General features: G+C 43.8%; 1 long non-coding RNA gene across 2 annotated transcripts; it reads left to right on the top strand.

The window, feature by feature from the left end:
• The first annotated feature begins 37,709 nt into the window (after positions 1–37,709).
• On the top strand, positions 37,710–56,647 carry LOC139042280 (uncharacterized). 2 transcript variants are annotated; one of them, XR_011498833.1, is made up of 6 exons: positions 37,717–38,013; positions 40,363–40,445; positions 46,197–46,408; positions 46,575–46,765; positions 54,517–54,596; positions 56,387–56,647. It is a non-coding gene; the product is annotated as an uncharacterized lncRNA (long non-coding RNA). The 2 variants fall into 2 exon arrangements; XR_011498834.1 differs by lacking the exon at positions 40,363–40,445 and having other exon boundaries at positions 37,710–38,013.
• The last annotated feature ends 15,442 nt before the right edge of the window (positions 56,648–72,089 follow it).

Raw genomic sequence — 72,089 nt, 5'->3', positions numbered from 1 at the left:
GCGTCTTGCTTCCAGCTGTTTGCGAAACAAGGAAACAACTGGCTATGCACCATGCTCTCACAGCCTACCGGGAATGTCAAATACAAAGGCCTCTGAAAAGCAGTTCCTTGGCAGGCCTGATCTGGCTGAAGTAGAACCTCTGCTCTGGGTGTGCTACATTGGCCTAGAGCTTCCAGACCCAAAAGGCTGCCTTGTTTGGAAAGGGGCAGAGAGGCCCCAAAGCATCTTGCTTCCAGCTCTCAGGGAAGCTAAGAACCAACTCACTCTGCCCAGGGCTCTTACAGCCTACCGGGAAGATCTCTTACAAAGGCCAGTGAAATGCAGTTTCTCGGCAGGCCTGATAAGGGTGAAGTAGAACTTCTGCTCTGGGTGTGCTCCATTGGCATAGATTTGCCAGGACCAATGAGCTGCCTTGTTTCAAAACTGGGAGAGAGGCCACAAAGCATGTTGCTTCCAGCTCTTTGGGAAGTTAAGAAACAACTGGCTCTGCCAGGTGCTCTTACAGCCTACCAGGAACATCTCTAACCAAGGCCTGTGAAATGCAGTTTCTTGGCAGGCCTGATGTGGCTGAAGTAGAACTTCTGCTCTGGGTGTGCTCCATTGGCCTAGATTTGCCAGGACCAAAGTGCTGCCTTGTTTTGAAAGGGGGAGAGAGGCCCCAAAGCATCTTGCTTCCAGCTCTCTGGGAAGCTAAGAAACAGCAGGCTCTGCCCAGTGCTCTTACTGCCTACCATGAACATCTGTTACCAAGTCCTGTGATACGCAGTTTCCTAGCAAGCCTGATTTTGCTGAAGTAGAAATTCTGCTCTCTGTGTGCTGCATAGGCCTAGAGCTGCAAGGCCCCAAGGGCGGCCTTGTTTCCAAAAGGGGAGAGGGTCCCCAAAGAATCTTGCTCCCAGCTCTTCGGGAAACTAAGAAACAGCTGGCTCTGCCCAGTGCTCTTACAGCCTAAGAGAACATCCCTTTGAAAGGCCTGTGAAACGCAGTTTCTTGGCAGGCCTGACCTGGCTGAAGTAGAACTTTTGCTCTGGTTGTGCTACATAGGCCTAGAGCTGCCAGGCCAAAGGACTGCATTGTTTCCAAAGGGGGACAGAGGCCCCAAAGCATGTTGCTTCCAGCTGTTTGGGAACCTAAGAAACAACAGGCTCTGCCAAGTGCTCTTACAGCCTACCGGGAACATCTCTTTCCAAGGCCTGTGAAATACAGTTCCTTGGCAGGGCTGATCTGGCTGAAGTAGAACTTTTGCTCTGGGTGTGCTACATGGGCCTAGAGCAGCAAGGACCTGAGGGCTTGTTTGTTTGCAATGGGGCAGAGAGGCCCCAAAGCATCTTGCTTCCAGCTCTGTGGGAAGCTAAGAAGCAACTCGCTCTGCCCAGTGCTCTTACAGCCTACCGGGAACATGTCTTTGAATGGCCTGTGAAACGCAGTTTCTTGGCAGGCCTCATCTGGCTCAAGTAGAACTTCTGCTCTGGGTGTGCTCCATTGCCCTAGAGCTGCCAGGCAAAAGTGCTGCCCTGTTTCCAAGGGGAAGAGAGGCCCAAAGCATCTTGCTTCCCGGTCTTTGCGAAGCTAAGAAACAACTGGCTCTGCCCAGTGCTCTTACACCTACCGGGAACATCTCTTACCAAGGCCTGTCAAACGCTGTTTCTTTGCAGGCCTGATCAGGGTGAAGTAGAACTTCTGCTCTGCGTGTGCTCCATTGGCCTAGAGCTTCCCGACCCAAAAGGCTGCCTTGTTCCCAAACGGGCAGAGGGGTCCCAAGCATCTTGCTTCCAGCTTTTCAGGAATGTAAGAAACAACTGGCTCTGCCCAGTGCTCTTAGAGCCTACCGGGAACATCTTTTACAAAGGCCTGTGAAACGCAGTTTCTTGGCAGGCCTGACCTGGCTGAAGTAGAACTTCTGCTCTGGGTGTGCTCCATCGTCCTTGAGCTGCCAGGCCCAAAAGGCCGCCTTGTTTGCAAAGGGGCAGAGAGGTCCCAAAGCATCCTGCTTCCAGCTGTTCGGGAAGCTAAGAAACAACTGGCTGTGCCCAGTGCTCTTACAGCCTACCGGGAACATCTCTTACCAAGGCCCGTGATACGCAGTTTCCTAGCAGGCCTGATGGGCTGAGGTAGAAATTCTGCTCTGGGTGTGCTCCATTGGCCTAGATCTGCCGGGCCCAAAGGGCTGCCTTGTTTGGAAAGGGGCAGAGAGGCCCCAAAGCATCTTCCTTCCAGCTCTTCGGGAAGCTAAGAAACAGCTGGCTCTGCCCAGTGCTCTTACAGCCTACCATGAACATCTCTTACCAACTCCTGTGATACGCAGTTTCCTAGCAGGCCTGATTTGGCTGAAGTAGAAATTCTGCTCTGTGTGTGCTACATTGGCCTACAGCTGCAAGGCCCCAAGGGCGGCCTTGTTTCCAAAAGGGGAAAGGGTCCCCAAAGTATCATGCTCCCAGCTCTTCGGGAAGCTAGGAAACAGCTGGCTCTGCCCCGTGCTATTACAGCCTAAGAGAACATCTCTTTGAAAGGCCTGTGAAACGCAGTTTCTTGGCAGCCCTGACCTGGCTGAAGTAGAACTTCTGCTCTGGGTGTGCTCCATTGACCTACAGCTGCCAGGCCCAAAGTGCTGCCTTGTTTCCAAAGGGGCAGAGAGGCCCCAAAGCGTCTTGCTTCCAGCTGTTTGCGAAACAAGGAAACAACTGGCTATGCACCATGCTCTCACAGCCTACCGGGAATGTCAAATACAAAGGCCTCTGAAAAGCAGTTCCTTGGCAGGCCTGATCTGGCTGAAGTAGAACCTCTGCTCTGGGTGTGCTACATTGGCCTAGAGCTTCCAGACCCAAAAGGCTGCCTTGTTTGGAAAGGGGCAGAGAGGCCCCAAAGCATCTTGCTTCCAGCTCTCAGGGAAGCTAAGAACCAACTCACTCTGCCCAGGGCTCTTACAGCCTACCGGGAAGATCTCTTACAAAGGCCAGTGAAATGCAGTTTCTCGGCAGGCCTGATAAGGGTGAAGTAGAACTTCTGCTCTGGGTGTGCTCCATTGGCATAGATTTGCCAGGACCAATGAGCTGCCTTGTTTCAAAACTGGGAGAGAGGCCACAAAGCATGTTGCTTCCAGCTCTTTGGGAAGTTAAGAAACAACTGGCTCTGCCAGGTGCTCTTACAGCCTACCAGGAACATCTCTAACCAAGGCCTGTGAAATGCAGTTTCTTGGCAGGCCTGATGTGGCTGAAGTAGAACTTCTGCTCTGGGTGTGCTCCATTGGCCTAGATTTGCCAGGACCAAAGTGCTGCCTTGTTTTGAAAGGGGGAGAGAGGCCCCAAAGCATCTTGCTTCCAGCTCTCTGGGAAGCTAAGAAACAGCAGGCTCTGCCCAGTGCTCTTACTGCCTACCATGAACATCTGTTACCAAGTCCTGTGATACGCAGTTTCCTAGCAAGCCTGATTTTGCTGAAGTAGAAATTCTGCTCTCTGTGTGCTGCATAGGCCTAGAGCTGCAAGGCCCCAAGGGCGGCCTTGTTTCCAAAAGGGGAGAGGGTCCCCAAAGAATCTTGCTCCCAGCTCTTCGGGAAACTAAGAAACAGCTGGCTCTGCCCAGTGCTCTTACAGCCTAAGAGAACATCCCTTTGAAAGGCCTGTGAAACGCAGTTTCTTGGCAGGCCTGACCTGGCTGAAGTAGAACTTTTGCTCTGGTTGTGCTACATAGGCCTAGAGCTGCCAGGCCAAAGGACTGCATTGTTTCCAAAGGGGGACAGAGGCCCCAAAGCATGTTGCTTCCAGCTGTTTGGGAACCTAAGAAACAACAGGCTCTGCCAAGTGCTCTTACAGCCTACCGGGAACATCTCTTTCCAAGGCCTGTGAAATACAGTTCCTTGGCAGGGCTGATCTGGCTGAAGTAGAACTTTTGCTCTGGGTGTGCTACATGGGCCTAGAGCAGCAAGGACCTGAGGGCTTGTTTGTTTGCAATGGGGCAGAGAGGCCCCAAAGCATCTTGCTTCCAGCTCTGTGGGAAGCTAAGAAGCAACTCGCTCTGCCCAGTGCTCTTACAGCCTACCGGGAACATGTCTTTGAATGGCCTGTGAAACGCAGTTTCTTGGCAGGCCTCATCTGGCTCAAGTAGAACTTCTGCTCTGGGTGTGCTCCATTGCCCTAGAGCTGCCAGGCAAAAGTGCTGCCCTGTTTCCAAGGGGAAGAGAGGCCCAAAGCATCTTGCTTCCCGGTCTTTGCGAAGCTAAGAAACAACTGGCTCTGCCCAGTGCTCTTACACCTACCGGGAACATCTCTTACCAAGGCCTGTCAAACGCTGTTTCTTTGCAGGCCTGATCAGGGTGAAGTAGAATTTCTGCTCTGCGTGTGCTCCATTGGCCTAGAGCTTCCCGACCCAAAAGGCTGCCTTGTTCCCAAACGGGCAGAGGGGTCCCAAGCATCTTGCTTCCAGCTTTTCAGGAATGTAAGAAACAACTGGCTCTGCCCAGTGCTCTTACAGCCTACCGGGAACATCTTTTACAAAGGCCTGTGAAACGCAGTTTCTTGGCAGGCCTGATCTGGTGAAGTAGAACTTCTGCTCTGGGTGAGCTCCATCGTCCTTGAGCTGCCAGGCCCAAAAGGCCGCCTTGTTTGCAAAGGGGCAGAGAGGTCCCAAAGCATCCTGCTTCCAGCTGTTCGGGAAGCTAAGAAACAACTGGCTGTGCCCAGTGCTCTTACAGCCTACTGAGAACATCTCTTACCAAGGCCTGTGAAACGCAGTTTATGGTCAGGCCTGATCTGGCTGAAGTAGAACTTCTGCTCTGGGTGTGCTACATGGGCCTAGAGCTGCCAGGCCCAAGGGCTGCCTTCTTTCCAAAGGGACAGAGAGACCCCAAAGCATCTTGATTCCAGCTCTTTGGGAAACAAAAAAACAACTGGCTCTGCCCAGTGCTCTTAGAGCCTACCGGGAACACCTCTTACCGGGGTCTGTGAAACGCAGTATCTTGGCAGGCCTGATCTGGCTGAAGTACAACTTCTGTTCTGGGTGTGCTACATTTGCCTAGAGCTGTCAGGCCCAAAGTGCTGCCTTGTTTCCAAAGCTCTAGAGAGGCCCCGCAGCATCTTGCTTCCAGCTCTTTGGGAAGAAAAGAAACAACTGGCTCTGCACAGTGCTCTTAGAGCCTACCGGGAACACCTCTTACCTAGGCCTGTGCAACGCAGTTTCTTTCCAGGCCAGATCTGGCTGAGGTAGATCTCCTGCTCTGGGTTTGCTCCATTGGCCTAGAGCTGCCAGGCCCAAAGGACTGCCTTGTTTCCAAAGGAGCAGAGAGGCCCCAAAGCATCTTGCTTCCAGCTCTGTGGGAAGCTAAGAAACAAGTGGCTCTGCCCAGTGCTCTCACAGCCTACCGGGAACGTCACATACAAAGGCCTGTGAATCGCAGTTCCTTGGCAGGCCTGATCTGCCTGAAGTAGAAATTCTGCTCTGGGTGTGCTCCATTGGCCTAGATTTGCCAGGACCAATGAGCTGCCTTGTTTCAAAAGTGGGAGAGAGGCCACAAAGCATGTTGCTTCCAGCTCTTTGGGAAGTTAAGAAACAACTGGCTCTGCCAGGTGCTCTTACAGCCTACCAGGAACATCTCTAATCAAGGCCTGTGAAATGCAGTTTCTTGGCAGGCCTGATCTGGCGGAAGTAGAACTTCACCTCTGGGTGTGCTACATTGCCCTAGAGCTGCCAGCGCCAAAGGGCTGCCTTGTTTTCTAAGGTTCAGAGAGGCCCCAAGCATCTTACTTGCAGCTCTTTGGGAAGCTAAGAAACAACAGGCTCTGCCCAGTGCTCTTACAGCCTACCAGTAACATCTCTTTGAAAGGCCTGTGAAACACAGTTTCTTGGCAGGCCTGATCTGGATGAAGTGGAACTGCTGCTCTGGGTGTGCTCCATTGGCCTAGAGCTGCCAGGCCCAAAGGGCTGCCCTGTCTCCAAAGGGGCAGAGAGGCCCCAAAGCATCTTGCTTCCAGCTCTTTGGGAAGCTGAGAGACAACTGGCTCTGCCCAGTGCTCTTACAGCCTACCGGGAACATCTCTTACCAAGGCCTGAAAAACGCAGTTTCTTTGCAGGCCTGATCTGGCTAAAGTTGGACTCCTGCTGTGGGTGTGCTTCCTTGCCCTAGAGCTGCCAGGCCCAAAGTGCTGCCTAGTTTCCAACGGGCAGAGAGGCCCCAAAGCATCTTGCTTCCAGCTCTTTGGGAAGCTACAAACAAGTGGCTCTGCCCAGTGCTCATACAGCCTACTGGGAACATCAGTTACCAAGTCTGTGAAATGCAGCTTCTTGGCAGGCATGATCTGGCTGAACTACAACTTCTGCTCTGTGTGTGCTACAATGGCCTAGAACTGCCAGGCCCAAATTGCTGCCTCGTTTCCAGAGGGGCAGAGAGGCCAGAAAGCATCTTGCTTCTATCTCTTAGGTAAGCTAAGAAACAAGAGGCTCTGCCCAGTGTTCTTACAGCCTACCAGGAACATCTCTTACCATGGCCTGTGAAACGCAGTTTCTTGGCAGGCCTGGTCTGGCTGAAGTAGAACTTCTGCTCTGTGTGTGCTTCATTGGCGTAAAGCTGCGAGGCCCAGTGGGCTGCCTTGTTTCCAATGGGGCAGACAGACCCCAAAGCATCTTGCTTCCAGGTCTTTGGGAAGCTAAGAAACAACTGGCTCTGCCCAGTGTTCTTACAGCCCACAGGGAACCTCTCGTACTAAGGCCTGTGAAATGCACTTTCTGGAATGCCTGATCTTGGGAAGTAGAACTTCTGCTCTGTGTGTGCCACATTGGCCTAGAGCTGCCAGTCCCAAAGGGCTTCCTTGTTTCCAAATGGGGAGAGGAACCCCAAAGCGTCTTGCTTCCAGCCCTTTGGGACTCTAAGAAACAACTGGCTCTGCACAGTGTTCTTACAGCCTACCGGGAACATCTCCTACAAAGGCCTGTGAAACGCAGTTTCTTTCCAGCCCTCATCTCGCTGTGTTAGAACTTTTGCTCTGAGCCACGTCTTGGCATATATTCGAAGAGTCTTATTTACTCTCCGTATGGCTGTGGAATAGTCAGCTGTTCTATTAAATGCTAGGGAACAAGCATATTATGAATATGACCCAGTATCAGCCATTTGCAGGCTTAGTGAATAGCCTGTGCCAGAGACCAATGCTGTGTGGAATCACAGTGATCCTAATTATCATGAAGAGGAAGACAACAAGATGAAAAAGCAAGCCACCCTGTTTGGTGTGTCCCTTCAAGTCTGTTCAAGGTAACCTGAGGAAGAGAAGGAGTGAGTGACCTCAGCCTCCAACCAGTGACCAGAAAGCCACCAGCAAATTTGGGTGTGTGTACTGCAATCTGGAAGGGCATTGGCAGCAGGACTGTCCCAACCATCACCAGAGAGGGAAGAGATTGAACAGGGTCAAGCCACGGTATCTTCTCTTGACCACAGATGAGATGTCACAGGGCCATGTGGCTCCCCAGTTGGCTCTAGGGGTGACCTTGGCAGTAGGAGGAGAACATGTTAAAATTTTTGGTCAATACTGGAGCCACATTCTCAGTGCTGAATACCTAAAAGAGAAACCTTTCAAATAGTTAAAGATGTAGTCTCAAAGGTGTATCAGGCAAAGGGGAGACCAAAAGTTTTCTGGAGCCCCTTGACCTATGAAACAGGATAAAAAGTACTTAAGCGTTTCTTTCTGTATGTACCAGAATGCCTTGCTCCCCCTCTAGGGAGTGACAGGCTATCTAAGCTAGGGGCCTCAATAAGCTGGGAAAAAGATAAAGTAGAGATCCAAGATCCCAAAAGTTTGGGAATTGGGCTTATGGCCCTATTACAGGATACACCAGCACCTGAGAAGGAAGAGATTCCACTAAATATTTTAAGTTAAGCTAACTCAGAATTATACGCACAAGGACAGGTGGAGTGAGCAGCCAGTGTCAGGTCAGTAAAGGTAAAACTGAAGCAGGTAGTTTGCTGGCCCCGGGTAAGACAATACCCCCCTGAAGCCAGAAGCCATAAAGATGAATCTTTCTTGTAATCAATACGTTTTTAGAACTGGGGAATGTAGGTTTGTTCAAGACCGTAGTGCTGTCAATGCTATACAGTACTGGATTTATAATAGTAAATATCTTCATTTTGTTTCTGGCACAGAGATCCAAAAACTCTTGTAATTTCCCATATAAGAGCCATAGAGGCATATATTGTTATAATAATTACTTTAGTCCTCAGTTCCTGAAATTACTCCAGAGCAATAAAGGGGAAAGAGGTGTCTTTTGTTATTCCTAACAAGACCCTTTCAACCACATTGAATTTATGTTAATAAGGTGACATTTGGAAAGCCCCTAAGGGTGGAGGCTGGTATGTGGGAAAATAGGGAAAGCTATCTTGTGATTCAGGGTTGGAATTTTCAGCCCCATCCCCCTCTCCATAGGTCCAGGATGAGGAGGGGGCTGAAGATTGAGTTCGATTGTCAAAGGCCAATGACGTAATCAACTGTGCTTGTGTAGGGGGGTCTCCATTAAAATCCAAACGGATGGGCTTCAGAGAGCTTCTGGGTTGGTAAACACCCAGGGAGATTTGGGGAGAGTGGCATGCCCAGAGAGGGTCTGGGAGCTCCACGTCCTTGCCCCACGTATTTTACTCTATGCATCTCTTCCATCTGGCTGCTAAGTAAAATGTTTTCCTGAGTTCTGTGAGCCGCTGTATCAAAATAATCAAACACAATGAGGGTTGTGGGAACATCTACTCTGTGGCTGGTTGCTCAGAAGCACAGGTGACAACCTGAACTTACAATTGGCATCTAAAATGGGAGGCAAAGGGTAATTTTGTGGGACTGAACTCTTAACCTGTGGGATCTGATTCTATGCCCAGGTAGTGTCAAAACTGAGTTAAAATGTTAAACTTCTTAGCCAGTAAGGGATATAAAGTGTCTAAAGGGAAGGCACAAATATCTAAAGAGACTGTAAAGTACTCGGGGTTCATCATTTCAAGGGGACAACACAGCCTTCCCCTAGAGAGGAAAATGGTAATATGTCAACTTGCTTCACCAAAAACTTACAGGCAGCTCTGAGGATTCTTGGGGATGGCTGGCTTTTGCTGCATTTAGATCCCTAACTTTGGATTAATTGCTAAGCCTCTCTAGATAAGCTGCAGGGGCCAGAAATAGACCCCTTTGAATGGGATAAGCTATGTCACCAAACTTTCAATAAGCTTAAAACTTGCTAATGGAAGCACCTACACTGGCCTTACCAGACCTGAGCAAAACATTTGACCTATTTGCCTGTGACAGACAGGGAGTAGCTACAGGAGTGCTAACCCAAATGCTGAGACCCCCTAAAAGCGTGGTAGCCTATTATTGTGGCAAAAATGATGACTCCCATGCTTGAGAACTGTAGCTGCCACCTTCCTATTAATCAAGAATGCAGAAAAAGTGATGATGGGCCAAACTTTGACTGATGTGGAGCCCCCAGCAAGTCTCTAGCTTACTAGAGACTAAAGGACATCTCTGGCTATCCAAGAATAGAACACTACAATATCAAGCTATGCTGTTAGGGTCCCCTCAGATTTCTTTAAAACCTTGTCATACCTTAAACCAAGTTACCCTGCTCCTTGATTCCAAGGAGCCTATTACACATGCTTGACCAGAAGTGATTGATCAGGTTTACTCTACCCACAGAGATCTCCAGGGTGAACTATTGCCTAATGCAGAGGAGGTACGATTTGTAGATGGGAGCACCTTTGTGAGTAACAGACAAGGAAGAGCAGATTATGCAGTAGTGTCTCTGCATGAAACTATAGAAGCCAAGGGGCTGACACCAGTCACCTTGACCCAAAAGGCAGAAATAATTGCATCAATCAGAACTTTGGAATTGGGACTAGAAAAAATACTAACAATATACACAGACCTTAAATATGCTTTCTCTGTAATTCATGCTCATGGAGACATTTGCAAAGAAAGAGGACTTTGCAATGGCAGCAGTAAGAGAAATCAAACTTGATCCAGAGATCCTCTGGTGCACAGCCCCAAGGAACTAGCTGTGGCCATTGTAAAGGCCATCGAAGTGGGGAATCAGAGCATATAAAGGGGAATGATTTGGGACATGCAGCTGCAAAAAGGGCTGCTATATCAGGAGAGCTTCTCCAATTATCATTAATTCCTATTCTACCCGTCTATGTATTAATTCCCCTGATGAAGTCATGGAAACCACTACACAGGGTTATCAGTGGTCTCCAGTAGTCAAGGGCTGGATGATAAACCCATGAGGGAAGATTTGGGTCCCCAAACAGCTTGGGGGCTCCTTAAGAGTGCTCATGATTCTACCCATCATGGAAAAGAAACCTTATATACCTATGGCTGACAAAGGTCATAAGCACCCCAGGTATAAAAGAACTTATTGAAAACAATATCTGGACAGTGAATTTATCACCAGAAGAATAATGCATAAACCAGGCCTCCTGTACCGACCCTGGCCAAAGGAATGCAAATTTGGGAAACTTTAGTGGGGGAAGACTGGCAAGCTGTTTTTACTGTTATGTCCATGGTCTCTGGAGGGTACAAATTCCTCTTGGTGTTTGTGGATAAATTTACTGGATGCATTGAAGCCCTTCCTTGTAGGTCAGAAAGGGCGAATGTGGTAACAAAGTGTTAAAAGAAATAATTGCCCATTTGGGGTTGCCAAGATCAATTCAGAGGGACAACAGGCCAACTTTTATATGAAAAATAACCTCCAAAGTAGCCAGAGTTTTAAAAATTAAACGGAGGGCTACATGCTGCAAAGAGACCACAACTTCTGGAAAAACTGAGTGGGCCAATCAAACTTTAAAGAAAACATTAGCAAAATTGTGCCAAGAGATGCAGGAAAACTGGCTAAATTACTGCTAATAGCCCTCACTCAGATAAGGGTAGTTTCAAAAGGCAAATGAAGCATAGCCCCTTGGAAATCACCCATGGGAGGCTGCTCCCTAAGGACTCAGATTCGCTACAAACCCAGACAAAGAGGTTTCCATGGCAAACACATAATCAATCTGAAGCAGGTGGTAGAAGAACTCAATAAATATGGAAACTTCTGACTTCCCTTGTCCATGTAGGTCAAACTCCACCCATATGAGCCAGGAGATTGGGTCTTCCTTAAAACTTGGAAAAGCGGTTTGTCCCAAGATCTACTATGTCCTATTTGGGTAGGGCCTTGCTTGGTGTTACTAATCACACACTCTTCCCTAAACTAAGGAGTCGCCCCTTCGATCCACCACACAGGAGTTAAAAAGACGCCCACGCCTGAACATCAAGAGAGGTCATCACAGACGCTTGATGACTCGGAGTTTTCCTGCAAACCACTCTGTCTTGAAACTCTTGCTTTGGTGACACTATACAGATTACTAATGACTCCCTACTCACCCCAGGCTCTTCCCTGGATCCTAGCCAACCCCACACCAATTAGGGATGGTATGCTTCTAAGGGGGTGGCATGTTCCTGGGCAGCAAGACTAGGTCCATCAGAGAATGATAGACAACTCAGTTTCTAGATTATAAAGAGCTGGTGGAATTGGGGGCAAGTACGCCCAGATCCGAAACATATACTAAACACATTGAGAGTATAAAATTACAGGTGGTTGTTACGAACAACTTGGGGCTATGCCTGTGGTGAGCCACAAACCTATTTGAGAGTAGCTGGAAATTCAGCTCCTCTTCTGGTCCCTATGACAATGCCCAAGCTCAGCAGTCACAGAACATGGACCTTCGACCTGTGCCCCTCAAGAACAAGGCACAGGATAAAACCAGAGGAGGGATTTGTGTCACCAACTAGTTACCCCGAGAAACTCAAGGGTGGGTATGGATATTTTAACTGTTTTTCCAAGTTGTTACTGTTCCTTATGTTAAGGAGATGCAATCACCAAGCTCTCTGGGTCAGACAAAGCCTCATCACAAGAGCAATGCCTATGATCTTTGCCTTATTTTTAAGGCTAAGATCTCTCCAGGAGGAGCTTAGGCCTTATTACCATAACCTACAGTGTATGTGGAAGCATGTTTTCAAACTGAGCCTGTGCAAGGAAATACCCACCTTACCCTTTTGAATATTCATTTCTTATCTGAAATAAACGTCCCTTTTTCCCTTTGTTCAGGGAGGCCATGACTTGGGAGATGATTACTCATAGTCTCCTATTTGCTGCAAATATGCCTTACTTTGTGAGATAGCTACTTCTGATGGAGAGCCTGATTTAACTCACCAGGAGCAAACTCACATTGGTTTGGTAAAAAAGGGAATCCTGAGAATAAAATAACAAAGATGGAGGGACCACACTCCCTGATTTCAAAATATACTACAAGGCTATAGTAATCAAAACAGCACTGTAGTGGCACAAAAACACACACACAGATCAATGGAACAGAATTGAGAGCAAGGTAAATAAACCCATATATATATGGACAGCTAATTTTTGACTAGGGAGCAAAGAAAATACACTGGACAAAGGAAAGTCTCTTCAATAAATGGTATGGGGAAAACTGGACAGCTACCTGCAAAAGGATGGAAGACCATTATCTTACATCATACACAAAAATTAACTCAAAGCGCATTAGAGGACTTGAATGTAAGACCTGAAACCATAACACTTCTAGAGGAAAACATAGGCACTATCCTCTTCAACATCGATCATAGCAGTGTATTTTCAAGTACCATGTCTGGCCAGGAAAGGGAAAAAATAAACAAATGAGAGTACATCAAATGAAAAAGCTTCTGTACAGCAAAGGAAACCATCAACAAAACGAAAAGTCAACCTGAAAATTGGGAGAAGATATTTTCAAACTTGTGCTCATCACATGTATGGTATGAGCTGTTAATATCCAAATTACATAAAGAACTCATACATCTCAACAACAAATAAACGAAAAACCCAACTCAAAAATGGGCAAAAGACGTTTCTCCAATGAAGATATACCGATGGCCAGCAAGCACAAGAAAAGATGTTCAGCATCACTAATTATCAGGGAAATGCAAATGAACACTATCATGAGATACAAACTTACACCCATCAGAATGGCTATAATTAACAAAAAAAGAAATAAGAAGTATGATTAAGTATAGTAGTTCAGTATGATCCAGCCAGTCCACTGCTGGGTATTTTTGCAAAGAACATGAAAACATGAGTATGTAAAGACATATTCACCCTTATGTTCATGGCAGCTTCATTCAGAGTAGCCAAAACTTGGAAGCATTTAGGTGCCCATTAAGAGATGAATGGGAGCCAGCAGTTAAGTTCACATGTTCTGCTTTGGTGGCCTGCGGTTCACCAGTTAGGATCCCAGGTGGGGACATGGCACTGCTTGGCAAGCCATGCTGTGGTAGGCATCCCACATATAAAGTAGAAGAAGATGGGCATTGACGTTAGCTTAGGGCCAGTCTTCCTCAGCAAAAAGAGGAAGATTGGTGGTAGATGTTAGCTCAGGGCTAATCTCCATCAAACAAAAAAAGAGATGAATGGACAAAGAAGATGTGGTATGTATACACAATGTAATACTACTCCACAATGGAATACTACTCAGCCATGAAAGAGAATGAAATCTGACCATTTGTGACAACATGGATGGAACTTGAGGGTATTATGCTAAGTGAGATAAGTCACAGTGAGAAAGTCAAATACCATATGACCTCATTCCTATATAGAAGATAAAAATGAGAACAAAGACATAGAGACAGAGATTGGATTGGTCGTTACCAGAGGTTAGGAGGGAGGCAGGAGGGTAAACGGGGTAATTACACACTTGGGTATGGTGATTCATTGTAATTAGCCTTTGGGTGGTGAATATGATGTAACACACCAAAATCGAAGGATAATCATGTACACTTGAAATTTATATAATGTTATAAACCAATGTTACTGCAACAAATAAATAAAAAAGGAATGAATATGGTAAAGTTGCAGGATGAAAATCAACATGAAGACATATGTTGGGTTTCTATACAATAACAAGGAATTTGCTGAAAGAGAAATTGCAAATGCAATCCCATTTACAATTGCAGCAAAAGGAATAAGCCACCTGGGAAGAAACTTCTCCAATGAGGTGAAAGAACTTTGCACTCAAAAAGTTAAAACATTGTTGAAAGAAATGGAAGATGCAAAGAAATAGAATGATATTCCACGCTCTTGGATTGGAAGAATTAACATAGTTAAAATGTCCATACATCTTAAAGCAATCTTCAGGCTCAATGCAATCCCTACCAAAGTTCCAATGACATTTGTCACAGAAATAGAACAAAGAATCCTAAAATTTATATGGCACAACAAGAGACCAAAAAGACCCAAAAGAATCTTGAGAAAAAAGAACAAAGTTGGAGATATCACACTCCCTGATTACAAAATATGGTACAGAGCTATAGTAATCAAAACAGTACTGTACGGGCACAAAAACAGACACACAGATCAATGGAGCAGACTCACGAGGGCAGAACTAAACCCACACATCTATGGATATCTAGTTTTTGACAAGGGAGCAAACAACATACAATGGACAAAGGAAAGCCTCTTCAATAAATGGTGTTGGGAAAACTGGAGAGCCACTTGCAAAAGAATGAAAGTAGACCATTGTCTCACACCGTACACAAAAATTAACTCAAAATGGACTATAGATTTGAATGTAAGACCTGAAACCATGAAAATTCTAGAAGAAGATAAAAGTAGTACCATCTTTGACATCGGTCTTAACAGTATATTTTCGAGTACTATGTCTGACCGGGCAAGGGAAACAATAGAAAAAATAAACAGATGGGACTACATCAAACTAAAAAGCTTCTGCAAAGCAAAGGAAACCACCAACAAAACAGAAAGACAACCTAACAATCGCTAGAATATGTTGGCAAACCATATATCTGATAAGAGGTTAATATCCAAAATCTATAAAGAACTCATACATATCAGCTAGAAAAAATGGAAAAGCCCAATCAAAAAATGGGTAAAAGGCATTTCTCCAAAGAAGATATACACATGGCCGACAGGCACATGAAAAGATGTTCAACGTGACTAATTATCAGGGAAATGCAAATGAAAACTATGATGATATATCACCTCATGCCCGTCAAAATGCCTATAATTAGCAAGACAGGAAATAAGTGTTGGAGAAGATGTGGAGAAAAGAGAATTCTCATACACAGCGGGTGGGAGTGCAAACTGGTGCAGCCACGATGGAAAACAGTTTGGAGATTCCTCAAAATAATTATGAGTAGAACTACCATATGATCCAGCTATTCCAATGAAGGGTATTTACCCAAAGAAGATGAAAACATGAACATGTAAATATGTATGCGCCCCTATGTTCATGGCAGCATCATTCACAGTAGCCAAGACTTTGAAGCAAACAAGGTTTCCATCAAGGGCCAATTGGTAAAGAAGATGTGGTATACAACTAGACGGACACACAACTGAAAATGCACAACTATGTACCTGGGGGCTTTGGGGAGAAAAAGGAAAAATAAAATATTTAAAATAAAAAAAAGGAGATGTGGTAAATATACACAATGGAATATTGTTCACCATAAAAAAGGATGAAATCTGGTCATTTGTGACAACATGGATGGAACTTGAGGGTCCACTGTGCTAAGTGGAATAAGTCATAGTATGGAAGTCAAATGTTGCATGATCTCATTCATAAATAAAAACAATAAACAAGGGGCTGGCCCCGTGGCCGAGTGGTTAAGTTCACGCGCTCTGCTGCAGGCGGCCCAGTGTTTCATTGGTTCGAATCCTGGGCGCGGACATGGCACTGCTCATCAAACCACGCTGAGGCAGCGTCCCACATGCCACAACTAGAAGGACCTACAATGAAGAATATACAACTATGTACCAGTGGGCTTTGGGGAGAAAAACGAAAAATAAGATCTTTAAAAAAAACAACAAAGAAACACATAGAGACAGAGATTGGATTTGTGGTCACTAGAGGGTAAGGAGGGAGGGAGGATGGTGAAAGGAGTGATGAGGCACATGTGTATGGTGATGGATTGTGATTGGGCTTTGGGTGGTGAGCATGATACACTCTACACACAAATCGAAATGTACTGATTTACACCTCAAATTTACGTAATGGTGTAAACCAACGTTACCACAATAATGAATGAATGAATGAATGAAATAAGAAATGAATATGGTAAAGTTGTAGAATACAAAATTAACATGCAGAAATCAGTTGCTTTTTTATACACTAAAAAGGAAGTAGCAGAAAGAGAAATTAAGAAATAAATCCCATTTACAATTGAAGCAGAAAGAATAAAATACCTTGGAAGAAAGTGAACCAAAGAGGTAAAAGGCTTTTATACTGAAAATGATAAAACATTGTTCAGAGAAATAGAAGGAGACACAAAGAAATGGAATGGTATTCCATGCTCTTGGATTGGGATAATTAACACAGCTAGAATGTCCATACTCCCTAAAGCAATCTACAGATTCAATGCCGTCTCCATCATAGTTCCAATGACACTTGTCACAGAAATAGAACAAACAATCCTAAAATTTATATGGCACAACAAGATTCCAAACAGCCAAGGGAATCCTGAGAACAAAGAGCAAAGCTGGAAGTATCACACTCCCTGACTTGATGTAAGTTGAAGAGATTGGAAACTTTGGCTGAGCCAGTGGCTGGTGTCTCTGATGAGCTCCTGTGGCTCATCCTTGATCTGGAAGTCACTGACATGCTTCCCATTCTCCCCTACATCCCTAATCCTGCCGTCTCCTTCCATAGGTCTCAGGGGTGGGAAAAGCATTAAGCCCCAACATCCACCTCCTTCAACTCTTCCTGGAACTTTTGGCAAATATCAGCCCAATAACGACATTGACCATGGCCAAGCTCCCTGCTGAGCACTTTCATTCATGATCACCTCATTTAAATCCCGTAGAAGCCTCCATGAGGTGGATAAAATGAACATTCCTGTTGTTCAGATGGGGCCACTGAGCCTCAGAGAAGTGAAGCAAACGGGCCAAGAAGTGCACATGGGTTTGAATCCAGGTCTCTCAGGGATGGGTGGAGAAACTAGGACATCCACACAGGGGAAGAGGGGGATCATGGGACACAGTGCTATCTTTGAATCTTTCTAAACTTCAGTTCCTTTGTCTTTAACATGGGGATAATTATAATAATACTTTCCACCACAGTAATGGTGAGGGAATGTGTAAGTCACGTCTCAGAAGTGCTCAGTAGGTGTTCATTATTGTCACTGTTACTGCTTCTATTCCCAACTCCAGGAAGCCTTTTCTTTCTGGTCAGGGTCTCTTTCCCAGCCTGGGAGAAGAGACAGCCAGATAACCCCGCACTGCTTGTCCCTAGGTCTCTGACTGTGTAAAGCAGGACCTCAGGAGTTCCCTTGGTCTCTGTCTCTAGTTTGGACTACATGTTGGCCACCATCCAGGCACTGTTCTCCTCCAATCTGGACCACTTCACGGTGAAGCAAGTGCTTTTAGACAACATCCTGAATGTCTCATCCCACTGCCTGGGTGCATCTTAATTGGTGGTTGATGTGCATGTGACAGGTGCAAGATGGAGTCTGGTTTCGTGGCTTGAAGAGATGGGGCTGTGAGGAAGGATGGGTTTTCTCAGTAGCAATGTAATGGATGGAGGCTCTGGAGGTGAAAAGGGGTCTATCTAGATACCCATGGAAGTGTCCCATCCAACAGGAGGCAGGGAGACGACATCAAGCAACTGCACCCAAGGGAATGGTTATTATTACACATCAATTTTTCCAACTCAAAACGTGAAGGATCCTGAGTTGACTTCTTAGGCCCCTTAGTTATGAGTCATGCATTGTTTCATTCGCATTCATTTATTCAACAAATACTTAAAGGGAGTAAATAGGCACTGATGGTACATTTTGATGGTTGCTATAATCAGAGAATTTCAAGAGCCTGTGGGAACCTCAAGGAGGGACACACAGCCATGTCTTGAAAAGTTTTCTGAGGAAGTGATGAGGAAACAGAGATGTGACGGGGAACAGGACCTAGAAAGGGGGAAGAGATGGGGAGTGGTGCTGCATGTGTCTATCACCTAGAGAGAAAGATCAGGGCATATTTGGGGAAGCTGTTAGAAGTTTAGTGAGGCTGAACCATACAGTTTGACACAGGAGAGGTGACTGTTGAGGCTAAAGATGTGGGCAGGGTCTTTGGGCACTGGAATGGTTCATGGGGGGACACTACACATTCAGAGTCCTGCTTTAGAAAACTCATCTTCTAGGTGATGTTTGGAGAATGGATTCGGACGGGGAAGACGACCAGCGGCAGAAAGCCCCATTAGGAACCTAGGTCAGAAAAGGTATGTGACAGATGCCCACTGGGGTGACAAGCACCTTCACTTGCTGACTATGCCCCCCAAGAGGCCCAATCTCCTCTTCCCCCATCCTAGTGAACTCTCATAATTCTTGGTTGGGTGTTGGACAGGTAGACATATGAATGGATTCGATGTGGACAGGGAGGTGAAGGGCCTTCTGCAGCCCACCTTTAAAAACCCAGCTCAGGGGCCAGCCCGGTGGCTGAGTGGTTGGGTTCGCATGCTCTGATTTGGGGGCCAGGGATTTCACCAGTTCAGGTCGTGGGCGCAGGCATGGCACTGCTCGTCAGGCCATGCTGGGGAGGCATCCCACCTGCCACAGCTAGAAGAACCCACAACTAAAAATACACAACTATGTACTGGGGGGCTTTGGGAGAAAGAGGAAAAATAAAATCTTCTTTTAAAAAAAATAAACCCAGCTCAGGTCATGTTGCCAGAAATAAGTGGACCTGGCTGGAATGACGTCTTTGTTAAAATCTTCTCCTGATCCAGGAATTTTATACTTTCTGTTTATTCTAGGAGTGGAGGCACCATTTCATCTGCTGACAGACAAGCCAAGAAGCGATCCCAGTCCCCAGCGTTTCCAGCAGAATTTCACTGTCACCAACCTACTCTATTCCCAGGACATAACCCAGCCAAGCACCAGCAAACACCAATAGAACAAGAGAAGTATGGAGGGTGCGGTGAGAATGGAGATGCTTGTCCACTCTGTTCTCATGTAAGGACTGACCTATGGACACTGGGTGGTCAGAGTTTGACTTTTCTTAACAATTCATGGAGACAGGTTCTTATTCCTGTTTTACAAATTAAGAAATAGGCACTGAGAGTTTCCATAGCTGGCCCAGGGTCACATAGCTAAGTCATAGCCTGGGACAAGACATCCTTTGGTACACATACCTGGTCTAGTGCTCATTGAGACAAGAAAAAATAAATGGGGAAGTTCATTCAGTAGCTGAAAACTCTCAGAGGCCACAGAGCCTGGGATTCTGACCTCGGAAATATTGCCGTGTCTTTCAGCTCAACCAGCTCTTCTGAAATAGCAGTGGCAGGAGTTATTTTCCTGACTGTCAAGTTTTAGCATTCAGTCGAGTTTCAACTCAGGACCTAATGACTCTGGAAAGTTCTCCTTCTGTAAAAGAATTCCCATTTCATAGTCTCTCAGTTCCAGCTGTTATGGAAGAGAATCCTTGGAATATAGAATTGTTACCTAAAATCCAGCTTCTTCCTAAACCAGTGAGCCCAACAGGTTTAGAACCTCAAGGAAGCCTGTGTAAACTCAGAAGTCATGGAGGTACCTAGTGCTTGGAGCCATGGAATATAGTGTGTAGGAATCATGCCTTAGTCAAGATTCATGGAAGATGGGGGCCTAGAACCAGTTGACTTAGGATCCAGCAGTCTAACTGTGCTGTTCAGGAGTGTATCCACTAACCACATGAGGCAATTTAAGTTTTTAATACACCTGTTGGGATAGGGTTCACATACCGTGTGTTCATCTGCTTATCTCTTAGGATTTTCTATATATGATATGTCATCTGCAAAAGGAAATAGTTTTACACCTTCCTTTCCAACCTGGATGCCTTTTATTTCTTTTTCTTACCTAACTGCCCTCATTAGAACCTCTAGTACAATGTGGTTGCCACATGAGATGAGGGCAGACATTGCTCTCTTGTCCCTGGTCTTAGGGGGAAATTTTCAGTCTTTCACCATTGAGTATGTTGTTAGCTGTGGGTTTTTCAAGGATGATATTTATCAGGTTGACAAAATTTCTTTCTATTCCTAATGTGTTGAGCGATTTCTTTTTTAATCCTGAAGGATTTGTATTTTGTGAAACCTATATTCCATGTGTGTATTGAGATTATGTGGTATTTGTCCTTTACTCTGTTAATACAGCATATTATGTTAATCAGCTTTTCAGATAAACCAAACCTTCAGCTAAAGGTGAGAGATTAAGACCTTCTCAAGTCTTTCCTGGTTATGCACAGAGCCCTGCACACTTACAGCCTTCTAGATAACCACAAATCCACTGGAGCTTTCCAAAGCTCCCTATGGACATTTCATTCCCACAAGTTTTCTTTTATGCTTCTGCTCACCTCTTGCCTGCCTCAACTGGCATAGCTCACTCAGGCCTCTGAAATGTAAAACACTTACCACTGATGTTTTTTCTTCAAGTGCTCTGGGGAAAAGCTTTCCTCACTAAGCAAGCTCTGAGTCAACTACAGAGAAGCCCTGAGAGTGAGGCTTTTTCAAGGAGCTGCCACACAGGCCAAATAGTGACAGTTCAGTGGGGATGGGTCTTTTGGGAGCTCCAAATCCATTATGGCTGCTAAGATCTTGGTTTTCAGAGCTATCATGGTTCTGAGACTGATGGTTTTCAAAGTTATTGAGAATATTGTGAGGGCAGGATGGGAATAGTGCACGTTATAATGCCACAGAGCTTACTCACTTCACCAAGAATCAAGTTTTTCTTAACCAAACAGTCCTCAGATTGCTCTAAGACTTTGGTTCATTTCTAGACTTCTGAAAATATTGATTTTGACCATTTTGACCAGTCTTCTCATTTGTTTTGTATTTTCAGAAATCCTTTCTCCAACATTTCCCTGTGACTAATCATTTATAAATCAATTACATTAAATTAAAATATATGAGAAATTTAGCTCCTTGTTCACACCCAGTAGGCACATTTTAACTGCTCAGTAACAACATAGGACTAATGATGACTGTATTGGGTAGGGCAGACAGATGTTCACATCCTTACAGAAAGTTCTCTTGAACAGGACCTAGAATCAGGGTAGAATTCCAGACACCCTTGTGCATCCCTTGTGCCCTTCTAGCTCTGTCCCCACAGTAACCACACTGGGGGACCATCTGTGTAACTTCTCACCATTGATGTGGAGACTGGACAGAGTTGCCATCTGTGAGGAATTCCTGTGACTGACGCAGAATGGTACCCAGCTACAGAGCCTTACCCTGGACAAGATCAGTGTCTTTGTGGATGGGAAGGCTCCCTGGTCACTGGGACAGGAGTAGGTTTCCAACTTCTACACCTGGGGTTGTTCCTGGGAATCGGGAGGACTGGAGCTGAGAGAGCATGGAAACTTCTCAGGCTAGTGGGAGGTGGCATAGTTCCCCAGGCTTTACCCACCATTGCGGGAGAGAAAAGGAGACCCAGTGGAATATAAGAGGCCTTCTCCTAGACAGCTCTGTGAGCTCAGGCTGGTCACCTCCCCTCTCTGGACTCTGTTTCCTTATCTCTGCACTGAAAGCCACTTGGCCAGATGGTCAGTGAGGGCCTCTAGCTGTGTGTGAACCAGCATTGACAAGTGTGGCAAGGTGGACCTGTTTCCACATCCATAGGCTGTATAAAAATAGGAACGAGCCTGACTTGGCCCACAGGCTGTAGTTTGCCAAGTCCTTCTCTAGATCAGCACCATGCACTAGAGCTTTCTGCAAAGATGGAAGTGTTCTAGATCTGTGCTGTCCAGTGCATAACTACCTGTGGCTATCGAGTACTTGAAGTTACATTATTGTGACTAGGATTTATGGTTACCGATTTCTAACGGTACTGAAGTACCAGATTTTTAATTTTACTTAATTAAAATTAATTTTAATTTAAAAAGGCACTTGTTGCAACTCCACATTGGACAACACATCAATAAGAATTTGGCTGGAGAGAGGTTGCACAAGTACAGGGACCTGAAACACTACCCACATGCACAACAGGTGCTGTGTGTCCAAACTCTCCTGGAGTTTATGTTGTAGTTGGTAACAACAATGATAGATGATTGAAAATTATAAATTATGTGACGTGAACCAATCCATGATTGGGAGTGGTAATCTGAGATGGCTACTTGGAGGAAATTACGTTATAAGAGAATCCTTAAAAATGAGTATAAAACAACTCAGTAAAGGAGAAGCGGATGAATACTTTTCTAGGCAGAGAAGAAAGCGTTTGAGTGAGAATTTACAAATTTAGAGAGATCCCATGGGCTTGCCAGGTATGATGATCCATTCTGCCCTCGACCATCATAAGATGACTCAGCCCAATTTCAGTTCTCCGTGCCCAGAGGTATAAGTTCGATTTAATTTGTTACTCTCTTGTCGTGCGATAATGACCTTGAATATGTAGCAAAATTCCCTGATTTTCAGAGGTGCAAAATGGGGGTGAAACATCACGATGACTTTAATATTTTAATTTTAATTTTAATATTAATATCCATTTTCAAAGAAGCAAGGGTGGCAAGTGTTAATAATTTACACATTGGAAGAAATATTGTTTTACTTGGCTAAAATATACATTGTAAAATCTAGGTGATGGATGTTTCTGATATTGTTCTACTTTTCTGTGTTTGAAATGTTTTATTTAAAAAAGTAAAACACACATGCATTCTCCATTCCATTCACTTCCAGGGTATTCTCCCAACAGAAATGGTGCCTTGACTGAGAATTCTGGTCAACCTCAAGGAAACCTCAGCCCAGGGTGGGGAGGGAATATCTTGATGCTCTGACCCATAAAAGATAACCATGAAAACAGGGTTTTGGGTGATGATGAAAGTTGGCCAACCCATGTCAAGGAGTGTTGCAACACAGTGAGGGGACAGCAGCAGCCCTGGGAGAATTACCAGAGGTGGCTCACAGGAACAATTGTCTGCCCATATCTCCCCTTCTAGACCATCATTCTCATTTGCTTGGCAGGATTCATGGTGCTCATCACTCGCTGGATCTGCTGTCTCCTGGCAAGCAGGGAAGTGTTGCTTGTCTTCTTACTATTGGGTTGTAAGAGCTCTTTGTATATTATAAATACATGTGCTTTGCTAGGGATATGTTTTGTAAATGTTTTTTCCCAATGACCGCTTGGTATGCAGAGCTCCTTTAGAGCTTAAATTAATAGTGAAATTATCTACATGACTCTTAGTGACTCACTCCCACATCCCAGATATTTCCGTCAACCCAAATGGTCTTGTGCAATAATAAATAACTCAGAAAACATATCCACCCACAACCAATTCCTGATTTCCAGTTTTTACTCAAATGCTCATACAATAGATACTCGTTCCTCAAGATTGGAAATAATGCCAGATCACCACATCCTCACCTTCATTTCTCTTCTCCTCTTCATTCTCTTCTCCTATCATCCCAGGATTCCATGGGCTATGATCTCAATAATTCCCTTGGAATGATCCAAACTTTCTTACTGCTGATATCTGTCTTGTAAAACTTCAAACCCAGAAGATCCTGGTTATCTGCCATGCCTTACCTGCTGCTGGTTTTATGTTAACTGCTAAGAAAAGCACATAACATATGTTGGTACCACTGTACATCCAATATTATCTACCTCAACTGGGAAGCATCCATAAAGCCTGGAAATTTTACTTGCTTTTTATGTGTCAGTAATTTTGAGCCTGTTTTTAATATTCTCCACTTTCCTTATTCCTTCCAACATATTCAAAGTCACTTAACTTTCCTCACATTTCACAGAGAAATTGCTGTCTATAACTCCTTTTCTGTAGTGGTGAACCATTGCGAAAAGATCATCTATATTATGTGTCTCTGTCCCACCACCTCCTCAGATCCCCCACACTCCATCTGCCCTCAGTATTCTATGAGTGATTCCCTTGGTAAGGCCGCACTGACTCCTTTCTTACTAGACCCAAGGGAAACTTTTCATTATTCATCCTACGTGATCCTTAAATGGAAATCTTTTAAGCATGTTTGCAACAACTTAGAGATGTGAATCTTATGTTACAACTGTCAACGTTATAATATAATGTATATACGAAAAAATTCAAGTTACGAATGCAGATTATGCTACAGCTGAAAGGCACAAACTGGATTTGTGGAACCAATAAAAAAAAACCCAGAATGTAAACTCTCTCATTATTAATTTTTATATAGATTGCATGCATGAATGATAATATCATGGTTATAATGGGTTAAAATATACTATTAAAATTAGGTTCAGAGTTTGTTTTTACTTTCTTAAAGGTGGCCACTAGAAAGTTTTGATTTCATGTTATAGAGTGTTAATGCTACTATTGGACAGCACCAGTCAAGGCAGGAGTGAAAATAAAGCACAGAGAAAGTGGTTAGGGGGGCCCGCTGGGTGGTGCAGCAGTTAAGTTTGCCCATTCTGCTTCTTGGCAGCCTGGGGTTCACCGGTTCGGAACCCGGGTGTGGACATGGCACCGATCTGCAAAAGCCATGCTGCAGTAGTCATCCAACCTATAAAGTAGAGGAAGATGGGCATGGATGTTAGCTCAGGGCCACTCTTCCTCAGTGAAAAGAGAAGGATTGGCAGTAGTTAGCTCAGGGCTAATCTTCCTCAAAAAAAAAAAAAAGTGGTTAGGGAACATTTTTCCCAAGAAAAGGAGTGTACTCTGCCCCACACTGCAAGAGGCAGTAAACACTCTCATTCACACACACAGACACACAAAATGAAACAAATGTCATCCTAGGGTCCCACCGCTACTTCTCAACTGGCATGAAGTTGCACTCCTACATAGTGCTAAATGGACTAATCTCAAGAAAGTAATCAGAAATCAAGATAATTTACCATTAGGAAGATCTAAAACCAGAGACTAAGGGTCAAAATTTTTCTTGTGAATTTTCCATCAATGGCTTCTGTTATTAATTCAATATGGGAGGGAGACTCTTTGAAGGAGAGTTCTTTTAAAACTCACTTTTTCTTTACTATGTAAATGTATACAAGATATGTAAAGAATAATTGAATTATACCAGCCAATCAATGAAAAGGAGATGATAGAATACAAATATCACTACTATAAATCACTATTGGATTAGCGAGTTGGTCAGGGAACAGATGACATTGGATTAATTTGGACCTCATTAGGATGATTCTGACTTCATGAACCATCATATTGCAGGTATTATGCTAGGACCTATGAAATAGCCATCCCCGCCCCACACACAGTTTAACTATCAAGGCCCACCAGCAGAACAGGTCCTTGCTGACAACTCCCCTGACTCCACCCCTCTGACAACACCTGGAGAGTTTTACACAAATCCCACCCTGTCACTGCATGCTTCTACCTGCCACAGACCAGGAAACGTTTCTACAAGGCTCATGTTCTGTGCATGCCCAGATCTGGGGATGACACTTCTCCTTAGTGTGAAGAAAAGGATCAGAGTGCAGACCCTGTGAGCTGAAGCAATTAGGACAAGGACTGGGGTTTGTGACAGAGAGAAGAGAACCTTTAGAGGGAATCTTCACTAGGGTCCAAGAAGCCCCAGTGATTCCTGGATAGAATCAAAGAAGACGCTTAAGGACAGAACACATAGGTTTGGGTGTGATTCTGCTTGGGAATGCCTGTAGGATGACATATGTGACAGTGGTAAAGCATTCAACAGTGTTGTTCATTCTTTTATTCATTGTATGTCATGGAGTGCTTTCTACATACATCCGGGCACTAGCCTCACCCTCTGGAGCTTATGAACAGGGTCAGAAGATTTTTTAAATTTTATTTATAATGCATAGATACAGTGCTTATGATATGCTAGGTGTTCCAAGCATTTTACAGACATTAACTCCTTTAATACTCTCCATGACTTTACAAAGTGGCTATGCTTATCATTATTGCATGATGACATTATTGACAGATGAAGAAACTGAGGCACCAACGACATAGTAATTTGCCCAATACACATATCTAGTAAGTGACCGTGCTAGAATTTGAGCATGAGATGTTTGCTCCATTTTCTATGCTCCTAATAGTGATATTTGCTCTCTAAAGACTTCACACATTGAAAAAAATTGATCAACTTATCCCTTTTCTTGGTGTATTCAATAGCCTATCTTATCTGTTTGAAAAATATAATACCTGCATAGAAACTATTGCACATACACACCCAAAAACATTTACTATGTATCAGGGGACTTTTGGAGAATAAGCAAAAAAAAAAAAAAAAAAAAGAAAAAGATGGGCAACAGATGTTAGCTCAGGTGCCAATCTTAAAAAAACATAAAACTTAGACATGATCCCATCGCCTTGGCTGTATTAAGTTGTTCAGAAGCCAGTAACTAACCACATCGTGGTTACATGAGGATATGCACACCAGGAGGCAGGGAGTATTGGGAGCCATTGTGAAGAACCCATAGGCCAACATGAGGCACTTGGGTCCATAAAACAGGAGACCCTGGAAGGTTTAATGCCAGTGGATGACATTAGATGAATATCTGAATTTAATTTAATTTCAACCCTTTAAAGATGCAGGCCTGACTATGAGGCCTGGTGGGGCAGTGAATTTCCCAAGATCACAAAGCTGAAACCCAGGCCAGCTTTGAGAGATAGTCCATGGTATATCCCACGCTTTCCTGTAATTATTTCATCTGTAAGTTTGTGCATCAGAGACATGTGACACTAGCCCACAGGTGTTATAGATGTCATCTCATATACACCTGACCATGTGCCTAGGTAGTAGTTTTGAGCATCATCACCATTGTGCATGTTGGGAGAGTGGGGAAGCCCTGAGAGGCACAACGGCTTTTCCAGGACACAGGACTGGTAGAAAAAAAGAGGTCTGAATTCAGTTCTGCCTCCTCAAAGCTGGAGCCCTGGCTTCATCCCCAAGGATCTCTGGGCAGGGTTGTGATGGATATTTGTGTACAGTTATGGAGATGACATGAGCAAGGAGGATGAGCAGTCAAGAGCCCTGAAGGCTCAATGCCTCAGCACAATGCCTTGGGAGCACAACACAATGTCTGCCTGTTTAGCACTCAGCAGAGTGCTGTCCATTTGAGCATTCAGCACAGTGGTTGGTGAGCACTCAGCATAATGCCTGCATGTTGAGTACTCAGCACTGTGCCTTCCTGTGACAAATAGAAACGGCAAGCAATAGGATATATTGGAGAATATGAGGAAGCCACTTGGTGTAAACCTAATTTGGCCTGACTTTGTTTTTTTCCAAAAGGGTCTGAGCACAGCCATTGAGCACGCATTGTATATCTGCTTTAAAACATTTACTATGGCAAGAACAAATGGCCTTAATTAAGATAAAGGTGCAACTTCCCCCCACATTGGCATTTCCTTAGGGATAAGCATCTTTCCTTAGGCTAGGAACTGATTGCTGTGCTCACCTTTGACCACCCGGCTCACCTGTGACCACCCAGCTCGAGACAGCAGACCTGCCACCCTGCTGTGTTCACTGAGACAGCAGACCTACCTGCTGTTTCCATCAATCACCGTGCCGACAGAGCAGTCTCATGACTGTTGTAAAAGGACATTTCAATCCTGTGTGAAACATCCTGTTTGGAGGTATATAACCACTCTGCGCACCCCACTTCTTTGGTGCCCTTTCTTCCTTTGGGAAGAAAGGGCCCAGGCCATGGTCCTCACATTTTAGCTCAGAATAAGCTCACCCAAATTTTCACTTATAGATTGGTTATGGATTATTTTCATTGACACCTGTGAGAACTCAGCACTGTGCATGGTGCTCACTCAGCTGAGTGCCTTCCTGGTGAGCACTCAGCATAATGCCTGCATGGTGAGCTCTCAGCACAGTGCCTGGTGAACATTCACAAAACTCATGCCAGGTGAGTGATAAGCACAGTGTCTGCCTGGTGAGCATTCAGCACAGTGACAGCCAGGTGAGTACTCAGCATAGTACCTACACTGTGAGCATTGTGCAAAGAGGCTGGTGAGCAGTCAGTACAGTTCCTATCTGGTGAGGACTCAGGATATTGCCTGTCCGGTGAGCACTCAGCAAAGTACCTGGTCAGCATTCAGCAGACTACCTGGCTGTGGAGCACTCAGCAAAGTGCTAGGGGAGCACTAAACACAGTGCTTCATGAACATGCAGCACTTCCCATATTTGCATTCTTAGCCCTGGCACCTCCATTCCCAGGTCTCTTTCTCTGAGGCCACCAACAGGATTCTTCCTCAGGCACCTCTGCTACACATTTCCTATGAAGGGAAGAGGAAAAACCTGAAGACACTTTTTCCCTCTCTGACTCAGTAACCCACTCTTCTCCACTCCTACCTCATCCCTCCTAGCCCCCAGCATCCAGAGAAAAAAATGAAATCTTTTGTCTGGGGCTCTCCAAACAGTGAGATGACCCCCATATCTGTGCTGATCCACATGACCCTCAACCAGTGAGCCATCCCATGGGAGATAATTAAATAGGGGGAGACTAAAATTCCAGTTCTAGTTTCTTGCTTATACCATCACAGTAAGTGATTAAAGGCTTAACTCCTTCATTTTGGGTTTGTTTTTTTAATCAGTCACTCTGACACCTGGCAGTTCAGCTGTCTCTCTCTCAGCCCAGCTGATCTCCTGACACTATCTTTATATAATTGTGTTACAAGATTCAGGAGGATAAAAGACAAGTTTAAATATTCTGTTGGAGGGGCTGGCCCCGTGGCCGAGTGGTTAAGTTCACATGCTCTGCTGCAGGTGGCCCAGTGTTTCGTTGGTGTGAATCCTGGGCTCGGACATGGCACTGGTCATCAAACCATGCTGAGGCAGCATCCCACATGTCACAACCAGAAGGCCTCACAACAAATAATATACAACTATGTACCGGGGGGCTTTGGGGAGAAAAAGGAAAAAAATAAAATCTTAAAACAAAAATTCTGGTGGAGAAGTGGAACATAAACTTTAAAAAAGACAAAGTAAATTTGGAGAAAGGAAAATAAAAATTCTAAAACTGACAAGTAAAATAATATTAAGAACTCAACTGGTGTGTTTGAAAGTGCACATCTTAGAAACAGCTAAGGAAAAATTAAGAAGCAGGATAGATTGTTGGAAAGAAATCCAGAATAAAGTCCAAAGAGGCAAAATTTTGAAGAAGAGAGAGAGAGACCATGAGAATGAAATAGAAATAATACTAAAATGCATTCAGCTATTACCACAGGTTAAAGGGACACATGGGCAGCAGCAATATTGAACTGAAAATGACTAAGCATTTTTAAACTGGTGAATGACTACTCCATAGAAAAAATAAGCTCAGTGGATCACAAGCACAACACAAAACAAATTCCACATCTACAGTGAGTATAATAAAATCACAAAAAGAGTGGAATGAAAAGACAAAGAGAAAACCTGAAAGCAGTCAGGAGGGGGCAAAAACAGGAAGGAGAGGAGGAAATAAGGAAAGAGAGAAAGAATAAATTCAACCAATATCTCATTTTTCAACAGCAAAAATGGAAGCTGGATCACAGTGGGAAAAAAATAGCTTTAATGTGCTGAAACAATACAATGGCAAACCCAAGAACTGTAAAGAAAACAAAAATATCTTTTGGAAAATAGCAGAAAATGAAAACATTTCTAGAAAAACAAAAACTGAAATTTATCATGAATGTGTTGGGAAGCAGAATTTGCTACCTCAAAATGTGTATTTTTGGCTTGATTATTTTTTAAAGGTTTTTTAATTTTTTTCCTTTTTCTCCCCAAAGCCCCTGGTACATAGTGGTATATTCTTCACTGTGGGTCCTTCTAGTTGTGGCATGTGGGATGCTGCCTCAGCGTGGTTTGATGACCAGTGTCATGTCCATGGCCAGGATTCAAACCAATGAAACACTGAGCCGCCTGCAGTGGAGCATGTGAACTTAACCACTTGACCACGGGGCCAGCCCCTTGGCTTGATTATTTTTAAGAACAAAAGACCAAGAACATCCTTTGACTTTCCTCCTAACCTCCTAAAGGAATTTAAGATAGAAGGCCTGTTCCAGGAAGGAGCTCTCACCATAGATAACTATAGTGTAATATGTATTATGTGTGGCAGACAGGGAGGAGCCTAGCAAGGCCCATTTCATCAAAACCCTCCTCATGTCCCACACTCTCTGCCAAACATGGCAAACATTTGTTGACCAAACACTTACTTTTCCTTCTCTTAGTGAATTGCCTCCCTCCTCTTTGAAGTCTCAAGCCACTACCCTCAAAACCCTCTTTTGTCTTCAGCTGAAGTATTTAAGGTATTTCAGGTGGTGGCTCCAGCCATTTTGGGGAATTACTCAGTTTTCCTGGGCTTCTCCCATGTATACACGTTCTTACCTTTCTTTGATTTTCTCCTGTTATTCTTTCTCATGTCAATTTAATTCTTAGACCAGCCAGAAGAACCAAGGGGAATGAGGAAAATTTCTTGCTCCCCTAAAATATCAAACTGAAGGATAATAGTGAAGGATATTTTTTGAGAGAAAGGGAGGAAATCTCATGATGGAGAAGTAGGAACAACTTAAGAACAGCAAAATTAATAAATATGTGGGTAGCTCCAAATAAATAATCTATAAAACAAAGATAATATGTGATAGGCTTCAAATATATATTTTCATAGATTACATTTATAGTTTTATAGTTATATGATAATTGAAGAACACAATAATAATCTAGAAGTCAGAAAGGGGTAAATGGGATTCTTGCACTCTCTTGGAAGAAGGTATACATACTAATTAATGTTAGACCTTGATAAAGTAGGGTAGCCACTAAGATAATAGGAAAAATATTTACTCCTCTGAGAAGAGAGAGCACACAGGAATAAGAAGGGAGTATTACTAGACATGTGGTGGAGGAGAAGGAGCAGGAGGAGGGAGAGATAGGGGGAGGGAATTCAGGAGAAAAGGGGTGTCTGTAAATCCAGAGGAAAGTGTTTCAAGAAGGAGGAGTGTTCAATTGTATAATATGTGTCAAATGCAGCTGAAAGGTTGAGTGAGATGAGAGCAAAAACTTAACCTTGAATTTAGCAAAATGGAAATCATTGGTGACCTGGAAAAAGCCATTTCGGTGAAGTGATGTGGAGAAAACTCCTGAATTGGTTCAGGAGAGAACCTGAGGGGAGGCAGCTTGAATGGAGCAGAGAAACAGAATGGGAAATGGAGAGGAATCTGGGGTCAAAGGAGGTCTGCCTGTTTAACACATATTAGGGCATGTTTGTACATGGATGTTGGCAAGGAATCATCCCAGATACAGGACTACAGCACTCTGAGATGCAGCCTGAAAGGACTTCCAAGCCCAATTTTACTCAAAGTTACCACTTTAGGTCAAGATGGTGGCATAGGCAGACTCTGAACTCACCTCCTCCCGTGGACACAACAAATCTACAACTACCCTTGGAAAAATTAACCCTAAGAGAGAACTGAAAACTGGATTAAAAGAACCCCCACGAAAAGGGACAGGGCTGACTGAAGTGGAAGAGGCAGAAACTCCTTTCTGGAGAGAAAAAGACCACCTTCTAGCAGAGATGCTTCACGGCCAGCAGGGAGTAACCTTAAGCCTAGCCTCCCCAGGCACCTGCAGCAAGAGCAACATGAACAGAAGGGCACATATAGCGCACACAGGGGACACTCCTGGAACATTTGGAACTGGTGATGAGAGGGAAGCAAACTGCTGGACCTCATAAGGCATCTCTTATATATGCCCACCTCTCCAAGATCAGGAGATGTAGCTGGCATACATGATACATAGATATAAGCACAGAGAAAGAGGCAAAATGAGGAGATAAAGGAATACATTCCAAGTAAGGAAACAGGATAAAACCCCAGAAAAAGTACTAAATGAAACAGAAATAAACTACCTATGTGACAAAGAGTTCGAACAAAGAGTCATAAGGATGCTTGTTGATCTTGGGAGAAGAACTCAGTGAGAACATCAACAAAGAATTGGAAAATATGAAAAATAACCAGTCGGGGGCTGGCCCCGTGGCCGAGTGGTTAAGTTAGCATGCTCCACTTCAGGCGGCCCAGTGTTTCATTGGTTCAAATCCTGGGTGTGGACATGGCACTGCTCATCAAACCACGCTGAGGCAGCGTCCCCCATGCCACAACTAGAAGGACCCACATTGAAGGATATACAACTATGTACCAGGGGGCTTTGGGGAGAAAAAGCAAAAAAAAATCTTTAAAAAAAGTAATTTAATTTAAAAAAGAATCAATCTGAAATGAAGAATACAATACTAGAAATGAAACCTTCACTAGAGGGACTCAATAGCAGAGTAGATACAGAAGAATGGATCAGCAAGATGGATGAAAGACTAGAGGAAATCAAACAAGCTGAACAGATAAAAGAAAAAAAATTTAAAAGAGTGAGGGCAGTCTAAGGGACCTCTGGGACAACATCTAGCATACTAATATCTGTGTTATAGGTGTCCCAGGAGGAGAAGAGAGAGACAAAGGTGCAGAGAATCTATTTGAAGAAATCATAGCTGAAAACTTTCCTAACCTAAGGAAGGAAACAGACATCCAAGTACAGGAAGAATAGAGAGCACCAAATAAGAGAAACCTAAGGAGGCCCACACCAAGACACATTATCATTGAAAGGTCAAGAATTAAAGATGAGCGAGAATCCTAAAAGGCACAAGAGAAGGGCAACAAGTTATATACAGAGGAAACCCCATAATGCTATCTGCTGACTTAGCAGAAACTTTACAGGCTAGAAGGGAGTGGCACGATATATTTAAAGTGCTGAAAGGAAAAACCTACAGCCAAGAATACTCTACCCAGCAAGTTTATCACTCAGAATGGAAGGAAAGATAGTTTCCCAGACAAGCAAAAACTAAAGGAGTTTATCACCAAGAAACTAGCTTTACAAGAAATGCTAAAGGGACTTGCTTGAGTGGAAAAGATAAGACCACAAATAAGAATAAGAAAATTACTTTTTAAAAACCAATAAAATCACTGGTAAAGGCAAATATACAATAAATGTAGCAGCTGATATGAAGGTCAAAAGACAAAAGTATTAAAATTATCTCTTTCCATGATAAGAGGGTAATGGATACACATGCAGAAAAAAGAGGTTAGATATGATATCAAAAACAGAAAATGTGGGATGAGGGGAGTAAAAGAGTAGAGCTTTTAGGGCCAGCCCAGTGGTGCAGTGGTTAAGTTCACATGTTCTGCTTCAGCGGCCCGGGGTTTGCCAGTTCAGATCCCAAGTGTGGACCAATGCACCACTTGTCAAGCCATGTTGTGGCAGGCGTCCCACATATAAAGTAGAGGAAGATGGGCATGGATGTTAGCTCAGGGCCAGACTTCCTCAGAAAAAGAGAGGAGGATTGACGGCAGATGTTAGCTCAGGGCTAATCTTCCTCACAACCACACACAAAAGAGTAGAGCTTTCAGTAAGAGGTCAAACTAAAGAGACCAGCAACTCAATATTGACCATGATACATGTAGACTATAATATACGAACCTCGTGCTAATGTCAAACCAGAAACCTATAATACACGAATAATTAATAGAAAGGAACCCAAACATAATACTAAAGAAAGCCATCAAACTATAAGGGAAGAGAGCAAGAGAAGAAAGGAACTGAGAAGAATTACTAAAACACCCAGAAAAAAAAGCAACGAAATGGCAATAAGTACATTCTTATCAATAGCTACTTTAAATGTCAATGGACTAAATGCTCCAATCGAAAGGCATAGGGTGGCTGATTGGATAAAAAAAGTCAGTGGATACAGAGGAAATTATTAATAAATGCTATTTTGTATCAAGAAAGAAAAAGTACCAGCTCTAAAAGAGAACACGAACACCTTCCCCATTAGCTCTTTCAAGAACGCACTTAAGGTTAAAGCAGTGCCCATGCCCACAAGTCCCTTTAGCTCATTATCAGAACACTGCACACTATTTGTTGACCTTCACTGGAAGAATGGCTGCAGTGGACTTGCCGGGATGAGTTCTCTTACATCTGAAGGGGGATCAGAATAAATAGTCTTAGTTGCAAAATGATATATTCTCCTGGTAAGAAAATAGATTCTTCATCATAGTAAGTGTGGTGGCCACAAGATCATACCAGCTACAGGGAGCAGAACTGACCAATGGCCCCAGCTGCTGCTCTGAAATCCATCACTTCTTTGTGCTGAGGCCACGCCTCCCACAAGCTCTTCCCAGCCCATTACTGAGCTCAGCAGGGATAGCTTGGCTGCCCTCTCCCTGAAAGTGAGCTGCAGGATTCCTCTATTGGTTGACTTTGGTTCAAGGTTGTCCCCTCTTGAAAAACTTTCCTTTCCTCAAGTCAGACCTCCATCAGAGTCTGACAGCCCTGCCAGCTTCTCTAACTTCCACCACAATTTCTCACTGAAATATTTCCCCGCCAAATGCTTGTCATCTCTTGGAGGATACAGATTAACGTTGTAAGCAAAACAAGAAAATACTCAGTTTCCAAAAAATTTTTGCATCTATAATAACATCTATTCCTTATAAATATCCAATACATTACACAAAAGGGAAATTGTAACCCCCACACTTTGGATGAGGAAACGAATTAAGTGATTTAGCCAAGGTCAATTACATTATTTTTGTTCAGTAGCTTCTCCATTTCCTAGTCTTCCATGATCAGTGTTCAGAAAAGAACTTTGAGTCTGCTTTCCCTTTTGATTATTACTTCCCTACTATGGACAACAATAACACCTATAGTTTACTAAGCAGGCACTGTGTAAGCACTTTGCATATATTCAATTTTTCATTTAATCCTCACAACTCATGGAGGTAGATACATCCCCCTTTATATATATGTGAGGAAATAGCTCCCAGGAATCAAGTGACCTGCTCAGGTCACTCACCTACTAAGCAGAAGGCCTAGGACCAGCCCCTGACTCTAAATCTAGTGCCATTAGCACTTATCATAACACATCAAATCTGTCAGCATTTTACTAAGCACACCTACATTCATTAGGAAGTGGGATGGGCACCCACCAGCAACTCCCCCTGCAGAGGTCTGGAGATGACAAGAGCCAGGGAAAGGAGGAGGTGGTGATAGGAGGTGACAAGGTACAGGCAAAGGTGAAGATGAGTAACCTTCTCCCAACTGCTCCATCTCAGGTTGCAGAAGAGTTCCTCATGGTCACCTGTACTCCAAGGGGTCTTATTTCAAAGAAAGTATGGGGGGAAGTAAGCTTTTATTTAAGAGGTTGCAGCAATTATTTTCGCAAATAATTCTCATAAAAATGTTAGGAGATGGGACCCAGCTTCCTCCCACCTGCCAGCCATGGAATAGGGAAGAAAGTATTAGACACTCAAGCTTCTCCATGGTCCAATCTTTAGCCTCCTCTCCAGCTTCATCTACCCTCATACTCTGTTTTACTTGATGCTTCAATACAGCAGCATCCTTACCGTGCTGTCACATATCACTGTACATTCAGTCATGTAGCTCACTGTCTAGTTCAACCTTCCTTCCCTTCCCTTGGCGAACTCTTACTCATTTCTCCACATTTCAGCTCAGCCACCATATACTTCAGGAAGTCTTGCTCAACAACCGAATTGAGAACTCCCAGAGGACACCTCCTCTGTGTTCCCCTATCCTACCCTCAGTGCTTACCTCGCCTCAACATTTCCCTTATTACGTGAGATTATCTCACACCAGAGATACAAGCAATATTATCTCCTTAAAACCTCACTCATACCACATCACTCTGGCCCATAAAGTGCTTCAAGAGGAATCCTATGGAAGGTAAGAGAACATATAGGCCCCATGCTCTGGCCTTTAAGGCCCTAAATGGCCTGGTCCCTGACCTTCTCTCCAAACTCCTCCTTTGTCCTTGCTTACTGTCATGCCACTGTCTGTTTTCAGATCCATCACCCTGCCAAACCCTCTCATGCCTTAAGACTTATTTCCTCAGCTCTTAGCACAGTTGTTCCTTTTTATTCTCCAGGGCTTTGTTTGAAAGTTGCCTTCTTACAGGCACCTTCCATCTCCACCTCTAGAACTGTCATCCTTTCCCATTGTTCCCTATTTCTTTTCTTCACTGCAACCACGGAATTTTATAATTAAGATATTTATTGACTTATTCATTTATTGTTTTCTTGCTATTTAATTCTCTAATTTAGTGGAAAACACACCCTCAACTCTTCATGCTCCTGGAAAGCGCAATCCAGACTTTTTAATCTGTATCCTTCCAGAGTGTTTGGTGCACTGTTACATCCTCAAATGTGCCAAGTAAATGAATGAGCAAGCAAAGTTCAGGAATGACACGAAGAGAGGGAATTATAAAATAGCAGAGATGTAAAGAAATTAAATATTAGTGTTAGTTTCCATAATAACTTGCATTGAGGGAACTCTGAGTGCTTTAAAAATATTAATTTACACTCTGTTCACAGGAAGAACTCATTATCTCTAACTTACGAGCAAAGAAAGTCAGCCAAATGAAGCGACTTTTCCAAAAGGAATATAGTGCATTAAATAGGGAGCTTGGTCTAAACTCTGAATAGCTTTATTTTATACCCTGTCTTGTTCCCAAAGGATTTTAGATGGCTTTGAAAGACACAGACAGTTACACAATTTAGAGTGTTCACAAAAACAAAACAAGCCAGTTGCTCAGGAGAAGCACGATTATTCCTGGTACAAGGTCTGAAAGAAACTTCTTTCTTGGGTCCACACAAAGGGCATCAAACCACATCCTCAATCACATCCTCCAGGCAAGGAAGCAGTGGGGCTCACGGGGTTGTTTGTGGCACTCCTCAGTGTGGGCCGATGGCACGGGGCCAAGGCTCAGATCCACAGAGCAATTCTCCAAGGAACCAGATCAAGACAGCCCAGGTGTGCAATTCTCTGATGGCCTGTCTTAATCCAAAAAGAACATCTGGAGATTCTGGAGGAATCATTTAACAGCACACTCTTCATACGCTGGGCTCCGTGAATTTTAATTTTCACCCAAAAACTTCTAATAAGTACTACCTAACAGTGAAATTGAAAGTGACAAGCATCTGGAACACGGTCAATGTTGTGTAACAATGAAGATTTCCATCTGATTTATCAGTCAGATGACCTGGGGAAGGGTATATTAGCTAAGGTGTAGGTTAAGCTGTTCTAACAAAGAGACCCCAAAATACAGTGAACTAGATAAAACCACACTAACATTTTGGGCAAAAGCACTGGGAACTTCTGGTCCTGTTGCCTGTGTTAACTAGGCCAAGAGGCCCATGGTGGGTAAGGAGGTCCTGTGGACCCACTGAGTGGGGCCTCAGAGAAGGGGCTTAGGGGGTCACTTACCGGGCTTCTGCATTTCCTGTCTATAGTGTAGGAATTAGCTGTCTGCTGTGATGTTTCCTCCTTTTAATACTATGGCTGGGGCTGTTCTTCTATGAGGCATGACCAAAGTGTAGACTCCTCAGCCGGGAGTTCTCCACTGTGAGGGTTCCAGCAGCCCGACCAGATGGAGGGGATGGAGGAAAGGTGGCTTTGAAAATGCAAGTTCCACCTACCCGGGTCCCAGTATTTCCATTTTAGCCACTGAGATTTTATCAGCCAGGGAGATTTTGCTGGGTTTCAAGCTGCCTCAGGAGCCCTCAGGAGCCGGCCTCAGGCGCCATTAATTAAACCCGCTTTAGCCCGGCAGCATGGCTGCAGGGTCAGAGTGTGGAGGACGCCGGGAGGAAGGGGAGGGTCATGAAGGAGGAAGGGGAGGGCCGTGAAGGAGCGCAGAGCGTGGTGGGCGTGGGGAGGGGCGGGGGAGGGGCGTGAGGGGAGGGGCTTGAAGGAGCGCAGAGCGTGATGTGATATGCGTGGCGACTGGCATGATGGAGGAAACGGTGGATACACCGGTGCTTTCCTAAGCGCTATAAGCAGCAGTGACTGTGACTCCTTTCAGCCCTCAGGCCATGGAGCATCCGGTCTGCTGCTGCAATTTGCGCTTGCCCTGAATCTTTGGGGTGGGGCTTTCAGCCTGGGTGAGGCGTGAAGGGGGCGTTCCTGACGCCACAGGCGTCCAAGTCTTATGGCAGGCACCACTGTCACGCTCAGACTTCTCAGGCTTCGTCTCAGGTTCGCCTGCTGTCTCTATGGGGCGGCTGTGGACTCTTCAGGTGGGTCGGACTCACTTTGGGGGGGTCAGAACTGGGGTGGGGTGAGCACAGCTCAGCAGGCAGGGGATGAGGGGCAGGGTGGGGGATGGGGTAGAGGGTTCTGTGGCCATTTGGGGTCTCCTGGAGTGACCATATACAATTGAGAGGCTTCTGTTACCTGTTATCAGATGCATAGGACTAAACTAAATGATAACAGATGCTTGGAGGTCCCAGAGAAAATTGACAATGGAAGCCTCACTGTAGGTGGGGCAGGCTAGGGCCATCCTTCTGTATAAAAGTATCAGGGAACGTTGGGTTGTGTTTCTGGACCATCTGTCCTTCTACCTTGTAGTGAACACAGGGAATGTGTACAGATAAGAGACAGAGGCTGCACCTGCCGATCCGTGTTCTCTAAATCTGTTCCATTCTGCAGAATGGTCAGCATGGCTTCATTCAACTAACATACTTCTTACTTATGTGTATTGAGTGTTTGATGCAAAAGAAGTGCTTTGCAAATTAGCTCGTTGGATCCGTCAACATTTGTAAGAGGTTGTTAAACCATTTCACAAAGGAGAAAGGTAAGGTTCCTATAGGGGAAATGTTTACACATAATCACAGTTATATGTCACAGGCAATTGATATTGCCTGCTATGTGATGAGTCTGTGATTCACTTTAAATTGGTGAGGAGAATCTAGTTATGTGTTCTTAAGTTGACAACCAATAAACTGTAGTAAACGCGCCAGTCTGTAAATGAGATTTACCATATTTTGGGGAAATGTCCAGTTTATTTCACATTGCACATCATGTGATATTCCTTTATAATGAAGCTAGTATGTATTAAGGCTGTGTACAGACTGTATATACGTTTGCGGTTATGCAAGAATAACACATGCCAGATCAACACAGGGAAGCATTTGGCTAGAACCCCAAAGGACTTGAGCTTTCTATACCTACAGCCTCATTTCCCCAACTCTATCATGTCAACTTTCTGCCCCTGGACTCTGGTAGAGATGTCCCTGTCTGAACCAGAATGTCCACAATGTTTTAGGAATCAGCGACCTTCATGGATATGGTTCTGGGTTTCACCCAGGAAGAATAGGCCTTGGTGGGCGCATCCTGGCAAAAGCTACACAGAGATGTGATGCTGGAGAACATCATTCATCTTCTCTCTGTTGTTGAGTCTGTCAATAAGGATTTATTTACTCAACAAGTATCCAGAGAAGTTTCCACATATCATGCTCCCCTCAGCTCTCATTTTTATTCTTTCATAACACAACTACGAGTGGGTAATTCTGTTTATTGATTTAATGACATGTAGTTTGCCCCTTCACTAGAATATAGTCTTCTTGACCACAATTTTATGTCTTTGTTGCTGCTCTATTGCCAGCACCCAGAACAGTGCTGAAAACTCAATGGGGTTTTTTTTAATAACTAAAAAATAAGATTAAACAATTCCTAAGTAATTTTTCTGTTCTAAGCAGTAAGCCCAAAGTTTGAGGCCACAGTAGAAAAAAACACCAGGCAACATAAATTTAGGTTATTCTGGATTAACTAGAAACATTTAATTCCTCGTTTGTTGAAAACACTGGGAATCTTTACTCTGTGAGCTTGCTCGTGCACATCCACGAGTTCCTCAATGCTTTTGGCTTGGTGTCACGGTGTTCCTCCTGCTCTGCTCAAGGACTTCCAAGGTTTTCTTCAATGCTCACTTAGTTGTTCATGCGATCCTGTCCTTGACTTGAGGAATATGTATGGTTCTTAAAACACAGTTCAAAATTCAAGTGGCTTTTTCCCATGAACAGGGTGGCAGCTCTGCAAATAAGACACAATTTCCCATTGGAGCAAGGAGAGGAGTTGTGGAGGGAAGAAAGGGGATTCCCACAAGGCCTGAGGCTGGCTAAGCTCTAGGCATGTGTGTTCACTATGAGGAGAAGCCTAGTCAGTGAGGGATAAGGGCCTTGGTAATGCCGACTACAGATTTCCTTAAGTCCATGGTCTTTTCAGGAAAGTATGGGAATCCAGTGGGGGAAAAATCCTCAATGTTGTCAATATTCCTAGCATTTATCAATGTCTTTTATTCATAGTTTATGTCCTCTTTGGATTGAAAGTTTCATATTGTGAACTTTGCCCTCATCCCTTCCCCTTGATGATTTCTTCTCTCATAACCTTACCAAAATCTGTCTTAGTTTTCTTTTCAATCTTGAAAACATTTTGTAATTGACAGTGCCCTAAAACATGTTTCTAGACATTAGTGCATTGCTCCATTTCACATTCTTGCCCTGTGTAAGGGTCAATATTTGCCTTGCATGCCGTACAACACTTTGGTTCCCTAATGCCTCTTGAGAAATTTATTTTTTAATTGACTTTAGGCAGGAGAAGTAACCTTTAAAACCAAGAAATGGTACCTATACCAAATATCTGCAGGAAGGAGCCATCTAACTGCACAGTGATGGTAAGTTTCTTGGGTTGAACCCTGGTCCCCTACATTAGAGGCCTGGGAATTGGATGATTACTAGTAAAGCACAATAACGGGACTATAATTTGAGATGGGAGTAAGTGCCATCCCAGCGGAAAGTTTTGCATAATTTTAATTTAGGAAGGATATTGACCTGAGCTCAGAGCTATAACCTGAGTTCTTATAAAAGGACAATTGTATAAACATGGCTCAAATATCTAGTCTATGAAACACAATGAAGTTACAAAATTAACCAACTGTACAGTTGAGGTGTTATAAAGAAGAAATCTCTGGGCTGGTCCAGTGGCACAACAGTTAAGTTCACACGTTCCACTTCAGTGGCCCAGGCTTCACGAGTTTGGATCCCCAGTGCAGACATGGGACCACTTGGCAGGCCATTCTATGGCAGACGTCCCACATACAAAATAGAGGAAGATGGACACAGATATTAGCTCAAGGCCAGTCTTCCTTAGCAAAAAGAGGATTGGCAGCAGATGTTAGCTCAGGGCTAATCTTCCTTAAAAAAAAAAAAAAAGAAGAAGAAATCTCAATGCATGCAAGAGAGTAACACACCGTGCATATGTAACTTACATGAGGAAGGTTTTTAACCAGGAACTATGACTGACTGATTAGCCTAGAATTCATACATAGAGAAAAGAACAAATGAACGTCTGTGGGCAGTCTTTTAAGTGCCTCTTAGCTCCTCCAATAAGCAGAAATCTCACATTGGGGAAGAACCCATTGAACAGAACTAGTGTGAGATGTTTTCACTCACAGGTTCACAGTGACTTAACATATGTGAAGTCACGTGGGCCCAGGAGGCCCACCTCTGTAAGCTGTTGGACCAACTGAGGCAGCAAAGCCATGAGGAAGCACTGAAGTTTCACCTGGAAAATACCCAAGATATTCTCCAGAACATGAAATACTGGTAGGCAGGCCAGATTCAAAAAGACAGAAGGGGATGGCCTGAAATCCATAATTAAGATCAGATGAAGCCTGCTTAGGAGCCCAGGGGTGTGCCCAGGAAGTTCAAGATGAAAATCTTGCCTCTAACTTTGGAGAATGTTGTGGACTTTGCTGCTCTGTTCTCAGCCAACTCAGAAGGTTCCAGGGAGGATTTTGATCAGAATAGCTTATGGAGGGAGGTTTCAAGGTCATGTAATTTAAACAAGTGCAGTCAAAGAGATGGCTGTAAGTGAGGAAAGCAGGGCTCCTGGAGTGGTGAGAGTCACTAGGACAGATGGGAGAGATGGGGGGCTGGGGAGGGTGTGGGTGCACCAATGATGCACTCCTCGGGTCCCCAAGATGCCAGATGTCTGGGAAGCAGCTGCCACCATGGCCTTTACCACTGCAGCCACCGCCAGTGCCGTTTCCCCAACCACCATGAACACCACCACAGTAGGCTGGACAGGGAAGTAAGAAGTAGGTTCCAAATTCACCACTGTGGTCTCAAATCTGGACCTGGGAATGTTGTGATTGGGTCTGATAGGAGTCGTTGGGCAAGAGGAATTACCCTGAGGCAGGGGCATGAAGATCCCTGAACTCCTCTCCAAGTGTCATTTGTTGTATTTGAATCTGTTGAGCTGAGGTGGATTCCTGCCCCAGAGGTGACCAGAGTCAGCCCAATCCACATGCCACAGCACAGGGGGCGCCAACCGACCCAATGCATTCCAGGAGGCTGTGGGACACCACCCCCGCTGCTGGTGCCCTTGCACTGGCTGCTGCCACGTTCATCATCCTCCCTCGGGAGCCCGGCCTGGGCTGGGGGGGGGCCCAAATGTGGAAGGGCTGAGACACAGTTTGGGCACACTAGCTTCCTGGAAGCCTCCTGCTCCAACCAGGCTGATGACAACTGCCAGGGTACTTTCAGGTCTCAGGGCCCTTTTCCCCATGCTAGACCCCAGACAGAGACTCATCCCAGGAAGCTGGAATGGCTGGCCTCCTTCAGACAAAGCAGGCTCCTCCAGAGGATACACCTCTCCCTGTGCCCTGCCACAGTGCACCCAGAGAGATGGCCAGGGCAAGGCCTGTCTTGGACCTTAGTCATGGATTTCTCTCAAGAGTAGAGCTCTGGGCAGCAGGAGGGCATGGCTTTAGTGACTCCAGAGTGAAGGGAGGTGCCTGCCCATGGAAGGGCAGGCCTGCCAATTTCCCCACTATTTCCGCAGGGGGCGTGGCATGCCTAGTGTGGCCAAACTCCTTTGGCTAGCATTCCTGAGCCCTGTTGACTTGTCAAACATTTACTGCTCCCTGTGTTGAAAAGCTCCTTCCTGATGGGAGGCCTTGTTCTGTCAAACAATAAAGGAGGCACCGGATGACCAGCATGCAGGAGGGATAGCCTTGCCCTGCCCCCTGGCTCCTGATGGGCAAAGAGGGGCAGAAAGCTATTTTCAAAGGATGGGAGTGGGACCTGAGCAGAAGGGGAGACGGGGATGTGAGACACAGTTGTAGAAGTTGGGAATCCCAGTTCACCAGCAGCTGCACCCGGCCACCACCAGTGGGCTCCCCCACACTTTCAGTGCCACAAGGACCTGTCCCTCAGCAAGCCCAAGGGCCTTTCTGAGGCCAGTCACCTTTGCTGTGCATGCGTAGATAGAAAGAAAGGTTTTCCCTCCATGGAGTGGGGCTTCCAGAGTGCTAACAGTCAATAAGACCCATGGGATTTGTCAGTCAGTTGGGGAGGGGCGGGTGCACCCACCATCCTCTCTTCATTTCCCTGAGATCCTAGATCTGGTGAGAGTCACTTGAGATTTCCATGAAATTAGTGGAGTTCTCACTGTGTTGTAGGCGATCTTGTTGAGGTAATGGCTGGCCTCTGTGATATCAGGTCTCGGTGAGGTCAGAGGGGGGTCTCTATAATGTCACTAGAGGTCTCTTGGAGGTCATGGGAGTTCTTTGTGTGTTCAGGGAGTTCTCTGTGAAATCAGGAGACCTCAGTTTGAGGGAAGAGGGGTTCACTATGAGGTCAGTGGAGGTCTCTGGGTGGTCAGACAAGTCTCTGTGTGGGCATGGGATGTCTCTGTGTGGTCAAGGGGAGTGTCTAAAGTGTCAGGGGATGTCTCTGTTAGGTCAGCTGAGATCTCTGTCTGTCAGTGAGGACAGAAGGGGCCTCTATGACGTCAGAGGTGGTCTCTGTGAGGTCACGGTGTTACCAAAATCAAAGTGGTTTGAATGCTTGCGAGTTAAGTTGGCATGAGCACACTAAAGCTATTTGGGAACATAAACCTTCCCTCATTTGTTTGTCTTCCACCCCTTGACTATTGGGGACCACTGAGAACGCTGTGTAGTAGCTTCCCTCACTTCATCTGTAGTAAGTTCACAGAAGGTGTCAGTTCACACGAGGGCAGTGTGGAAATTAATGGTAACTAGAGAAGCTCTCCTGATGGAGTGGCCATTTTTGCAGCTGCAGCTGCCACGTTATGTCCTTTGAAGGGCTTTACCATGGATCCCAGCTACTTTCTTGGAGACCTGTACCACTTCTAACAGTTTAAGCATCTCTGGCCCATGTTTAACGTCCATGATTCACTCTGGAGACCTCTGTGGCTGGAGGTCACTTCTGGGCAAGCATGGCTTAAAGACCCATTGGAATCAAGGAGAAGGGCAGCAGAGTTTAAGATATGACAGGATATTAAAGAAATCTGAAGGGAATCTGGCATCATATCTTGATAATGAAGTATTCTATTTTGGGATAGCCAGAGGCCTCATCAGTCACTGGTAGACTAGAGAATTGATGTAGGAGTCCAAACCCTCATAGGTAGGTCCATAGCCAATTTTTTTGCTTTCTTGAATAACAAGCAGATGGCAGCTACTGCTCTGAAGCTTGGGGGCTAAACTTTAACCAGTGTGTCCATCTTGCCCCATTCAAAAGCGTCCGTTTATGATCGCGAGTTTATCAGAGAGGCTGATAGCCATGCATCCAATGTAAAGAATCCAAAGAAGAAAGAACAGAGCCATTCCTTTAGACACATCGTATTCCTTCCTGGTCAAGAAGCTGAACATACTTAACTCACGTCTGACTCTATCCTCCTGGGGATAGAATCACACCCCGCAGGATTACCCTTCTCCCCGCCCCCATTTTCCATGCCAATTGCAAGTTCGGGTCGTGACCTGTGCTCCTGACAAAGTGGCCGCGAGACAGCAGGTTCCCACCACCCCCTCCTTGGGTTTGAGGGCTCTGATAGAGCGGCTCACACAACTCGGGAGAACCTCTCCCTTCTGAACAGCCACAGGGAAGAGGGGCATAGAGCAAAACATGTGTGGCAGGGAGGAGGAGCTCCCGGGGCCTCTCTGGGTGTGCCACTCTCCCCGAACCTCCACGTGTTCGCCAACGCAGCAGCTGTCTGAGCACCGTTCTTTCGCAGTCTGACGGAGACTCCATCGCCTGGGCATAGTCGATTGCGGTCATTGGCCGTTGGCTACTCAGCGCAACCTTCAACCCCTCTTGCCCCCCCCCCCGTCCCCAGGGGTGGGGACGGGGACGGGGACGGGCCTGAAACTTCCAAGGCAAGAATCGAATCACACAGTTGGTTTCCCTGGCACCCAGCCCCCACGCTTAGGGCTTCTCCAACACTCACCTCGTTAACACCAGTTCAGGTGGCGTTGAAAGGGGCTTGTTAGGCATAACACCAGACAAACCACTTCGCCTTTCTGGCTCTGGACTCGTTTCAGGAACTGAGCCCTAAAGTAATTCTCCTAACCAAAGATGCGCCATGTGGCTCTCGTATGGGCAATCCCAGGACTTTTAGGCGCTCGCTGCCAGAAACCAAGGGAAGACATTTACTGTTATAGCCCCAGGAGCGCACAGCATTGAGAGCACTAAGGTCTCGAACAAAGCTAGATTCCCCTGTTCTGAAAACTTCCTGATTCCGGGAAAGCTTCCTCTTTCTGGCTTCTGGCTTCAAGGGGCATATGTTTCACCCGGGGCCAGCCACCTACCTGCTTCCGTTTTACCTTTCCTGGCGTGGCACCGGCTGCTCACTCCACCTGTCCTTGGGCCCATAGTTCCGAGTTAGCCCTGCTTGAATCATGTAGGGGAATCTCTCGCTTCTCAGGGGCTGCTGTATCCTGCAAGAGGGCCATCAGCTCACCTCCCCCACTTTTTGGTGCTTGGAGCTTGGTTTTCTCCTGTTCCCAGCCTGTGGAGGCCCCTAACTCACAGAGCTCGTCCCTCCCTAGAAGGGGGTGGGGAACGGGGCATTCTGGTACACACAGTGAGGAATCCTTCAGCAGTTTGGACCCTGTTTCACAGGTCCAGGGCTCCAGAAATCTTCTGGTCTCTCCCTTTCCTGAGACCTCCTTCAGTTCACACTTTCCTTCAGAAAGCTTTCCCTTGTGGGCATTCCACACCAAGAACACGGCTCCACTAGGGAGCAAAGATTCAGCCTGCTCTCCTCCTTCCTGCCGAGGTCACCGGGCCCTCCCGGAGCCAACAGGGGGAGGGGGCTGTCCTTCAGCCCCATCACGTCTCATCTGTGGTCAAGGGAAACTGCCACGGCTCGGTCTTCTTCGATCCCTTCCCTCCCTGGTGACGGTTCGGACAATCCTGCCACCAACGCCCTTCCTCTTGGCAGTCCGCACACCGATTAGCCCCCGACATTGCGGGTGGCCTCCTGGCCCCTCGGTGGGGGCTGGGGTTACTCACCCATGGCATATGTCCCCTCTCCCTCAGGTTACCTTGAGGAGACTGGCGGGCCACAGCGAGCAAGGCGGCCTGCCTTTTCATCTTCTTGTCTTCCTTTGCATCCTCAGCTTCAAGCCGGTTATGGAGCACCCTCCGTGCAGCCACTCGTAGCTGTGCAGGACTGGTAGCAGGATGGATCGCCAACTTTTGGAGTTTCCCACGGGTGTCTGGAGCACTTCTGAGATCTGAAATACGGATTCGGGATCACTGTACTGCCCCGGGCCTCCAGGTCCCAGTTTGTGTATCACCTGAGGCAGTCCTGCGGCCTCTGGAACAAAATGTGTGTGTGTGTGGCGGGGAGGGGAGGCGGGGAGGGGCGGTGTGGCTTTCCCCAGGGCCCCATTGGACCTGTCTGAATTTAGGCCATTTAATGGGTGGCCGGCTTACTCTTTTCATGGCTTTCAGAAGCAGACCCCGAAAATATCCTCCCTTTCCTCCATCCCCAGGATCATTGGGATTCCACCCTGCCTCGCTCTCTGGCACAGCCTGTCCACCATGCCTGTGGATGTCCCATCCTGGGTCATCTGCCTTACCCGCTTGTTCCCTGGCTTTGAACGGAACGGACGACTTTGCCTCAGGCATGCTAACCTTCTCCTCCAGAAGCCCACAATTCGTATGGGGCAAGAATTCATATGGAGTGAGTATAATAATATTGCTAATAAAGTTATTTTTATTATTAATAGCTAACAATTATATAGTGCTTCCTATATTCCAGGCAATCTTCTAAGTGCACTCTAAATATTAACTCTTTGAATCCTTGCAAATCCCCCATGAGGTAGGTATTATTTCTTTCAAATGAGGAAACTGAGGCACCAGAGAGAGGCTAAAACCAATATGTAACTGATAAATGAATTCATCGATAAGGCTGAGTAAAATGCAGGTTCTCTGTCTTCGGAGTCTTGGCTCTTGATACTCTATACCTGTGCTCCTGCAAGTCCTATGAAACTCAGAAGCTTGTACGATGGTGGTGAGGCACAGAGGCTTTAAGCAAACTGCTGAGTTCCACAGCTGACTCCACCCTTGGCTTGGTGCTGAAAACAGTCCTGGATTTGAGAAGCTCAGTATCTACTGCCCTCTCCTCTAGGACCCAGTAGAGGTGGGGGATACAGATGCAAATATGGGGAGGCTTTTAAGTTCTAGGGGCAGGTTGTATCCAAAGAAGCTCAGGGCCTGCAGGTAACTTCTCCTCTCCAGTTTAGCACCTCCCCTACCCCTTCAGCCCCCGTCCATGCAGAAAGGCAGCATGAGCCTGGAATCACACAGGCCTCGATGGAAATCCTGGCTCTGAAATGCACTGGCTTTGGGTAACAACTTAGGCTTCATGATCAAGAAGGTAAAATCAGAGGAAGATGGTGCTGTTGAATGAGCATCCCAGCAGCTGAGTTAAACGGTAACCAAAATGACTGCCTGACTCAGGGGCATAAGGCTTTAATGCACACACACTTCACATGTCCCAGGCACAGGCTAGACATTCTACACGGCTCATCCCTTTTCATACTCCCAATAGCCCCAGGAGTTGTGTTGTTCTATACCCACGTCACAGGTGAATAAACTGAGGTTCAGAGACCTTAAGTAAGTTGTCCCAAAAGTTGGGCTGCTTTGAATCCTTGTTACCATTACGGGCTTAATTGTATCCTCCCAAAATTTATATGTTGAAGCCCTAACACTTAGCACCTCGGAAGGTGATTGTATTTGGAGACAAGGACTTTAATGTGGTGATTAAGTTACATGAGGCCATTAAGGTGGAGCCCTAATCCTGTCTGACTGGGGTTCTTGTAAGAGGAGGAAATTTGGAATCACAGGGAGACATCAGGAATGCGCTCACACAGAGGGAAGAACATGTTAGCACAGTGAGAAAGTGGCCATCCACAGGTCCCCTACTACCAGCACATAATCAGGAAGGGCAAAGAGGTTTTCTGGTGCCATTTTGTCCAGAGGCTTTATCTCATATTTGGTAACTCCTAGCAGCTCTGAAAAATAAATGTTATGAATGTGGAAATATCAATGGATCTGGGAATTTGTTGTTGCATTATTGTCATTTCTTGGAGGATCAGAAGATGTCATAAGCATAAGCCTGTCTCTCCTAAGAAGGCCTGGAAAGAAATTACAGAAAGTGTAGAAGGCAGGAGCTACTTCTACTATAGCTCATTTCCAGATTCGGGCTAATATCAGATCTTCATTGGATTATTAATGTTTCTTGAGAGTGCTGCTTCATCAAATTTCTCTTCCCTGCCTGGGCCTTCAGCAGCTGATACGGTCATCACCTGTCTAGCTTGTGGCCCTGCATATCTATGCCTTACCTATTCATATGTCCAAAGTGACATGAAGCTCAGGAGGCCGTATTTTCTGATTTATGGTATGATTTTTGGAAAAGTTTTATGAGGTATAAACAAAGCAAACTAGTTAAAAATCTAACACTCATTTTTATTTGAAGAGAATAAAATCATATGCCATTAGAACTCCTCTGGAAAACCCAGGGCATATATCTCACAACTTGCTTGACTTTTTTTTTTAAAGATTTTATTTTTTCCTTGTCTCCCCAAAGCCCCCCGGTACATATTCTTAGTTGTGGGTCCTTCCAGTTGTGGCATGTGGGATGCCGCCTCAATGTGGCTGGATGAGCGGCGCCATGTCCACGCCCAGGATCCAAACTGATGAACCACTGGGCCACTTGCAGCGGAGCATGCTAACTTAACCACTCAGCCATGGGGCTGGCCCCCTTGCTTGACTTTTGATAGGCAAGAAGGAGATAGAAATTCTTACCAGTGGCTATCTGGTTGCTAGAAACAGAAACTTCCTTTTGTTAACATAAGCAAAACAAATATCTTTAAAGGCTATGGAATGACATATAAAATTGAGGGAAAATAGAACTTCAGGAAGCACCAGAACCAAAGAATAATGAGAGATACAGAGACGGAGACAGAGAGTGGGGGGGAAGGGAAGAAGGGAGGGAAGGATGGGTGGAGAAAGTGATAGAGTTAATTAAACAAGGTGGCCACAGCATAGGCTAAGGGAGGGGATGGGAGATTGACAGTAGTCCGTGATCCCAGAGAAGAATGTATTTATATACAAATGGAGGAAGGATACTGGACAAGCAAGTATAAGTGATTTTCACTAACAAAGCATTCCTAAAGTACTCATAAGCATTACATGACTCCCTGATTGTCTCATGCACAAGTATTGCTCAGTGAAATTCCTGCTTGGGGACTTCACCAAATGTCATCTATTTACACTCAACACCCATTTCCATCCCCTTGTACATTCTTTCTTGTGTTTCAGTACTTCCCATATTTGAGAGGGCTAAAAAGAACGTTTCCAAAACTCCCTTGATGCCACGGTTCTACAATTGATTTAAGTTCCATCAATGTAATGCAGTTGCATGAGATTTGAAAGGCAGAAGGGGTAGTGAAGGGCAGCAGGGACATTTCGTGTATTTATTTTCCTGCATTAGTAGCAACTCCAGGCCCTGGCAGGCATCAGTTTTTCCCGTGGCCAAAAGGCACTTTGCACTGCCTACTCACCAACCTCATGGTCAGGGGCATGGAGACATCAGCCAGAATTTCCTGCAGTTCCCCCATCCCTGGTCTACATCTGCTGAGGCCTGACCCTGAGCCTGAGTCTAGCAGCAGACACCAAACTCCATTCTACTAGCCCTTGAAATAATTCTGTGGACGTCTAATTTCCTATAGTAAAGCCCTTTCTAGTGGAGATACTTAAAGTAGTTTCTGTTTCCTGCATTCACCCTGAATGATACAAGTATCAAAAAGCTCCTTCAGTATCAATTTAATTTCCAGCTTTATTGCACATTCTTTCAGTGCAATGATATGGTTCACCCATCTTATGGCTCCTTTCCTTGCACAGATGACAGAGTTTTCTTGAGTAATTGAGCAGAGCTTCCTCTGACTTGCCTACAGGTGAGTTCAGTTATTTTGTTCCTTGAGACCACTCCCATTTCCCAGAACTATTGTGGACTATGCTGCTTAGCTTCAGTGGTTTCCTTGTTGTGTTTCATCTCATTACTCCCAGAAATGTACACTAGGAGTGATGATTGCCTTGATGGCTGTTCTTTTAGGCAAGTTGGATCATAAAAGGCATACTTCTCCAAATATTATTATATCATGAAGCATTCTCTGGTGATAGCCCTTTGATAGGTACACTTATAGAAGAAGTTAGAGTTGGTATTATGCATTAGAATTTCAGTCACATAGTCCCTTGGATCTAGGAATCCCAAAGCTAGGGACTTATGTTACTGATATCTCACAAAAAATCCTCTCAGATTTACATATAAGTTTAGTGCAGGAATTGTTTTTGGTAAGTGTTTTTAAAAACGAAAACAGCAAAACGATCCTTCAGGGACCATTTAATTGAATTACAGTATATTCAATTGATAAAAGTATTCAGCTGTAAAATAACATGGTTGGCCCAATACAGGAAGATTTCCAAGATGTAATATTGAGTGAAATGGTAAGGATGAATTGCACAAAATATTTAGCATTTAGCAAGTTTTAAGTATGACAGGTGAGAAAATATGCATTGGTGTCAACTACACATGAACTGTTCACTAATTCCCCTTGGGATCAAAATACAAGGTTCTGAGAGTTTAGAGTGGCGGGGTGGTATATCATTTTGTGTTTCAGTGGAGAAAGAGAAACATTACCAGGTATTTCAAACAGAGGGAATTTACAACAGGGGATTGTTGGTTGGCTTTGCCAGGATTGGACGACTGAGAATGAGGGTATTCATTTCCTAAGGCTGCTGTAGCAAATTACCACAAACTTGGAGACTTAAAATAATAAGCATGAATGAAAAAAGAGAATGAAATATACAAAAAGAAGTGTATATGAGACATATAGGAAATGCTGACAATACCCAGTACACATGTAATCAACGTTTCAGAAGGACAGGAGGAAGAGAATGGAGCTAAAGCAATATCTGAAACAATTATGGCTGAGAAATTTCCAAAAGTCATAGAAGACTTCAAGCCACAGATCCAAGAAATGCTATGAATTCTCATGAAGACAAATACAAAACATTTAGATCCCACCAAACATGGTATGGTCTAAGGTCTAAAGGGGTATTTCACAATAAGGAAGTGTGGGCCCAACTTTGCATCTCTTCATTGTGGGGCCTGTGAGTGAGGGAGAGGAAGAAGCAGCAATCATGGAGCAGGGCTATAGCGTGGCTGCTGATGGGGGATAATTAGGAGGGAATGAAGGTAGCCTCAGAGGCTCATTGATCCCCTCAAACATTGCTTGAAGACCTGTAACTCAAGATTTGGCAGAAAAATGGCTAAGAGTTTGCCTTCCCTTTTATCAAGGAAAAAAATACCTATAGTAAGTCTTACTTACAACTACTTATACAAAAGGACAGAAAACCCAACTCAGTGGGTATAGACAATGAAGATATTTTGTTTTATGTAAGTGCAAAGTCTGGCAGCAGCAAGCCTTACAGGTGTGGGTTTATCTAACCATTCAGGTGTCAAAATCAAGGATCTGCTTTCATTCTGGCTCTCTGTTCTGCTTTACTTGGTGTTGGCATAATCTCTAGGCTCTACGTGGTAGTCCTCCAACTTCTCCAGGTGGGCACTCCTCTGCAATAGCAAAATAGCCATGGCAGCTATGTCATCATATCTGTACAGCTCCCTCTTTTGGTAGGTCCTTCTAGGAAGGAGAGAACCTTACTAGCTAAGAAATTATAGCAGATGTCTCCTCTCACCTCTGAGGCTCAGATTGAGTCTTATGCCCATCTTTGAACCAAGATCGTGATTGAGATACCACGTTAGTCTTCAACTAAGCAGAGACCAGGTTTAGAGTTGGAATTGGGGGTTAATACTACCAAACCACAGCACTGGCATGGGGGAAGAGTGGTCTCCACAAAGAAAAATATAGTTTCTAAGAGTAGAAGTGGGTAATCACCAGAGGAGGAACAAATGCTGGAAGCCAAAACAAACAAACAAACAAACAAAAAATCAACTCAAATCACATGGCATGACACTTGACCCACTTCTCTTCCCTTTCCCTCCTGGGTTAGCTCGGCTCTCTTCTCAGCTGTTGCTTGAATGCACCAAACACCCCGCCCTTGAGGCCTTTGCTCTCCCCAGAGCTTTATCCTGGTATGCTCTTTCCTCAGACATTTGCTTGGCTTTCTCCCTTGTTTTTCTATTCACGGCTCTATTTAAATGTCGCCTCAGAGAGGCCTTTGGTGAATTCCCTATCAAAAATAGCAACTGCATTTCTATCTACCCCCATAATTGGCTTTGGTTGTGTTTATAGCATTTATCACTATTTGACATTATTTTATGTCTCTCTTTGCCCTCACCACTGGAACACACTCTCCCTGAGAATATTCCCTCGTGCTCATTGTTGTATCATGGTGCCTAAAACAGTGCCCAGCATGTAGTAAGCATTAAACAAATGTTTGTTGAATGAATGAATGAGTTAGAATCCAAGACCTAACCCCACTTCTGTAATCTTAAGCAGGGAACTGAAGCCTTTACTGCCTCTGTTACCTTATCTGTCAAATGGAGATGCTTTCTACCACAGAGCATTATTCTTCAAGTAAGAAAATGTGTGGGAAATGTCTGGCATGTACAGATCTTTGATATATATTATTCTCACACACACACACACACACATATATATATATTCTCACAAAGCTTCATTCAGTGGACCCAATGAGGCCAGAATCCTTTATTTAAATCAGTTGTTATCGACCCTGGTGTCACTTTAGGATTACCGAGGGAATTCTTCACAAGTGCTGAGCTTGGTTCTCACCCTGAGTCTCTTATTTAATTGGCCTGGTGTGATGCCCAATCATTGGCAATTTTTAAAGCTCCCCAGCGGGGTCTAATATGCAGCCAGTGCTCAAGACCACTAGTTTCTAGTCATTGGTGGGCTGATGGCAGGGCTGGATGTGTAACCATCAGACTCATGGAAGCATTGTAAAACCTGGCCCTTCCAACACCTGGAAATCTCTAGAAGCCAGCTTGGCTTATTTTCTCCAGTACAAACCTTCAACTGGCAGACTACACAGATGATCCTTCCCACTGTGTTAGAAAGAAAAAACACCAGCTCTGCCTCAGATTTCTCAAATGATTTTTACATGTGCAAACCATGACCCGTTTCCACGCTTGTAGATGTTAGGGGGGAGAAAGGGAAGCTTAAAGGAGACCAGGGAGACTAGTGTGTATTTTCTCCTAAAGAAACTTTTAAAAGTGCAGAGGAACTGGCCTGGGACAGGGTCTAGGATCTAGATCTTATACTAACAGGGATGATGCATGTGAACAGTGCCCAGGACAATTCCTGGCCCATCGTAATTAGTGTTCAATTAAGCAAACTAGACTTGCCTAAGGTGTTATGATAATAACGACACAACGACAAACAATGAATCCTTTTTCTGAGCATCTTCCCTGTGTTAAGTATTTTAGGTAGGTAATTTTTTATCTCTACAACATTACGGTAAATCACTGGTTTTCTCCCCTTTCACAACTGGCAAAATTAGGATCTGAAAGCTTGCAGCTGGGAGAGGGAAGACTCAAGATTAGCATTCAGGGCTGACACCAAAGTTCATCTTCCTGCCTGTATACTCTATACTGTTTCTAGAATCCCCTTAACTCTCAAACTCTATGACTCGGAGCAAGTTGGACCTTTTTCACCTGCAGTAAACAGAAGGCTTTTCCTTCACTTAAAATAACGTAAGTAGTGATAAATGCTAGGAATACAACCGAAGCCAATTGTGGGGGTACTGGGTTAGAGATGCTGTTCAAACCTCATCCCATTCAGACCCTCTGACTATTGATAGGAGAGGGAAAGTGGAAGAGAGAGGTTTTTCCTGATCTTTGAGGCATACACCTGTGTGGAGAGAGGGGGCAGAAATGCCTGGTTTTCTGTTAAGAGGTAGGGCCATGGGAGGAAGCTGCTGCCCACTCCTCAAACTGTGCAAGTCCTCCTGATTCAGGGCAGTTCTACAGGCTCTTGTCTCTGCTTATCTGGAACTCTCTGCTCCTTGTGAACACCCACCATCACCTTTGCCTGGAAATTCCTATTCACCCTTTGGATCCACAGTTTAAGCGTCACTTCCTCCAAGAAGCCTCCTCTGGTTCTCCACCACTCCCACCCCTACAGTAAAACAAAATATTTTCACATCTTCTTTTGTTGTGTTTATGGTAGTTTGTAATTACATAATAATTTTGAGTAATTGTTTAGCGCCTACCTCCCCTTTGTCAGCTCCATCAGGGCAGGAACCAGATCTTTCTGATCTACCTCCATATCCCCATCGCCTAACACAGTGCCAAACACATAGAAGGGCCTCAACATTTCATTTGCCTGGCTGTAAGTGTTACAATGAAGAGACCAAACTTAACCCTTCCATTTTTTCTTTCTTTCTCAGGAAACAGAGGAAAGGGAACCTCTGCCACTCCACTTCAGCCTGACACTCCTGAGATGCCTCAAGGCACAACTAAACAAATGGTATGCACCTGGGTATGTGGAGCTTGAGGAAGAGCTTCACTTATCTTTCACCTTCTATTCTCTGATGCTGGGTAGGGTCCTCCTTTCTGGTTTTTTTTTTTCTGGTGTTGTTCATTTATTTTTTTAATGATTGGCCCTGAGCTAATATCTGTTGCCAATTTTTTGTTCTTCTTCTCCCAAAATTCCCCTAGCACATGGTTTTATATTCTAGTTGTAGGTCCTTCTGCTTCTGCTATGTGGATGCTGCTTCAGCATGGCTTGATGACATCCATTCCCAGGATCTGAACTGGTGAAGCCCTGGGCTGCTGAAGCAGAGCATGTGAACTTAACAATTCGGCCACGGGGCTAACCCCCCCTTCTTGGTTTGTGGTTTCCACCCACCACCGTGATGTCAGACTCTCTTTGACTTTGAGAGTCTCCTCTGGCAGAGAAGGGAGGTAGAAACCTCTTCAAGTGTGGGGTGGTTCCTGCCTTAGCTGATATCGCTGCAGAAACCTCTCTCCACAACCTGGTCATGGGCTTGGCACCTGCCGCAAGAAATTGGACCTGTAGCATGTGCAACGGTTCTGAAGCCTGTGACCAATCCTCCCACTGCCATCAAAATAAAGGGTGGTTCTGAGACCTATTTCAACATTTTTTTTTAAAGATTTTATTTTTTTCCTTTTTCTCCCCAAAGCCCCCCGGTACATAGTTGTATATTTTACTCGTGAGTCCTTCTAGATGTGGCATGTGGGATGCTGCCTCAGCAAGGTTTGTTGAGCAGTGCCATGTCTGCACCCAGGATTCAAACCAACGAAACACTGGGCCACCTGCAGCGGAGCGCACGAACTTAACCACTTGGCCACAGGGCCAGCCCCCTATTTCAACATCTTAAATTCAGCTTCCAGAGACTGAGGGCGACCTTTTCCCCAGACACCACATTTTAAAATGTAGTGGGCTCTTTGATTTTGCAAACAAAATCTGGTAAGCAGTTAAATTACATTTTAATATTCCCAGCACTTAGCCAGGAAAAGATGCACACAGAATTGAAAAGCATCCTGAGTTTTTCTGTCGTTTTTATTTAAATGCCCAGATTAGACCATAATTCATCTCAAAATGGCAGGAGGCCTCTTCATGCACTTCACACTTCAAAATGTCTTACAAAATCATGTCAATTTTGGCAAGCCTCTTGCCATGCCAGAAACAACAGCAAATGCTTTTCTCCTTGAGTACCATCTATTGTGAATCAGATTATAAAAAAAATACACCTTGCTCTTTTATTTTGACTCTGTTTTGAGGATTTTATGGCATCTCTGCAGTAATTGATTTGTGTCACATTCCTGCATAAGTAGCATTCATTGTCCCACTTTTTAGAAGGGGGAATTGAAGCAGAGGTGTGGTAAAGCAACTTTCTTATGATCCTGGAGAAACTCACTCATTCATTCACTTGTTCTTTCAGTAACCATGTCTTGAGAACCAGCTATGCCCTGGTCACTAACCAGACCTTGAGGATACATAAGTGACTATCTCACAGGCCAGTCTCCAGATCTCTGGTAGAAGAGAGAGTCATTCTAATAAATGATTACAACATTCCACAATAAGTGCTGAGGTGGGTAAAGGGGCCACAAAGAATCGCCCCTCAGCCAGCTTGTCTGTAAGAGAAGGCTTCCCACAAGAAGTGAAATATGAGTCAAATCTTGAAGGATGAGTAGGACCCCAACCATCCAAGGCCTGAGTGGCAAGAAGGGCTTTTACAGCAGAGGGAGCAGCATGCACAAGGCACAAAACAGCTTCGTGTTTTCTGGTTTTAGGTGGTTGGAGAAAAAGATGTATATGTGGGATTGAAAGAAGATAGACAAGAACGAGAACGAGAACAGTCTTACATGCCAATCACGGGACGTGGACTTCCTCCTGACACAGTGGGACGAAAACAGTATAGAGTGTGTTAGTTAGTACTCACTCACTTACTTAGTTCAGCCTAATTCAGGTTCATACAAATTCCCCCTTTCCCTGTCTTTAGTGGTCAAAGAGAGTGTTGATCTATCTGAAGAAATATAAAATTATTAAAATCACTTTTTCAGATCCAAGGACCTCTTTGAACTGTCTAAAGTCATCCTGCATGCAAATGTGCATTTGCCTGGGTAGATTATCTAAAGCCTTCGTTGGATTTCTCAAGTGATCTAAAGCTCTAAAAAGTATAAGAATCACTACTCTGTTTATTTTATGAAAACTTTCAGCCCTTCCCAAAGTTGATTTTATCCAAGTAGAATTCTTTTATATTAATCTCTTAAAATTTACTGGTTGCTTGTTATCCATGTGGGTACCATATCATGTACCATTCTATTATTTCAAACAAAACAATTCTTCACATTTCCCAGCAGCAGGTTAATCCATGTTTGTTAACCAACTAAAACTGGACTTCTAATCTCAATTACTATTCTTTAGACCTATGGGATTTTCATACTTTCTATGTGAGAAGTTTGAGACAGAGGTACTATATTGGAGAAATACAGGTATTTGAATGTTGGGGGAAGCACAGATGATTTTCAAAAGTTAGAGTCATAATTCTATGGTGAGTTAGTTAAGATTATTTGGATTGAAATTAAGAGAAGAAACTCTACTAAATTTATTGGAAGGAGCGAGAAGCGTATTATGCTACCTAAGGTTAGAAAGGTAACAAGTAACAGTGAAGTAAAATCCGGGAACTTGAGCTTCATCATGACTTCCTGTATCTTTTCCCTTCTCTCTGCTGTTAGCTTCATACTCTCTCTCTCTGTCCGTCTCTATCTTTCTGGACAGATCAGCCTTTTCTCATTTCCAGTACACAGTGTGTAAAACCTGTGAGAGTTCCCACCTCTCACACAGAATGATCTCTGTTTGTATATCCCTCTGTCTTCATCTCTCACAAATCGTTCCAAAATCACTGAACAATGAGTGCATTGGTCCCTTTGCATTAGATACCCAGTCCTGCACTGTACACTTAGATATGGCTGTTCTCTCCCTAACCATATGGCTCGGCAGGAGGGAAAATTCCTGGAAAAGTGAAGTTGTGAAGATCAAACAATGGATGCCACTCTGTACATGGTAGGTGACAGAATGCCTGTCATGGCTGCCGGGACTAGGTTGTCCATTATTCTAAAAACATCTCTATTTTGCAGTAGACATGAGATTAGGATACCAAACTGAGCTAGACATAACCTCTACATCTCCTTATAGTTCTGTGTCTACCATTCACTGCCTGATCTCAGTAAGTCACTTCCACTCTCTGGGCCTCGTCTCCCTTAGTTAAATCAACAGGACAGACAGAACTAGAAGTTCTTTATGGTCCATTACAAGGAGCCCATGAGCCTAAGACAATGTCACTATTCTTCCAGTCATTCTTTGTGAAGAACCTCAGGCTCATTGTCCAGAGTTTTTTCCGTGGAGAAGTTATAAGCAATTCCTGAAGACCCTCCTCCATGAATCCCACTAGTATAGAACATCAAGAAAAGTCTCAACCAGTTAAAAAAAACCTTTTCTTTGTGCAAATCAGAAATGCAAACTGATTAAAGTCATGATTTCACCCTTCTCTTAAAAAAATAGAAAGCGTTCAACACAGTAATTTACATCCTGGAAGGCTTCACAGATGTAGTCCTATAGCACTCAGGACTTGAAACCCATCCTCCAAGCTTTACAAAGCCAGACATTACAGTAAATCTCGCTAGCTGTATGGCCTCATCTTTGGCCAAGAGACTGGAGAAGATCTAGGTGGTGAATGTGTTGCCAGTGAGATAGTTGTGTTGTTTTGGTAGAAAACTCTAGAAGAGGATCTGCAGCCAGAAAACCCTACTGCTGAGACTTCAGCCCCCAAAGATCCCCCAAGCTCTTTGAAAATCAGGCCAGTCTCACAGCCTTTCCTGAACCCAGTGATGAAGAACGAGTCTGAAGAATCGGAGACATGGATCAAAAGGTTCAGGAAGCTAGAAGATGCCCTATACTTCTGTGATCTGAATAATGCAGGTGAAGTGCGAAGCTTAAAGCTAATATACTTCTGTTTGTGTTTTAGTCTGAAAGTGGAGATCTCATTTTCTTTCACTTGTTAACAAATACAATTTGTATATAACCCACGTGCCTGGCACTGTGCTGGGCGCAGTCAGGGAATACAAAGATGGATCAGATGTGTAACCTCCACCAGGTTGCTTAAAGTTTCTCTGTGTCTCTGGAGGAATCTACTTCCCCACCCGGGTCTAACCCACAGTCCAATCTTGCAATTCCCTTGATTGACATTTTCAGCATGCTTGCTAACAGACTGAACTCCAAACTTCTTAGCAAAGCAAAACCTGATCCTTGTCTACCTGACCAGTGTCTTCTCCTTCAGTTGCTATTCTCTCAGCATACCCTATCCTGTCAGAGTCAGCAACGTGCCTTCCTCAAATGTGATTTCTCCTGTGGCCATGCCCTCCATCTGAGCTGTCTGCCTCTCCTTTACCTACCTCACCCCCTCCCAACTCCCCGTCTTGTCCAACTGGCTAATTAATGCCTAAACATATTTTACGTTGGAACTCCACTCCACTCCTCTGAGACTCCACAGACAGATCTAGGCCAACCTTTATCTGACCACTTAGAGTTCATTAACATCCAGTATCATATTTAATATATTGTATTTTGTCAATCGAGGGCTTGTTACTATCTCACCAGTAGACTATATTCCCTTTTTATCCCCAGCATCTTGTGCAATTCTGTTCAACACTTTTTTTGAGGCAATAAGTAAATAAATAAATGTACATAAATAACTAAATCCAAGATGGGAGGTGATAAATGCCATTAGGGTGTGCTACGTGGGCATTCAGAGAAAGGAGGATCCTTCCCATAAGGTGATCAGGAAGTCTCTGGTAATATGGGACTGATCATTAGAGATCAAGTGCAGTTTGTATACAAAGGGATGAAATAGAGCGCCCTCTCTGGCAAAGGTGCAGGTTAGCCAAGCAAAGTGTTATGTATGAAGCTCAAGGCAAGGAGTTTGCTTTGTATAAAATGTAAGGACTATTAAGAAGAATATCAAACGATAGAAGATGGGACCAGATCCAGGAGGATCTTAGATGCCAGACCTGGAGATGAAGATTTCATTCAAAGATAGTGAGTAGTAGTGAGGGTTTCTAAGCAGGGGAGCGGTATGATCAAGTTGTACTCCAGAAAGTTGGTGTTTCTGTGCAGAATGAAGGAGAAATTGAAAGCAGGAAAAGGAGGAAGGAGGCTATCGGAGTGTCCAACTGAGAGAGAATGTAATCCAGAACCAGGTCAGAGGCCTGCAGAAGGGAGGAGCACATACAAAAGCACATGGGCTGAAATTGTTGTACTTAATCACACGCTGTGTTTTGTGAAGACTTAGTGTCCCCTATGTGGCTCTGGAAACACGAAACTTGTAGAAACAGAGATAAGAGTGGTGGTTTTCAGGGGACTGGGAGAGATGTTTAAAGGGTACAAACTTTCAGTTTTCAGATGAATAAGTTCTGAGGATCTAGTGTACAGCATGGTGAGGCTAGTTAATGTAGGGGAGGAAGACACTTCCTCTTCCCAAATGTGGGTTCGTCTGGCCGGAGAACGAATTAAGTTCACCTGAGACAGAATAGCAAGAGAAAATTAAACAAAGATTTATGAGGAGCCATGGCCCGGGGCCTGTCTTCCCGAAGGAAGAAAGGGCACCGAAGAAGTGGGGTGCACAGAGTGGTTATATATCCCCAAACAGGGTGTTTCACGTATGATTGAAATGTCCCTTTTACAACAGTCACGAGCCTGCTCTGTCAGCACAGCGCTTGATGGAGGCAGATATTTCTGCTGTCTCAGTGAATGCCGTGGGGTGGCAGGTGTGTTGTCTCGGGCTGGGGGATCACAGATGAGCGCAGCAATCAGTTCCTTGCCTACAGAGAGGGAGGCACCTTTACAGATAGAGATTTACCTTACAGATGTAAATGTGTCCTAACAAAGGGCAAATTCCATTCCTCAGAGCCTCCTTCCCTGTCCCATTTTATCAAAAGCAATCAGCCTCAAATAATCCTGATGCCAAAGAGACATATCTGGGGGTGGCCAATTTCAGGTCCCTACAGTCTCGCCTTTGAAACTAAAAGTTTCACAATCCAGAAGCTGAGTGGTAGATTGTTTCATCTCACTGAACACATTTCTTAGTCCTGGTAATAGATCAGTCCAGTTAAATTCATTTTAGAAGGTGGCGAGGCAGGTGGGCTCCCAAAGTTAGGCCTTTATTTTGGAAGCAAGCAATCAGGTGTTTAAGAAGTATTTCTATGGAAATAAAAAGAAAAACAAGGTTAATGGTTGGAGCAAATTATAAACTAGTTCCTGAGTCCAGGAGGCAGCCAGTCAAGAAGACTTCTGGATGTCAGAGTGAAGCATCTTTAGCAGCTTGAAATGTCTCTGATGATGTCGTCAGGCATTCAGATATCTTTCTGAGTGGCTTACAGCTTACACAGCAGCAGACAGGAATCTCTCAAGTTTTTATCAAGTCGTTCAGCTTTAGTTTGCAAGGCTTCAGGAAAAAGAGCAGGTTCAAATCTCAATGATTCCAAATGAAAATGAGGAAAAGATTGAAAACATTAGTTTGGAGATTTGTAAGCAGATATTTCAGCAGAAGAATTCAGGATCCAGTCCAGTTCACAGGTGGAAAAAAACCCTCAAAGACAGTTAACAAAACTAGGATCTAACATCCACAAATGTGTCTTATAGCTTTTCACTGAAACATAGTTCTTCTCTCTAAAATCACCCTCATTTTTACCAAAGATAGCCAAATTAAGACTAATTCGTTTGCAAAATAAGTTTAGTTTCAAGAAACTTGGCCCAATTATTTACATAAGTGCAGCACGAATAGCAGTTGATCACATAGGCTCTTAAATCTGCTTTGCTGAAGTTTTTTCTGAGGAATCTCAGATTGAACTTTAAAGACCTCTCGAGGCCAGGAAAGCCACGCCAAGGACTTGCTGTCAGATTTTGCCTGCAGTACCTACAGACTTGGGTGGACTCCTCTCTTCTTGAGGTCCCCCAAAATATTCCAAGTTTCCTTACATCTGCCAGATAAGCAAGCTTCCTTACTTACCGGGTAAGAGTGCCAGAATCTCTGTAAACAAGATACCAGGCCCATATTTCCAAGTGGCTTTATTTCCAGAAAGTCAACCCTCTTCCTCAAAGGCAGTATTGTCATATCCGAGTCTGTATGTTTCTCTCAAATATGACATTCCAGTCAAAGCCTTGGTAATACAACCAATGTCCTGTTATAAGGAGAACAGATTCTTATTGAACTTATGCAAATACCTGTATTGCCATGAAATAACCATACTCACAAAGGGTTTCCCAATTCTGGAGGGATCAGGTAGGGAGAAAAAGATAAATGTTTCAGTTTTGCTCTTAAAGGCATACTATCACTAAATTGCTGTAAGTCATAGTTAGCAAAATAGAAAAGATTTCCTTAAATCTGAGTAAACAAAACAAAACAAAACATCAAAAGAATACACAATATTTCAAATAAAAGTCATAAAAAGTTATAGTCATCCTCATCAGTTCACACAGTCCTGTATAATTGATTACTGAGCTTAAGCTCCTGTTAGGAAGATCTATGAGGTTATCCGTTTCTCCAGTAGATTTCTGTAATTTCTTACCCAGTCCAGTTATGTGATCTGAAAGTTTATCCGAAAACTGTAATCCAGAGTAAGTGTCAGAGTCTTTTCCATGAATGTCTCTGAAGATGAGAAGTATTTGCAAAAGCAAAAAGCATCAGAGTAAAACAACCGACTGTAGACAACAAAAGACTTAAAAATGACAATTGACAGAGAAACTTATTATCTCTGATATACAACACCTTAAAATAATAGAATTATGGCTGATAGCCAGGACAGATCAGAATTTTAGGAATGTCAGCTAATTTTCAAAACACTTATATCAGTAATATTTACCCACAAATACCACTTAGGAAAGATTATCATCGCTTATCTGATAATGCTTCCAATGTAAATTAACCTACCAAGGAATCCTAATTAGTTTAGAATCTTCCACCTTACAGGAAGGAAGAGCAAATGTCTCTCTGAAGTCCCAGGGGCCGTCTGAAAATCCCCAGAGAAATCCTCCCCCTTCTACCAGGTTAAAAGACAGCCTTCATTCGGGACTTGAATATTCTTTAGGGAGAAGCTTGTCAAAAATATCAAAAGATTTGAAAACACTTGTTCAAACAACGGTCACTGTCAGACAATGCTCAGGTATCCATTTAAAGCAACAACAGAAACAATCAAAAGTCTTAAGCATGACCTCAGTCATTATACTAACAAAACGGATTTGTCTTTTAGGTAGACTTACTCAAAGGAACACCTTTTATAACCTCTTTATCAAGAGCAGACCAAAAGTTCAAGACAGTTATCCTTTGAGAGACAACCAAATTTTAACTTCTGTACCACTTTACTTTTTCATATTAAAACCCATTTACTTAATTAGATTCATTTCAATCTTAGCCAACTTCACCAGGCATAAAACTCCTTTCAAAATTTCTCCTTCACAGACTTTGTGCAACTTTCTTTTTGCCTTCAGAATTTGTCCCAAAGTCTTTCGTTTTTTTTTTCCACCTAGTACTTTAGGACCAGTTTATCTTTTCTTAACCCATCAAACAAAAATATTCCATTCTTCATACACTCTTTACTAAAAATTTACACCTTACTTTCCTTAAGTACAGAACTGTTTTTCTTATTAATTTCTAGCAGCTTTAATCACATATATTAGAACTCTTTCACCTTTAACAAACCGTAGGAAACACGAAAATGGTAAGCAATTATGAATTGTCTTTTATATCAGCATTCTAAACACTTTTCATAATTTCTTGAAACACCCCACACTTTACAGTAAAAGACCCAAAGACTTTTAGCCTCTCTGCAATAAGAAGGCAAAAGTAGATAAACTTAGATACGTTTAGCAATAATGTTTCAGTGTTCTATCCAATCCGAAAATGACCCAGATACTCAGATTTTTTATCATTTAACTTAACTTGGCAAAACTCAAGATTGTTACCAAAAAGAATTTCAAAGCTGTTTTTTTTCCCAAGTATACAGACCATAAAACAGTTATTGTATCCACTTTTATCTATTTAAATCATTTGTTTCCAACAATTATGTTCAGATTACCTATGGAAACCCCATGAGACATCAGACAAAACTGATCATTTATATCTATTATTTTCCTGACGAATTTCTAACAGACAACATGCGCTTATTTGACTAGTAAACACAGGCTTGCATGCCTGCATCATATGCAAATACCTACAACTCTTGAGGGCATGCCTTTTCAATCAAACCAACAACTTAAACTTTCATTAAGCAAGGATTAATCTATGTCATGTTAACTTGAAAGACATTTGGGTTAAAACTTCTTAGAGAAACTTTTTTGTAAGCCCTTACTTTAAGTCAATGGAATAGAGCTCTTTAGAAATTGTACCATCTGGAGGTAAAGTATCACACATTTGTAACATATATAGATACAGACAGACAGACATATAGAACAAAGATTTTCCTTAGATTTGATTTTGGTGTTGTCATAGCAGACCATGGTGAAAAAACTTGTTTTCCCAGGTTTTTTTTCCTTTCTCTCTTTGTTTCTTTCTTTTCGCCTTAGCAATCTGGCTTGGGATACCCCCTTTGTTAAGCAATTGCAATCACAGCACGAAGCCAACGGGAGTCTGGAGGAAAGGCTGCAAATTCGGGAACTGATTCAGGCCGTTTCAGAAGCTTGATTTCCCACGTCTCTTTTGATTTTCTTTTGTTATTGTGGGGACCTGGAATTGGCCACCCCAAGATATGTCTCTTTGGCATCAGGATTATTTGAGGCTGATTGCTTTTGATAAAGTGGGACAGGGAAGGAGGCTCTGAGGAGTGGAACTTGCCCTTTGTTAGGACACATTTACATCTGTAAGGTAAATCTCTATCTGTAAAGGTGCCTCCCTTTCTGTACCAGGAAGAAGAAAGGAGATGACCTTCTCTCTAAAAACTCTTAATCAATACCACAGACAAAGACTTAAAATCTTCATTTTATTGTGCTAGTCTGGTAACCTCCTGTAACTAACTTCCCTCCCCCTTCCAACGCTGGCATTTCTTAATGATTAAGCATCTTTCCTTAGGCTAGGAACTGATTGCTGAGCTCACCTGTGACCGCCCAGCTCCAGACAACCGACTTGCCTCCAGCTACGCCCTCTGAGACAGCAGACCACTACCTGCTGTGTCCATCAAGCACTGTGCGGACAGGACAATCTTGTGACTATTGTGGGAGGGACATTTCAATCACATGTGAAACACCCCGTTTGGGGGTATATAACCACTCTGGCACCCCACTACTTGGGTGCCCTTTCTTCCTTCGGGAATAAAGGCCCCAGGCCATGGTTCCTCATAAAGCTTTGTTTAATTTTCTCTTGCTATTCTGTCTCATGTGAATTTAATTCGTTCTCCAGCCAGACGAACCCCCATTTGTGGAGAGGTGATGTCCTCCTCCCCTACAGTTTTGGCATAGTCAGCAGGCTGAAATTTCCCTGGCTGGACACTGCTTGCTCCTGGACTGCTGCAGCTGAGAGATCCCGGACCCCTGATGAGAGCCGGCAAGAGGTAAGAGTTCTTACCACATCAGTCTCCCAGATCTCTGCCTGCAGAGTCCAAAGGAAGCAAGAGTGGTGAGGTTTTTGCTCTTCTAAATTTAGATTAACAGGAGAAAATGTTGGTGGGGCTAGCTTCTCGGATTCAGCGACTCTAGGATTTGAGCACTCACTGGTTGTAGATCCTTTTCCTCCCAGAGATAGACTTTTCCTTGTCTCTGTCTTTTTGTTTGTCATACAACACAGGCATCTCTATAAGACTGTTGTCTGGGTTTTTTGTCTTGTTCTATGTCTTGAGAGCTTGGCTTTGTGACCTTTCTGGTCTCTGCCATTGGAGGATGCATGTACCGGCACGCATCTTGGCAGCCAGTCACATAGACTGGGGCTCTGGGAAAGTTTATCTTGAGAGCTTGGCTCTCTTTGTCTGGCTGTGTAAGCTCTCAGGGAAGTTTGTCATAAGAGGTCCCAACTGCTTTCATAAGGGGCCTTTGTCGTCTCAACATTTGTTGTTTGCCTTTACTTTCTTAGGCTATTTTTGGGAGTGAACTTTCTGGATCTCTTTTGGGGGCGCCTCTTTGTCCTTGGTTAAGCTTTGGTTGAGTCGCTGTTAAGATCCTACTCGTCAAATCAGCCAGACGATGGATCATTTAAATTCGGAAAACTTCTAAATTGGGGAAAAAAATTGTGAGAGCTCTCATCATAATTCTTAATTGGTATCTGTAAAAAAAAAAAGCCAAATTGAAAAGGAAACACAAGAAAATGGCAACTAGGTTTAAACCCTGACTCAGGTTATAATTGAACTGGTGAAATATAAAGGTCTATGTGTTAAGATTATAAAGGTTGGAATGCTTGAGCTGATTATCTTTTTATGGAGAGGTTATACCAACTTTGCTTGAGTATGTTTTAAAACGTCTTTCTGGGAATGCTTCCTTATGCAATATTATAAGACTAAGACCTGTTAAGTCCTGGCCATGGGTCCTGCTGCCATGCTGCAGCTCTTCACTGCCCATAGGCCCTGTCCCCACGCTATTTGAATAGAGGAGTGCTACTTCCAGGCCTTGAGCCTAGGAAGTCTTTCTTTTGACTCCTTGGCTGCTGAGCCAGCTTGCTTCACCAGCTTGGGAGCTGAAGTTCTAGTTTTCCTTGTGCCTTTCTCTTTTTCAAGGATGGATCTAAATTCACTGCTCCATCGGGAACTTTCTGGGATAGCTGTATGAATCCATGTTTGCTTGCCCATGGCTACTCTATGGGGCAAATTGTGGCATTCAGCCTGAAGAGAATCAGTACCTTAAGCCTGAGGGTGATGGACAATGAATTAATCCATTCCTTCCTGACTCTATCTGTAATAGACAAATTTTACATGGGCACGGGTCGGCCACTTAAGTCATTAGGACGGCCGCCAATCTCCAAGACTCCCGTGGAAGGTTTCTTTTCCTAAGGCTGGATTGGGATCCCTTCCTCTGGCACCTGATCTCTCTCTGAACTGCAAGTCCCAATCGGGACTCCGGTTCAAGGCAAGTACCAAACTCTAACCTTTGGTTGAGTATGGGAACCCCTTCTTGGGAGAACGGCTCCAGGACGCAATTGGGTAGAATGTCCCCCAGACTGGAGGAAAAATTCTTCACTGTTTTTCTCTGTTCTTTGATCCTGGGGACAACTCACCTGGCACTTAATGACTGCCAGGCATAATAGGGAAGGTGTACAAGGGATGCAATGCAGAGGGATGCGCCCCATCGTCCCTTGCTATAGGAACCCCACAGGCAGAACAAGTAGGATGCTGCCCTAGGTTCGGGAGATTTTCAAGGTAATGGACCCATTTCTTTCCTCTCTCTTAAAGTGACAGTGACCATTTTTGGGCTCCTTTTGAGCTTTGCAATTGAGAAACAAAGAAATCTTTAAAGTGTGAAAGGCTCCACCTCTGGGAGCCCCCACTCTGGTTTCTGGGCCTGATCACCCCGGCAACCACGTGGGGTGCCCTCTCTTGGCGATTGACTTGTTAAGCATTTTAGGTGCCTACTGAATTGGTTATGACAATAGGAGACCTGTGGTTTATTCTGTCAACTGTCCTGATGGTGCTGTGTGCCCCAGCATGGGAACTGCTGTGTGACCTCTATCTCGATAACCCTTGGGGAAGAGGCCATGAGGGTGAGGCCTGATCTCTTTTCCATTGTTCTCCAGGCCTTTGCCTCCTGCTTCCCTGCCTGGCTCACCTGTGCTGGCTCAGGGACTAAGTGCCCTGGGCTAAGTGGGATTTGACTAGATCTTATAACTATGTTGATGCCTGCAGTCAGGCGCCTTTGCACCCTTTCTCTGGCCTTGTCAATTGGACACCAGCTTTACCACCATGAGGAATGCCTCAAACATCCTAAGAGACTTACCCCCTGGGTGCATTTTAAAGTTGGAAACGCTTTCAGTTGGATGGCTTATGCCCCAGAAACTCCAGCTTGGAGAAAACTTGAGGAGTTTCTCTGTCCCTTTGTGACTGCCTGTAGTTGGACAGGCAGGTCAATCTAGAATGTCATTAAGTTAAGCCCAGTAACTTCCAACTGTCCTTGGAAAATCCTTGCAAGACTGGACATACAGCTCTAGAGGCAGTTCAGATTCCACCCAGTTCCTTTATCTCAAAAGGATTATCATCTCCCCTCTCCAGGAACTACTATCTAGACCATCACTAATCCTAAGAATGAAGGAAAAAATAAAAAGAGGGGAAAGGTCATAAGTGTGCCCTTGCTGAGGAAAACAATCTAGCGTCTTGAGTGTCTTCTCCAGAAATATTAGTAAAAAGGCTCAGAACAAAATTCGGATTCATAACTAGGGAGTTTTGTATTGTACCAGATTCATGGAGTGATTTTTAAAACAATGGCTGTGGAAGCACTGTGTCTGTGTGTGTCTATGTGTGTATGATATTTTTACCCCGGGTGATATGGCCTAAACTAAGAGCTCTGTTTAATTGGATTAAAGTCAGCGCTTACATAAATTCTAAATACAATGGAAATTAACCCAATGTCTTTTAAATTAAGATGATATGGATTAATCTTTGGTTAATGAAAGTTTAAGTTTGTTGGTTTGATTGAAAAGGCGTGTCCTAAAGAGCTGTCAGTATTTGGATGTGATGCAAACATGCAGCCTGGGTTCACTAGTCAAAAAATTCATGTTTTCTGTTAGAAATTTGTCAGCATAATAACTTTAAATGATAGCCGTTTGTCTAATGTCTCAAAGTTTTTGTGGGTAATCTAAACATAATTGTTGGGAACAAATGGTTTAGATATAAATGAAATAAGAGTTTATAGATAACTTTTTTTTAGCAATAATTTTAGTTTATGGTATGTGTATTTAAAATAACTTCCAAAATCTTTGGTAACGAAATTTTGACGTTTTGCTAGGTTAATTTAAATGATAAAATTCGTTGAGTAACTAGATCATTTCCAAATAAGATATTAGACATTAATTATTAAATGTAAGTTTATCTACTTTTGGCTTCTTATTGCAAAGAGGCTAAAAACATTTGGGTCTATTAGAAAGTATGCCTTGTGTTTTATTGTGAAGTGGCATGTTTCTAGAAATTATGAAGTGTTTAGAGTGCTGGTATAAAAGACAATTCTTAATTGCTTAGTTTTTAGCTTTTTACTATGGTCTGTAAGGGTTAAAAGTCTAATTAACACATGTAATTAAAGCTACTGGAAATTAATAAGGAAAATGCTCTGTATTCAAGGAAAGTAAAATGTGTGTTTTTAGTAAAGACGGTATAAAGAATGGAAATATTTTGTTGGATTAAGAAAGATAAATTTGTCCTAAAGTACTAGAAAGTAAGAAAGAAAGCATGGGACAAATTCTGAATATAAAACAAAGTTATAGAAATTCTGAAAAGGGTTTTGTACCTGGTCAAGTTGGTTAAGATTGAAATGAATCTAATTAGGTAAATGGGTTTTAATATGAAAAAGTAAACTTGTACAAGAATTAGAATTTGACTTTCTCTCTAAAAAGTATAATTTTCTTAAACTCTTAGTCTGCTCTTGATAAAGGAATTATAAAAGGTTTTTCCTTCTGAGTAAGTTTCCAGAAGAAGATCTATGTTTGGTTAAGATAATCTCCTATGCAAAAAGACAGAGGTCTCTCTATTAAGGTTTATTTATTTATTTATTTATTTTTGCTGTTGATACCTGAGCATTGTTTCACAAATGTTTTAAAACCTTTGATATGTTTGACAAGCTTCTTCCTCAAAAATATTCAAGTCCTGAATAAAGGCTTTCTTTTGACCTGGATGAAGGAAGAGGATTTCTCTGGGAATTTTCAGAGGGCTACGGGGACTTCACAGAGAAATTTGCTCTCTCTTCCTGTAAGGTGGAAGATTCTAAACTAATTAGGCTTATTGGTCTGTTAAATTACATTGGAAGCATTGTCATATAAGTGATGACAATCTTTCTTAGCTAGTATTATGTGGGTAAATGTTATTGACATAAGTGTTTTGAAAATTACATAACATTCCTAAATTCTGATCTGTCCTGGCTATCAGCCATAATTCTAAATATTATTTTAAGGTGTATATCACAGAAATAACCAAGTTTCTCTGTCAATTGTCATTTTTAAGTCTTTTGTTATTTACAGTCAGTTGTTTTACTCTGATGCCTTTTGCTTTTACAAATATGTCTCATCTTCAGAGGGATTCATAAAAAGGACTCTGACACATACTCTGGAATACAGGTTTCTGACAAACTTTCAGATCATAGAACTGAACTGGGTAAGAAAGTACAGAAATCTAGTGGAGAAACTGAAGACCCCATAAAACTGCTAACAGAAGATTAAGATCAAGAAATGATGTATAGGACTGAATGAACTGAGGATGATTATAATTTTTTTACGACTTTTGTTTGGAATATTGCTTTTGATGTGTTGCTTTGTTTTCTCAGATTCAAGGAGATCTTTCTCTCTTTTTCTCTTATGCTAACTATGACTTACCAATTTGGTGAAATTATACCTTTGTGAGCAAAACTGAAACATTTATCTTTTTCTCCCTACCTGATCCCTCCAGAATTGGGAAACCCTTTGTGAGTATGGTTATTTCATGGCAATACAGGTATTTGCATAAGTTCAATAAGAATCTGTTCTCCTTATAACAGGACATTGGTTGTATTACCAAGGCTTTGACTGGAATGTCATATTTGAGAGAAACATACAGACTCGGATATGACAATACTGCCTTTGAGGAAGAGGGTTGACTTTCTGGAAATAAAGCCACTTGGAAATATGGGCCTGGTATCTTGTTTACAGAGATTCTGGCACTCTTACCCGGTAAGTAAGGAAGCTTGCTTATCTGGCAGATGTAAGGAAACTTGGAATATTTTGGGGGACCTCAAGAAGAGAGGAGTCCACCCAAGTCTGTAGGTACTGCAGGCAAAATCTGACAGCAAGTCCTTGGCGTGGCTTTCCTGGCCTCGAGAGGTCTTTAAAGTTCAATCTGAGATTCCTCAGAAAAAACTTCAGCAAAGCAGATTTAAGAGCCTATGTGATCAACTGCTATTCGTGCTGCACTTATGTAAATAATTGGGCCAAGTTTCTTGAAACTAAACTTATTTTGCAAACGAATTAGTCTTAATTTGGCTATCTTTGGTAAAAATGAGGGTGATTTTAGAGAGAAGAACTATGTTTCAGTGAAAAGCTATAAGACACATTTGTGGATGTTAGATCCTAGTTTTGTTAACTGTCTTTGAGGGTTTTTTTCCACCTGTGAACTGGACTGGATCCTGAATTCTTCTGCTGAAATATCTGCTTACAAATCTCCAAACTAATGTTTTCAATCTTTTCCTCATTTTCATTTGGAATCATTGAGATTTGAACCTGCTCTTTTTCCTGAAGCCTTGCAAACTAAAGCTGAACGACTTGATAAAAACTTGAGAGATTCCTGTCTGCTGCTGTGTAAGCTGTAAGCCACTCAGAAAGATATCTGAATGCCTGACGACATCATCAGAGACATTTCAAGCTGCTAAAGATGCTTCACTCTGACATCCAGAAGTCTTCTTGACTGGCTGCCTCCTGGACTCAGGAACTAGTTTATAATTTGCTCCAACCATTAACCTTGTTTTTCTTTTTATTTCCATAGAAATACTTCTTAAACACCTGATTGCTTGCTTCCAAAATAAAGGCCTAACTTTGGGAGCCCACCTGCCTCGCCACCTTCTAAAATGAATTTAACTGGACTGATCTATTACCAGGACTAAGAAATGTGTTCAGTGAGATGAAACAATCTACCACTCAGCTTCTGGATTGTGAAACTTTTAGTTTCAAAGGCGAGACTGTAGGGACCTGAAATTGGCCACCCCCAGATATGTCTCTTTGGCATCAGGATTATTTGAGGCTGATTGCTTTTGATAAAATGGGACAGGGAAGGAGGCTCTGAGGAATGGAATTTGCCCTTTGTTAGGACACATTTACATCTGTAAGGTAAATCTCTATCTGTAAAGGTGCCTCCCTCTCTGTAGGCAAGGAACTGATTGCTGCGCTCATCTGTGATCCCCCAGCCCGAGACAACACACCTGCCACCCCACGGCATTCACTGAGACAGCAGAAATATCTGCCTCCATCAAGCGCTGTGCTGACAGAGCAGGCTCGTGACTGTTGTAAAAGGGACATTTCAATCATACGTGAAACACCCTGTTTGGGGATATATAACCACTCTGTGCACCCCACTTCTTCGGTGCCCTTTCTTCCTTCGGGAAGACAGGCCCCGGGCCATGGCTCCTCATAAATCTTTGTTTAATTTTCTCTTGCTATTCTGTCTCAGGTGAACTTAATTCGTTCTCCGGCCAGACGAACCCACATTTGGGAAGAGGAAGTGTCTTCCTCCCCTACATTAACTAGCCTCACCATGCTGTACACTAGATCCTCAGAACTTATTCATCTGAAAACTGAAAGTT

The sequence above is a fragment of the Equus asinus genome, chromosome 27, assembly GCF_041296235.1.
Source record: "Equus asinus isolate D_3611 breed Donkey chromosome 27, EquAss-T2T_v2, whole genome shotgun sequence".
Taxonomy (NCBI): domain Eukaryota; kingdom Metazoa; phylum Chordata; class Mammalia; order Perissodactyla; family Equidae; genus Equus; species Equus asinus.
This window is presented reverse-complemented; position numbering and strand designations above follow the sequence as displayed.